Raw genomic sequence first — 70,632 nt, forward strand, 5'->3', positions numbered from 1 at the left:
ACTACTGTTCTTCTAGCTTCCTTGTGCAGGAATGAATACCATAAGGTGAGCGGCTTGGATAACGCCAAGCAAATCTGGGACACCCTCAAGATTTCTCATGAGGGGAACGACGTCACCTTACTCACCAAGATGGAGTTGGTGGAGGGCGAGCTTGGACGGTTCGCAATGATAAGGGGCGAGGAGCCAACGCAAACATACAATCGGCTCAAGACCCTTATCAACAAGATAAGAAGCTACGGGAGCACGCGATGGACGGACCACGACGTCGTCCGCCTAATGCTAAGGTCATTTACCGTTCTTGATCCTCACTTGGTGAACAATATACGTGAAAATCCCAGGTACACCAAGATGTCGCCCGAAGAAGTTCTTGGGAAATTTGTTAGCGGGCGAATGATGATCAAGGAGGCGAGATATGTGGACGACGCCTTGAATGGTCCGATCAACGAGCCGCAACCTCTCGCTCTCAAGGCAACACGAAGCAAGGAGGCGCTACCTAGCAAGGTGGCACAAATTGAGGCGGCCGGACTCAACGATGAAGAGATGGCTCTCATCATCAAGAGATTCAAGACGGCGCTAAATGGTCGCAAGGGGCAGCCAAGCAAGACCAAGACCAAGGGGAAGCGCTCATGCTTCAAATGCGGTAAGCTTGGTCATTTTATCGCTAACTGTCCCGATAATGAAAGTGACCAGGAAAAGGGGAACAAAAGAGAAAAGAAGAAGCAATACAAGAAGGCAAAGGGCGAGGCGCATCTAGGAAAGGAGTGGGACTCGGATTGCTCCTCCTCCGACTCCGACAACGAAGGACTCGCCGCCACTGCCTTCAACAAATCGGCTCTCTTCCCCAACGAGCGTCTCACATGTCTTATGGCAAGGGAGAAGAAGGTTTATGCATCCGGGGGTTCAAGCTGGATTATTGATAGCGGATGCACAAACCATATGACGGGGGAGAAGAAGATGTTCACCTCCTACGTCAAGAATAAGGATTCCCAAGATTCAATCATATTCGGTGATGGGAATCAAGGCAAGGTAAAAGGGTTAGGTAAAATTGCAATTTCTAATGAGCACTCTATCTCTAATGTGTTTTTAGTAGAGTCACTAGGATATAATTTACTATCTGTTAGTCAATTGTGCAATATGGGATATAACTGTCTGTTTACAAATATAGATGTGTCTGTCTTTAGAAGAAGTGATGGTTCACTAGCTTTTAAGGGTGTATTAGACGGCAAACTTTATTTAGTTGATTTTGCAAAAGAAGAGGCCGGTCTAGATGCATGCTTAATGGCTAAGACTTGCATGGGCTGGCTGTGGCATCGCCGCTTAGCACATGTGGGGATGAAGAACCTTCACAAGCTTCTAAAGGGAGAACACGTGATAGGTCTAACCAATGTTCAATTCGAAAAAGATAGACCTTGTGCAGCTTGTCAAGCAGGGAAACAGGTGGGAGGAGCGCATCACAGCAAGAATGTGATGACCACTTCAAGACCCCTGGAGCTGCTGCATATGGACCTCTTCGGACCCGTCGCCTATCTAAGCATAGGGGGAAGTAAGTATGGTCTAGTTATTGTTGATGACTTTTCCCGCTTCACTTGGGTGTTCTTTTTGCAGGATAAGTCTGAAACCCAAGGGACCCTCAAGCGCTTCCTCAGGAGGGCTCAAAATGAGTTTGAGCTCAAAGTGAAGAAGATAAGGAGCGACAACGGGTCCGAATTCAAGAACCTTCAAGTGGAGGAGTTCCTTGAAGAAGAAGGGATCAAGCACGAGTTCTCTGCTCCCTACACACCACAGCAAAATGGTGTGGTAGAGAGGAAGAACAGGACGCTCATTGACATGGCGAGGACGATGCTAGGAGAATTCAAGACCCCCGAGTGCTTTTGGACGGAAGCCGTGAACACTGCTTGCCATGCCATCAACAGGGTCTACCTTCATCGCCTCCTCAAGAAGACGTCGTATGAGCTTCTAACCGGTAACAAACCCAATGTATCTTACTTTCGTGTATTTGGGAGCAAGTGCTACATTCTAGTGAAGAAAGGTAGAAATTCTAAGTTTGCTCCCAAAGCTGTAGAAGGGTTTTTGTTAGGTTATGACTCAAATACAAAGGCGTATAGAGTCTTCAACAAATCATCGGGTTTGGTTGAAGTCTCTAGCGACGTTGTATTTGATGAGACTAATGGCTCTCCAAGAGAGCAAGTTGTTGATTGTGATGATGTAGATGAAGAAGATGTTCCGACGGCCGCTATACGGACCATGGCGATTGGAGAAGTAAGGCCACAGGAACAAGATGAACGAGATCAACCTTCTTCCTCAACTATGGTGCATCCCCCAACCAAAGATGACGAACAGGTACCTCAAGTGGAGGCGCTTGATCAAGGGGGAGCACAAGATAATCAAGTGATGGAGGAAGAAGTGCAACCGGCACCTCCAACCCAAGTTCGAGCGATGATACAAAGGGATCATCCCGTCGACCAAATTCTGGGTGACATTAGCAAGGGAGTAACTACTCGATCTCGATTAGTTAATTTTTGTGAGCATTACTCCTTTGTCTCTTCTATTGAGCCTTTCAGGGTAGAAGAGGCCTTGCTAGATCCGGACTGGGTGTTGGCCATGCAAGAGGAGTTAAACAATTTCAAGCGCAATGAAGTTTGGACACTGGTGCCTCGTCCGAAGCAAAATGTTGTGGGAACCAAGTGGGTGTTCCGCAACAAACAGGACGAGCACGGGGTGGTGACGAGGAACAAGGCTCGACTTGTGGCAAAAGGTTATGCCCAAGTCGCAGGTTTGGATTTCGAGGAGACCTTTGCTCCTGTAGCTAGGCTAGAGTCAATTCGAATCTTGCTAGCATATGCCGCTCACCATTCTTTCAGGTTGTTACAAATGGATGTGAAGAGCGCTTTCCTCAACGGGCCAATCAAGGAGGAGGTGTACGTGGAGCAACCCCCTGGCTTCGAGGATGAACGGTACCCCGACCATGTGTGTAAGCTCTCTAAGGCGCTCTATGGACTTAAGCAAGCCCCAAGAGCATGGTATGAATGCCTTAGAGACTTTTTAATTGCTAATGCTTTCAAGGTTGGGAAAGCCGATCCAACTCTTTTTACAAAGACATGTGATGGTGATTTGTTTGTGTGCCAAATTTATGTCGATGACATAATATTTGGTTCTACTAACCAAAAGTCTTGTGAAGAGTTTAGCAGGGTGATGACGCAGAAATTCGAGATGTCGATGATGGGCGAGTTGAACTACTTCCTTGGGTTCCAAGTGAAGCAACTCAAGGACGGCACCTTCATCTCCCAAACGAAGTACACGCAAGATCTGCTAAAGCGGTTTGGGATGAAGGACGCCAAGCCCGCAAAGACTCCGATGGGGACCGACGGACACACCGACCTCAACAAAGGAGGTAAGTCCGTTGATCAAAAAGCATACCGGTCAATGATAGGTTCTTTGCTTTACTTATGTGCTAGTAGACCGGATATTATGCTTAGCGTATGCATGTGTGCTAGATTTCAATCCGATCCTAAGGAGTGTCACTTAGTGGCGGTGAAGCGAATTCTTAGATATTTGGTTGCTACGCCTTGCTTCGGGCTCTGGTATCCAAAAGGGTCTACCTTTGACTTAGTTGGATACTCAGACTCCGACTATGCTGGATGTAAGGTCGATAGGAAGAGTACATCGGGGACGTGCCAATTCTTAGGAAGGTCCCTGGTGTCATGGAACTCTAAGAAACAAACATCCGTTGCCCTATCCACCGCTGAGGCCGAGTACGTTGCCGCAGGTCAGTGTTGCGCGCAACTACTTTGGATGAGGCAAACTCTCCGGGACTTTGGCTACAATCTGAGCAAAGTCCCACTCCTATGTGACAATGAGAGTGATATCCGCATGGCGGAGAATCCTGTTGAGCACAGCCGCACAAAGCACATAGACATCCGGCATCACTTTTTGAGAGACCACCAGCAAAAGGGAGATATCGAAGTGTTTCATGTTAGCACCGAGAACCAGCTAGCCGATATCTTTACCAAGCCTCTAGATGAGAAGACCTTTTGCAGGCTGCGTAGTGAGCTAAATGTCTTAGATTCGCGGAACTTGGATTGAATTGTAGCATACATGTGTTTATGCATTTGATCAGGTTCATTCTGCATTTTGTTGCTTATTGTGGTGCTCAAGTTGTACAAACCCTCCCTGGACCTCACAAGTCCGTTGCAAAGTGATGCACATGTTTAGGGGGAGATGTGTTACAACTTGACCCTTTGAGACTAACCATTTGCTTGAGTTTGCTTGATTTAGTCTCGAAGGTGAATTGAAAGGGAAAGGTGAACTTGGACCATGAAAGACTTCCACTGCACTCCGATGAGAGGGTAACTAATTCCAAGTTCATCTCATGACATCTTATTGCCATTTGCTCTTAATTGAAGACTTTGGTGAGGCAATGGGGTTAAAGAGGCCAAGATTGATCCCGTTTTGGTGCTTGATGCCAAAGGGGGAGAAAATAAAGGCCAAAGCGATAAATGGATCAGCTACCACTTGAGAGATTTTGAAAATAGTAGAATAGAGTTTTTGTTGTGTCAAAAGCTTTTATTGTCTCTCTTGTCAAAAGTTGGCTTCTTGTGGGGAGAAGTATTGATTATGGGAAATAGGGGGAGTTTTTGAAATCTTTGATCAATCTCTTTTGGAATGACTCTCTTTATACTTCAACATGTGTGTTTGACTTAGAGATAGAGATTTGAGTTTGATTTGCAAAAACAAACCAAGTGGTGGCAAAGGATGATCCATATATGCCAAAATTGAATAAAACCAATTTGAGTTTTTATTTGAAGTGATTTTGCACTTGTTCCACTTGCTTTATGTTGTGTTGGCATAAATCACCAAAAAGGGGGAGATTGAAAGGGAAATGTGCCCTTGGGCCATTTCTAAGTATTTTGGTGATTGAGTGCAAACACAAGGGCCTAAATGTGAAAATATGCTCATGGATGAACAAAGTGTAAATCACAAGTAAAGGTATGTTTCTAAGCCTTAGTACATTAGTTTTGTGTACTAACATCTTGTCTAAGTGTTAGAAACAGGAGAAAGAAGAAAAGAAAAGAAGTGGAGAGTGGCTGTGTACAGCCAAAGGCTGCTTCGGGCTGGGGCACCGGACTGTCCGGTGTGCACCGGACAGTGTCCGGTGCGCCAGATCAGCGCAGCGCAAACCAGCCGCTCTCGGGTTATTCTCCGGCGACTTCGGCTAAAATTCACCGGACTGTCCGGTGTGCACCGGACTGTCCGGTGAGCCAACGGTCGGCCAGGGCCAACGGTCGGCCGCGCAATCCGCGCGGGACACGTGGCCGAGCCAACGGTCGGAAGACGGCACCGGACTGTCCGGTGTGCACCGGACATGTCCGGTGCGCCAACAGCGCCAGATCTGCCAACGGTCTGCAACGGTCGTCTTCGCCGTTTAAGGAAACAAATCGGGCACCGGACAGTGTCCGGTGTGCACCGGACTGTCCGGTGCCCCCGACGACAGAAGGCAAGGATGGCCTTCCGGATTTGCTCTCAACGGCTCCTAGCTGCCTTGGGGCTATAAAAGGAGCCCCTAGGCGCATGGAGGATATACACAAGCAACCTTTGAGCATTCTTGATCATCCACACTAAGTCTCTGCGCATTCGTTTGTGTTTCTAAGTGATTCGAGCTCTGTTCTAAGTGAGAACTCTGAGATAGTCTTGTGAGCTCGATTCTTGGCCGTGTGTGTGCGCTTTTGCTGTGGATTTGTGTGTGTTGCTTCCCTCCCTTACTCTGTGTTTCATTTGTGATCATATACTTGTAAGGGCAAGAGACTCCAATTTGTGGAGATTCCTTGCAAACGGGATAGTGAAAGGAAAACAAAACACCGTGGTATTCAAGTGGGTCTTTGGACCGCTTGAGAGGGGTTGATTGCAACCCTCGTCCGTTGGGACGCCACAACGTGGAGTAGGCAAGCGTTGGTCTTGGCCGAACCACGGGATAAAACCACTGTGTCACTCTGTGCTTGATTGGATTTTTGTGGTTATTGTGTTTTGACTCCTCTCTAGCCACTTGGCATAAACTGTGCTAACACCTAATCAAGTTTTGTGGCTATAAGTTTGAAGTTTTTTCAAGATCACCTATTCACCCCCCCCCTCTAGGTGCTCTCACCTTCTCCGTCGGTGGGGGAGGTGACGGGACAAACCCGGATGTTGTTCTTCCGCCATGTGGGGAAGACGTCGTCGATTCCGCCGCCGGCGGGCGGGCTGATGGACACCATTATCGTTGTCGCGCGACGGAGGAAGGAGTATCATGTCGTAGCTGCCGTCGAGGGACATGAACTCAAGACTCCCGAAACGGAGCATCGTCCCGGGTTGGAAAGGTTGCTGGAGACTACCCATCTGGAGCTTGACGGGAAGCTGTTCGTCAACACGCAGCAGACCCCCTACCTGGCGCACCAACTGTCGGCATTTCGACCCCGGGGGGTCCCTAGACCGACGAGTAAATTGTCGCTGCGTGTCCCAGCCCAGATAGGTCGGCGCGAGATGGGACACAAAGGGGGGAGAACAGTAAGGGGAAACCGCGGCCTTCGTGTTGTCCTGCACCCAGGGCGGATGGATGCGCTTGCAGTAGGGGGTTACAAGCGTTCGCGTCGGAGAGAGCGAGAGCGAGAGCCTTATGCGTCGGCCCGTTCTCCCGCGCGGCCAACCTTCTCGTACGAGAGCGCTGGACCTTCCTTTTATAGGCGTAAGGAGAGGGTCCAGGTGTACAATGGGGGGTGTAGCAGTGTGCTAACGTGTCTAGCAGAGAGGAGCTAGAGCCCTAAGTACATGTCGTCGTGGCAGTCGGATAGGTTTTGGCACCCTGTTCATGTGATGTCGTGGCCGTCGGAGGAGTGCTTGGGCCCTGTGGAAGGACAGCTGTCGGGGCTGTCGAATCCTTGCTGACGTCTCCTTGCTTCCATAAGGGGCTGAGAGCCGCCGTCGTCATGGAGCACGCGGAGCGCCATCATTATTTGTTTACCGGGGCGAGCCAGATGGGACGCCGGTCTTGTTCCCCGTAGCCTGAGCTAACTAGGGGTAGGGTAATGATGGCCCCCCCTGTGACGTGGTCGGTCCAAGCCCTAGGTCGGGCGAGGCGGAGGCTCCTCCGAGGTCGAGGTCGAGTCCGTCTTCCGAGGTCGAGGCTGAGTCCGACCCCTGGGGTCGGGCGAGGCGGAGTCCGCCTTCCGAGGTTGAGGTTGAGTCTGAGCCCTGGGTCAGGCGAGGCGGAGACCGTCTTCCGAGGCTGAGGCTGTGTCCGAGCCCTGGGGTCGAGCGAGGCAGAGTCCGTCGTCCAGCGTCGAGGTTGAGTTCGAGCCCTGGGTCGGGCGAGGCGGAGTCCGTCGTCCAGCGTCGAGGTTGAGCCCGAGCCCTGGGGTCGAGCTAGGCGGAGCTTCCTATGGCGCCCGAGGCTGGACTTAGCTGCTGTCAGCCTCACTCTGTCGAGTGGCACAGCAGTCAGAGCGACGAGGCGGCGCTCTTTTCTTGTCAGGTCGGTCAGTGGAGCGGCGATGTGACTGCGGTCACTTCGGCTCTATCGACTGAAGAGCGCGCGTCAGGATAAGGTGTCAGGCGATCCTTGCATTAAATGCTCCTGCGATACGGTCGGTTGGCGTGGCGATCTGGCCAAGGTTGCTTCTCTTTGAAGACTGGGCCTCAGGCGAGCCGAAGGTGTGTCCGTTGCTTAAGGGGGCCCTCGGGCGAGACGTGAATCCTTCGGGGTCGGTCGGCTTTGCCCAAGGCTGGGCTCGGGCGAGGCGAGATCGTGTCCCTTGAGTGGACTGAGCCTTGACCTTAATCGCGCCCATCAGGCCTTTGCAGCTTTGTGCTGATGGGGGTTACCAGCTGAGATTAGGAGTCTTGGGGGTACCCCTAATTATGGTCCCCGACAGGCTGCTAGGTGAAAGTCACATAGGGGGGAATAGGCAAAACCTAAAAATTATAAACTTTGAACACAATCTTCGCCTGAGGTTAGCGTTAGAACGAGAAAAAGATAGAATCTAAGTGCGAAAGAGAAGTTCTTCTTGCTATGAGTTGCTCAATCAATGCAGATAACTTTGGAAGCCAACTAAAAAATGATCGCAAACAAGAGAACTATAGAATAGGGGAGAAAAAGAATCAAATCGCATAGCAAGATTAACACAAAGACATGGACGATTTATTTCCCGAGGTTCGGTTTTAAATAACCTACTCCTCGTTGAGGAATCCACGTAGGGCGGGTATCTTCCAACCTTGTCCTTCTCTCAACGGTCACTTAGACCGGTTGAGTGCTTTTTCTTAATCTCGAGGGTCACTTAGACACCTCAAGGATCACCAAACACTTAGGTGTTTCTTGCTAACTTTACAAGTAAATGAAAATTTAGAAGGAGAGAAAGAAAGCATGATCAATAAAACCAAATAACAAGAGCAACAAGAAAAACAAAATGTCAGACTCTCGAATATCTCTCACAAGGCGTTGATCATAAATAATCACAATCACGATTCTAGCACTTGGCGGAGCTTTGGAGCTTTGAGTGGAGTTCTTGCTCTTGTATTGAGTGTGAATGAATGGGATGATTGGGTACAATTGAAGGGGATGGTTGGGGTTGTATTTATAACCACCAACCACCTCCTAGTCGTTGCCCTTGTTCCGCTGAGTGCGGACGGTCCGCGCTCTTGGTCTGGACGACCCGCACCTGCTCATCAACAGCTAGATTTAGACCGGTCAATTATATTGATTGCATCTACGGCTATAATCGCATTAAATGTGTCATCAAATGTTAGATAAAGTTTGACGCGGATGGTCCGGTCGTGCCTCCGCACGGTCCAAATGTCTGGCATAATTCATTTTATCGAACCCGACACCTTCGGGTTGTTCTGTCTTTCAATGGTCGGACAGTCCGTACGTGAGGCCGGACGGTTCGCACATGGCGTCATAGGGTACTTGTCTTTCCTTGAGACGGTCTGTAATATAAATATGTATTTGACATAGTTTATTTCCGAAGTGCATCGAGGTGTCGTGGACGGTCCACCGAAATGGCCCAGACGGTTCGCGGACATGCGATATTTCCAAAACGTGCTCATGTTCGGAATAATCTACGTTATTTCGGATAGTCCGCTTTAGAGGCTCGATCCTTCTTGAAGTATTTTTATAGTTCATGAAATCATAACTTAGTAAACTGGTCATCTCAATTGGTTGTGATGGTCGCCAATTACCAAAACAAGAGTGAAAATGGTTTTTAGGCCTACTTCCATTTCACCAGGAGTAAGTACCACCGATCCGAGGAGTGGACAGGTTGTTACAAATGGTATCAGAGTCGACCCTCACAGTTTCACGGGCGTGTGTGGGCTAGGGGTTCGGGGATATGGCGCATGGCACATGTGATCCCAGAGTGGTCACATGACAAGACATATGACGACACTTGACACACAGACGTGGCCAAGAGGAGAGTTTTCTGGGTTGGAGTTAACCGACAAGGACGTCGATCTTCTAGGGGGTTTGGGATATCCTAGCCTAGGTGGATTGTGTGATATCCTGGTCCAAGACTTAATAAAATTAATAGATTACCCATACCAACAAGGTGCATCTTCATTTTCGGAAGCCTATCTCGAGATAACCTTTAGGTTAGGCGTGCTTGGCCTAGAGCAATCTCGGGATAGGTGACCGATCGAGAAGTCTTCTCGGGTGCACATGAATGAGGACAAAATGTGCACAAAAGACTCATGATGATCTGTGGGGATAGGTATCGCTGATCTAGGAGTGGGTGGGGTGTTACAACGTGGATGTGTTTGCATATGTCGTTTAAGAGGGTGACCTTTGGGTTACTCATGGGCCACCTATCCTTGAGCTAATTGATAATACGCTGGTGGGACGACTTGGTGATGGAATATACATGGCCGCTTTTTGCCCCCAAAAGGGCAATCCCTTTTGTTGTTGCCCTCAAAAGGGCCATTGGAGTGCATTAACTATGCATGCACTTATAAGTGTACAAAGTTACAAAATATTCCTTACGTACAAAACAATGTGGAATTGATAGAGATATTTGTGTGCTTATAAGTCGTTCATCCTCTGTCTTAGTCCAGTCACATCGGCGTTGCAACTACGACGAAATGAAGAACACGAATTGTTTGGAGGTCGCATCACTATGACTATTTGGTGACACTATAGTGCCTAAGGAAGCATGAGATGGAGCGGGGGTACCATATATGGGAGGAGCACCATTGATGGTAGGGAATGTAGGAGGAGCACCATAAGGGGGAATATATGGAGATTGGAGAAGAATCGTACGGGGCACATAGAGAAGTGTATGGATACCCTACGAGTACATAGGAGGGTATGCATGAAAGTTTGTGAAGGACAGACATCAGTGGAAGGGGCTTCATCAGTGCTAGGAGGAGTGTCAGTGGTTGAAGACACAATAGTAGAAAGGGCGTCAACATTTGGTCAGTAAGGATATAGAGAATGATACGAGTAAGAAGGGAGAGGTTGAGGAGTTATACCGTAATGACAAACAAGATAGTCCTCCCACCGATGGTGGACAGAAGAAAGACTGTAAAAAAAAATTGTCCACACCCACTTGGATATTAGGACGTCGCGCTTCATATTGCTATTAGAAGAATTATTTATAGGCTATTCATCATTCTCAAGCTATTATGTTTTTCGGCAGTGGTTTCCCGGAATTACAATATTTTTATCTTTCATATCTCTTTTCTCCATAATATAAAATCCTAATCATATGGAACGGGATATCAGATCGCTGATTTGTAGTAATATACTTGCCCAAGGAACCAATTCGCATGGTTTGAAGTTTGAAGAGACGAGAAGAGAGCGAGCGAGGAAGCGAGCTGAGCCTTTCTCCCAGGCGGCCGGGCCCAATCCAATTACCCAACTGCGGCTTAGGCAGGCTCCAACAAGACCCTCTAAAGGGTCCTGTACCCTAAATTTAGAGGACGGTCAGCAACGTCTTCTAAACGGTCCTCTAAATTTAGAGAATGCTGCTGGATTCTCTATATGTAGAGTTTCTCTAAACAGTTCTCTATCTATTTGAATACTTTAAACAACCGGTTTAATAAAACTAAAATATGTATAATACATTTGAGAGTATGACAAATACGTATGTATAAAAATTAAAAAATTAAAAATGTCTTTAATATTGGTATTTATATATAGAGGACGTGATTTAGAGGACGTTGTTGGAGAGAAAGTAGATATAGGAGATGAAATCTTTTAGAGAAGACTGTAAAGGACGGATATAGAGTATATAGAGAACGTTGCTGGAGACAGTCTTATCCAGCTTGGGCTCGGGTATCCCGTATTTCTGTCGCGTACTACCGTACTCGCGTCCTCATTAAAAAAATCTTCAGGAAAAAAAGAGAAAATCTTCAATATCTGCCTGCTCCTCGTCTCCACCTGGACCGCTGGACCTCACGCCACCGGCAAACATGCTGATTTCTCCAAGACTTGCAGCACCGGCCGCCTCCCGGACCTCCCCCTCTCTCCCCACCACCACGCCCACACGTCCAGGTATCCGCGGTCGGAGGCGAAGCGGTTTCGACGCACCGGTCGACGCGGCATCCCTTCACCACGGCGACCGTACCCGCCCGGCGCTCCGCTTCACATACCCCGCACCCTCCGCCTCTGTCACGACTACCAGCTCACCGGAGCCCATCGATTGCCGATTGGACAGCGATGAGCTCGGAAGGCTGTACCGAGAACACAACCCTGAGGCCGCCGTTAGCTTGCTCGACGAAATGCTCCAACGAGGCAGCGCCGAACAACTCGAGCCGGAGGAACAGGCCGCACTCCTCCAGGCCTGCGCCGACACGCGGTCGCTGCCCTCGCTCAGGCGCGCCCACCGCCTGCTCACTTCCACGTCGGGGTCCGCGATTCCCGCGCCCGTCCTGCACAGGATCGCCACGCTGTACCTCAAGCTCGGCGCCCGCGGCGACGCGCGGCGGGTCCTCGAGGAGCGTACAAGGCGGCGTCCGGCGAGGGAGGACGACGCGGCGGTCCAGGCCAAGCGGCGAGAGGCGTACACTAAGGTGCGGGAGCTCCACGCGCAGATCCGCGCGGCAGGGTACGTGCCGGACACGCGCTACGTGCTCCACGACATCGACGAGGACGCCAAGGCCCGCGCGCTCATGTACCACAGCGAGCGCCTGGCCATCGCCTTCGGGCTGGTGAGCACGCCGCCCGGGACGCCGCTCCGCGTCATGAAGAACCTCCGCATCTGCGGCGACTGCCACAACGCCGTCAAGCTCATTGCCAAGGTCACCGGCCGCGAGATCGTCGTCAGGGACAACAAGCGCTTCCACCATTTCAAGGACGGCGCCTGCTCCTGCGGAGACTACTGGTGAGGAAGCCTTCACAGCTAGCACGCACAAAGGTTACATTCTCCATAAAATGTTTGTAAATTCGTAACACTTGTTAGTGGCGAGAGAAGGATCAAAGAATTGGTTGAGCCAACTTGTAGAAGCATTGGCCAGCAACATCACCGACTTCCAAGTACGATTTGTGCGCTGCAACTGCAAACTGCAAATATGCAATTGAATGATCGAACATGGAAAAGGACACAATAACTGCGCAGGCCGCAGGGGAAACTCAGGGAATTTTTCACAAATCCAAGGAAAGAATCAAGAGAACAGAACAATGAACTCGAAGCTAGGATGTGCAATGGCTAAGAACTCAGGGGCTCTGCTCAATGCGTGGCCGGCGAGTCCGTGCCACCACCGTCCGCTGCTGCGACTGGCAGACCTGCGCCGGGAACTTGCACCCGAACCGCTTCGTCACTATCGCGCCCCACCTCCCATCCGCCGGCGGCACAGACGGCGCTCCCCTATCCACCGGTGCCCCGCCTCGCCGGTCCATCTTGTCGATGGCTTTCCTCATGCTCGTGCACTCGCGCTCGAGCTCCTGCACGCGGTTCCGCATGCTGTCCATGTCGAGCCGCAGCATCTGGTTGCCCCGTGCCGCCACGCGCCATGTACCGCCGCCGTCGCTCTCACCGCCTTCCTCCCCTGACCCGGCTGCGCCGCCTTCGTTCGCCATGATCGTCTGAGCGATGGCCCGGCGCAGCTGGAGCTGCTCGAAGAAGAGCACCTGCACGACCGTCCGCAGCGGCAGCCGTTCGTTCTGCGCCGCGTGCGTGCAGGCCTCCAGCGTGAGCTTCCGCCCGTCCACCACGCCGCTCACCTTCTCCTTCTCTTCTTCACTCAGACCCGGATGAGCCTGCAGAGAGACGAGCCAAAACAAAACAAGCATTCATCACTCGTCAGCACCGGCATTGTTTCACAAGCTAGCGAGCCAGAAGATAACAAGAACGCGCTGCTCCCTCGCCTTGAGGTAGATGTCGACAGCTCGGTAAAGGCCATCATCGTACACGCGGGCGCCGTCCGGCAACGCCCAGGCGAGGTCGCAGAATTTGTCCGGCTTCAGGTTGGCATCTGTCGCGATCTCCCCCAAGTAGGCATCCACCAATCTCCCCACGGACAGCATGGCTCGTCGGCTAGCCTCTCTGCCTGGCGTCTCCGCCTCGCTGCCCTCCTCTTCGTTGCCCTCGTCAGCGACGTCACGACCTTCGAGGAAATACCGCACGATGCGCTCGACGCCGTCCACGTCGTAGAGCGTCTCCACGAGGTACGAGTAGCTCGGGATGAGCAGGTCATCGACGGCCGCGTCGGGCAGCCGCGCGGCGATGCGCCGCTCAAGCATGTCCCGTGACGCCTCCGACGCGTGGAGGATGCTCGCCGTGCGCAGGAGACCGAAGAGGACGCGCGCCGTGGTGGCGCCCACGGCCGTGCCGGTGTGGGCGGTGCTCTTGATGGTTTCCTCTGGGAGGTTGGCAATGACGGTCTCGAGAAGCGCCTTCTGCTCCTCCACATCGGACGAAGGCGGCGCAGCGGCAGTGCCCCCGCCGCCGCCGACATGCCTGCCGGTGCGCGACAGCCCGGGGATGGACCGCTTAGCGTACGCAATGAGAGCCCCCTCAATGACCTCAGGGCCGACGCCGCGCTCCTTCATGGCGGCAATGACACGGGTGAACGTGGCCAAGGACAGGCCAGCGAGGTCGTCGGACCAGGTGGCCCCGGCGGCGGCGGCGGCGTTCTTGCGGCGCTGGCGTTCGCCGGCCCTGTCGTCGTCGGCGATGGGCCAGCCGAAGAGTGCCGTGGGCGTTGACGCGGCGGCCTTGGCGGCGACTGCGTCCACGCAGCGCGACACGAGGCCGAGGTCGTCGGCGAGGGGGAGCAGGCCCTCGCAGGACTTGAGGGCGCGGATGGCATCCCTGGGGTTCCTCAGCACGGTCTGCGATATGAACCGGTCGGCGCGGGAGACGAGGTTGTCGTCCGAGTGGTCGTCAGACATGCCGAGGCGCTCGGCGGCGCAGCGCAGCGGCGCGGCCGTGGCCGGCGTGAGGTCGAGCTTCACGCCGTAGCAGAACTTGGCGGCCAGCTCGAACGCCTCCGCGCCGCCGGGGAACTCCAGGAGGTGGATGCGGTGCACGCCCGCCTCCTCGTCCTCCTCCAGCACAAGGTCCGCTTCCTCCTCTCTGATCTCCCCCACATCCTCTTCTTGCTCTGCTCCTCTGCCTCTCCGGCTGGCCTCGCGCGACTCCTTGTTCGTAATGAGGTCGTGAAGCTTCTTGCTCCTCGACATTAACGGGAACTGCACGAAAGGCACCGGATTCAGCAAACTTTTGGGATCAAATCAAAGAGTGCCGAAATTTCCCCGCTTTTGACAGCTCGAGACTAGGAAATGGGGCCACACCAACGAACTCACGGCAGAGACATTGACAGCATATGGAGATGGGGTAGAGATTGAGTTGTTCAAAAAAAAAAGAATTGAAGAACTGGAGGCAAGATTCACCAACCTTGTGGAGATGAAAGGTCATGTCTCCCACCTCGATCACTACATCGCTGGGCAATCCTGTGGTGCAGAACCTGACGAGCACAGACTTGCAGATGAGAGATCACGCAGCAACAAATCGCCACACAGGCAAAAGGACACGGGAGCAATTGCTTTGCTTACCATGCTTGGCCTTTGGAGCTGGCCGCCGACGCCGCCGCCGCTGCCACCGGCGGCGGTTGCGGATGCTCCCGAGCCATCTCCCGTGTGTTCTTCCTCCTCCCCTGCATCATGGAACGATCCTCTCCCTCAGGAACCGCACCAGACAGGCATTTCTTGGGAGGAGCAGGCGAGCAGCAGGACCGTGGCCCGTGGGAGTCAGGGAAGGGGAAGCTCGCTGCACTCGCAATAATGGTGTCCGACCTATCCCGGTGTTTTGTTTTAGGTGGGGAGGAGTAAAGGATTCCTCCAACTTCCAAGTGGGGGAAGACGAAGACAAGATGGCGTTTTTGGTTTTTTTTGAACGCTGTTGGGCTTGCCTCAAAAGCACCTATCCTCCATCACCATCAGCCCTTTGTTTATCCACCCCTCCGTCCGTACTCGCTTTCTCCCTTGTTTAACTAACCACTGGTTTAGTACAGTTCCTCCCTGTAAGATCATCTCTAATGATCCTGGCTTGCTGCGGGACCAATTCACGCGTTTGGTGTGCCCTGACCTGGCCAAATCCGTGAAAATGTTCCAAACATCTCATGCAAACCATCGATTCAAAACAGCTGATCTCGCGGCCTCGCCAGTCGCCACCAGTCTTGCCTGTGTGCCTGCAGGTCGAAATAATAAATGAGGAGGCGTGATGCGGTCATGAATGCCGGAGGTGGCTGTCGCTGCCTTTCATGTCCATGGTGCCCACCGCCGCCGCGCATGAGATGAGAGAGGACATGTCTACAGGAGGGGATCACAAAGGCAACAGCTCTGGAAGGTGAGCCCCAGATCTCCGTCTCCCGCCTGAAAAAAACGAGGGGCTTCTGTGCCGCTACCAGCAGGCACTCGTGCCTGTGGACGCTGGTGGCATGCGTGTCAGGCTAGTGCGTGGGCGTGCCGCGTGCCCTGCGGCTCCTGGTGATGGGCCTGTGCGCCTGGCCGTGGCCCGTGGCATGGCAGGTACACAGTGTTGGAAAACTTAAAAGGTACATACTCCATCAAAGGTAGAACTATATATAAATAAATATATACTCCCACGTAACAAAAAAGATATTATTATAGATCTATTTACGCCTTCATCTTTTACGTGTTTTTATAGTATTATCTAATAAGTGAAACCGGCTCTCCATATCTCCTCACGTCACTACTTTTTTCGTGAAGGTTAGAATATCATATCAGGGATCCGACGTGTATTAGTTTTTAACATATTATTAGCATGCTCTACCACAAACTCAGATCTAACTAACATAGTGACATCAACTCTCCATCACGCCTAAAGACGACAATGGGTACAAAATACCTCTATGGCCATAAACAATAGACCCGATGGATAAGGATACATGTGTGTGGATCTGCTCGTGGGCACTGACGTGGGTACATCTAACCTCACTGCTATCAACTAGCGCGAGAGGGAAATGTTATACGTGCACCCACAAATACGACATGCCCGCTCCATCCCCCACCCATCTCCGCTTCCATACACCCTCGTCGGTATCTAGAGGCATTTTGTTCGTTGCCATATATAGTCACATTGTTAGGATCTAGGTCTTGTTGAACTATTCTACACAACATGCTTTATTGTTTTTGAATCATCAACAACAATTGACTATGATATAGATTGATTGTGACGATTTTACATAATCTAGTACAATGAATGGCTTGCACTATAATGACCTTATAGTAAGAAAATTATGTTTGTTGTTTTCTCGTGTGATTCTTATGATGTTTAGATTTATTATAGAACTTCGTATTGTTGCTCTTTACTTTTGAGATGCAAAATGTCAGCCTATTACCCAACATTGTTGCTGCAAGACGTTACCCAACATTGTTGCTGCAAGACGTTACTGTCGTTGCTTGCCAATGCACTAGTTACAATATGTCATCCCACCGCATGCCCAAGGGCACCACCGCCGCAAACTCTAAACATGTGCCCTATTGCTGGTAATCATGTCCCTATGGGCCACACCCCTCGTTACTGATCACCAAGGATTACAAGACTACCCACCTCCACGCCCTGTTGTGGTTCGTGGTAGGTTGCTTCCGCTGCATTTTGTTTTCTCATTCCTCTTTCCATGTTGAGCATTTGATCATCCTTTATGTATTTAACCCTCCTTTACATTGGCTGCCATTATTGCCCAAACTTAAATGTGGATCTTATCAAGCTCATTCACATTACAAGAGTATATGTTATTTCACTAGTTGTCTCAATTACCAAGCTCATTCACATTGTGGCGTATGACGAGTCACGTCTACAAGTCATGTGGTTTCAAAATCAACAAAAATCTCACTATTATCTACTAGGACAATGCACCATATCTTGTATAAATGCAAACATGTTATATCAAAAGCAATATGGTGAAGCATATAACTCTTAAAGTTTTCTATCCTTATGAACTCCAAAGGCATGGTGAGGTGAGTACCGTGTAGGACAAATCTTATTAGAATCTAACTTATTTGTTAACTATGTCCTTACCAACAACTACATTTAGAAAATATATATGGACTGTTGGCATGAACATGTATGAGAGATTAACGAGGTTCATGGGCGAGATATATCTGACGATAATTCTAAGTTTGGACCTATAAGATCTTGCAAACCTAAAGACTGATATGTCATAGAGACTAATGTTATACTATTTTTCTTACTGTAAGTTTTTCTAAAGTTGGTGTTGGCACCGATCTGGGCGCCAAACACTAGAACGAACCACCTGACGGTGTTCTATCCAGAGGTGCAGATGGTCCGCGACACAGGGCCGGACGGTCTGCGACCTGTGCGCAGGAGCAACTCCTCCTCTGCGTACATCCGAATGATCCGCGATGGCGTAGAGGGTCGTCTTATTCGTAGCAGAGCTAGATCTCACCTCCCGGGAGGGACCCCGTCGAGAAAGAGAGATCCTACGGTGTGTCTTGGTGTCGACAAATCAACCAAGACGCCTCTAGTCGATATAGAGCCGAAGAGAGGCGAATATTCGAGGTAGAGGAAGTCTAAACTAGGGCTAAACTAGGACTACTCCTAATTCATAAGGTAAAAACGAAAAGTAGAGTTGATTGGATCGATTGTGGGGCTTCAATCGGACGTATTCTTTCTCCCTTCATCTATATAAAAAGTGGAGGTCTGGACCCGTTAAAAGTCGGTTATCGAGTTAATTGCACAAGTTTATCTAACAAATCTTGCAAGAAACCTGTAACCCTAACTGATTCTGCGCACGTGCGGACGATCTGCGTCGCTATGGCGGATAGTTCTAACCACGGTCCGTTAGGACAATTTTGACTTTTCAACATTTGGTCAAAACATATATGTCGCCATTATACACTCTTTCCCGATATTTCAACACTCGGTTTTTAGAGTTTTATCGAGAGGCATGAGTTTATCGTGGTAGTGCCCTAGAGGGAGTCTTACAAAAGCTCAAAAACTCTTGGTCTTTAACTAACGTACACATTTGACGAGCTATATATATGGACTTGAATCCCTCTTGCAATAAGAAGAGATTATATATCCACCTACGTCTTTATCTTCTGTTTGGTTTCATCTTCCGGCTTCTGTTGGGTTTATTTATAGTTTTGTTTGAGAGGAGAAACATGATGATCTTTATATCTTTTTACGTCTTGACTTTTTATTAAAAAAAGTACCGGATTAGAAATATGTCGGTGTTTTGACTCGAGGATCCTACCAACTAGTGAATTAGTGTTGCGTGCCCTTACCCAGATGCATGAGTGATGCTATGAGACATAAGTCTTTATCTTGGTTCAGCCAATAGAAGGTCCTACTTCCAGCAGAGGGGATGAACTTATATTACTTGCACCTAAATAATTGCAGTAGAGAACACAAGCTGGTCGGGAGAGAGAATGATCCCAAGTCCCTAGCGTTGATTGAGGCAAGTGTAAATATCAGTGTAGAGGTGTAAACTGTGTAGTCTTTCCTCCACCGGCTTAAAGCCATGTGTTCCTCTATTTATAGCCTCAAGGAGGGCTACCAGGAGCGTCGGGGCTTGTCGCATATGGGAGTGGAGGTGCGTCCGAGCCCCTGTGGCCAGCATGGTCATCGGCACGGTCCTCGTATTTGCAGTTGACTTAAGCCGGGAAAGGGATGTCTAGTTCCTATATTTGCATCTTTGACCGTGCAGAGAGCCGAGACCAGTGCCTGGGGCTCGGACACGTACTCGAGCCTGTCTGATAGAGACGTTGTTCGAGTCGTAGTGGCTGGAGTAGTGGTAAGTATGGAAAAATGCTCTTGGTAATACATAGAGTATTCGACGTCAGCTCTGCAGCTTCTAGCGACATCAGGCGTCCTTTTGTCGATATTATCAAGGGCGAAGGCATTCTCGGGCAAGGCGAAAGTCTTACCGAGGCCATGGTCGAGCCTGCTCTCGGTCTTGCAGTCGTGCAGGGAACATTTGATGGAGTGGACTTCTGCAGGATTCGCGGGGGGTAGTTGGCCGAGGCGGAGCTCGGGCGAGGCGAAGTTTGCTCCGAGGCCGAGGATGACTTCGAGCGAGGTGGAGTTTCCTCCTGAGGGCGAGACCATGCTCTGACGTACGCACGACCCGTCTGGAGTTGTTTGAACTCAGCAAACGACGTGGGGGAGCAGTAGTCGTTATTCTCGGGCATGCGTCATCGTAGTCGGTGAAAGTGGACGAGATCGCGGTCATGTCGCTCCTGTTTGACTGCGGCGTCACGTGGGGTAGGTATTTGCATTGAATGCCCATGTCTCCGCGGTTCCGGTGACCTTTGGCTGATGGCGGGCTCGAGGTTGTCCTCGTGCCAGAGACGAGCTCATGCGAGGTAGAAAATAGTTGTTCCGTGGACAGGGGACTTTGGGCGGGGCGAGGATTTCCCCAGGTGTTGCCCTCGTTCGAGGGCAAGCTCAGGTGAGACCGAGTTCTAAGCGATCGTCGATTGGGGTCTCGGGTGAATCGTGACTCATACTTTCGTGAGCTCGAGGAATGTGTTTTGCGGTAGTTTAGGGGTTAAGTGTAATTAGGAGTGTGACCTACCCTAGTTACGATACCGGACAAAATCTAACGTGTAGTAGCTCCTTACTAGAGAGAGGATAGTACGACGCACAAAAGGCGCATGCAGAGAGGCTTCAAAGGCTATGGTTACACCTCGGCACTACGACAACCTTGGCTTTGGCTTGTACTGGCAGCTGGTGCCAAGTGCCAACAGCTCTTCAGGGGTGGAAACTGGAAAGTATCTATACGTCGTTCTGGGTGGACCTTGGCCTGCTTTCATTCGTCTGCTGTTTCGAACTTGTACAGGCATTGGTCGTAGCCGTAGAACTTGTGGTTCATCTCATCAGGTTGCAGAAATCAAAGGGGGAATCTATGCCTCGTTTTAATTTAGCCCGGACGCAAAAAGCACACGACAGGCCTTCAGCTTGAGAAAACCCTACGGGCATGGCTTGCTTCAGCTTTCTCAAAAGTCGATCTCAAAGCATTGGAGCTCGCGCGAGAAAGGTTAAGGTCAAGGCTCACTCAACAAGAACAAAATCTCGTCAGAATTGTTTTTTCTCTATCATCCAAATGCCTGTAGCTCTGCACTACCTTCCTCCGGGCATTATATTGATGGCTCAGAGTTTGTCCTGTCCGCGTGACGGTGATTCGTGTCATCTTCAGACCAGAATAGTCCGTGCCCATCATCAGCTTGCAAGCCACAACAAGCCGCTATAGATCTATTCCTTTCGTTCGTGTGTTTCCATCGCACACGTACGCACAACAAAGAGAACGTCGGAATAGATCCGATGTTCCTTGAAAAACGGGGAAAACAAGGAGGCATTTATGAGTGAAATACAGTTTCGACGGACATCGATGAGGATGCTGGAAATCTTGGCGAGAGGCAGGACATGGGGGGCGCCACCAGCAAGCAGTACCTAGTGGCGCACCAGCTTTGCCAAACGTTTGCGGGTCATTTCATGCGTTCCTGGTCCAATCCTGCGCTTTCCCCCGATCTTTATGCAATGAGTGTGCATGCCCAGCTGGTACAATACAACTCGAGTAATATAATCTTTGCATTGACGAGATGGAGTTCTTTAGATTTCGCCTTTATATATATGCAGTTTTTTTTTCCCTGTCTTTGTTTGCCAAGAGTTCAGCTCTTCTCGGTCCTAGTCTGAGGCTCTGAGGCCTGAGCTGGAGCCTGTTCAGAAATGGGATTGCCTCCAATGAATTTGAAGAAGTGGCCTGGATCGAAGTACCAGCTAACGTACTACGGGAGAGCAAAGTCCTGCAATTGCAGTGCCGATTTGCTGCTCATCTGAAACATTGTACTACGGGAGCCCATCAGTACCGGCGGCGGAAGAACGAACACAACGACAAGCATGCAAGCTAGGAACGAACTAGTCTTATGCCGTGGGCGGGGCCCGCCGGCAGAGAAAAATTAAGGCTAAACATTCCGCTACAGAATGTTACAGCAGTAAGTGTACATCGCAAGGGACAAAGGTGGCGCGAGACTAAACAAATTAAGGCAACCACCAGCAATTCCATCAATTAACAACTCTATAGCATGCTTTCGTACGCAGAGAGTGACGGTTAGTGATCCGCTGTAGGCTCACATGGGGATTGGCTGCATTTGTGGAATGATCAGGACCAACGGCGGCATGCATGGCGTGCAGAGACACGCATCACGGCCGCCGGCCGGCTGGCTGGCTGGCTAGTGGCTAGAGATTCAGAAGACGCTGGCAAGATCTAGTCGTGTCTGGCAGATAACTAAGCATCGATCCCACAACCACTGCCCATCATTGGCCGACCAGCTCGTTTCGATCCAGTCATTGTCTCGATTAATTGTTTTCGTGCGAGCAGGTTGGCAGGATCAGGGACGACGGGGCCGCGACAAGCAACGGGGCATGCGGAGACGACAAGGCAGCCCAGCTCGCACTGATGGCACGCAAGCGTGGCAAATTGTGGGCAACGAACGAGCGACACAATGATCGCGTGCGGCATCGCAATCGCTGGCACCTCCCGCTTGCCTATCTTATGATTGAGCGGGCAGGGCGAGCGATGCGCGCGCGCCGGGAGACCGGGACCCTAAATCCGTGCGTTCAGCTCACTGGGCCGTAAATCTTAGCCTCATTTATTGGGCTTCGCTATGCGGGGCTCGGTGGGATGAGCCGGTTGGGCTGCCTATCGTGTGTTTCTTCGTCCCCATTTATCCTTCAACTTTAGATCCTCGGCTCTCAAACCAGTCCAAATAATCTAGTAGTTTTAAATACATTTTTTTGTATTAAAAAATAATGAATACTCCCTCCGTTTCTTTTTATTTGTCGCTGGATAGTGCAAAATTACACTATCCAGCGACAAATAAAAAGAAACGGAGGGGGTACTTGATACTGTTTTTATACCACAGAAGACGTTTCTAACCGTCTAAGAGTACGGACGAAAGTTACAGGGTTAGATTACAATATAAAGAGTACTAGTAAATATTTATAATTCATGAAAATATACCCAAAAGTAATTTTAAAAAAAACATCTAGCTCTAACAAATTGAGACAAATATATTAAAAAGACAGGAAACTAACTAACAATACTTTTCTAATCAATGGATAACCAAGTTTATAACTCTGCATTGTGAAATTAATATATACAACCAGCATGAATGTCACATACATTGATATTAAATGCATTTATGATGGTTGTGTCTTTTGGTTATGTAAAGTTTTTCAAAACATGCTAGAATGTTATTAGAATGAAATTTATATGCTTTAGATTTTTTTTTTGTTTTCCTATAGATAAATCTTTTTTAAAAGTTTTTAAAAGTGTTTCCATGAGCTCTAGATATTTTATTTCATCCCAACCTATCTTAAGACTTTTATTTTACAATGTTTAAAAGTTTAGATGTTTTTTTGTTCTAATATCCTTATCGAGCTTTTATAGAAAGTACCGAAAATACCAAAGTTGTCTTCAAACCCCCTTTAAAGTAGGGCGAAGAGGTGATTTGAATAGTTTCGAGAGGCCGATGAGTAAGATATTTGTTTTTAGAGGTTGAGAGTGGTAGACTGTGACGTAATCCAGAGAGGTAAAATAGACCTTTTTTTCATACAAACGCATAAAACATAATACGATCCTTGGATAAATCTTTAAGATTCATGTGCAGATGTGTTTAGATTGCCACGTGTCGCAACATATTTGTTAAGTTCAATACTGGGACGAATTGAAATGCATGGCATGATTGTTTGATAAATTTTTAAGTCACAAATCATCTACATAACTATATAAAATATGATAAATATCGTTGGAAGGTACGAACTTGTTTATTTGTACGATAAAAAAGCTTTGATGAAAAAAGAAGGGCCGGTACGTGCTTTTATTCTTTTATTAGGCCGGACATATCATCCCTATTGGACCGATCGCGTGTTGCTTGTGCGGTATGGACCGATTGGGTTACTGCTTCTCTGCCTTACGTGTTGGGCCTTTCCAAAGCCCATAATTGCCCAGTCCTCATGCATCGCACGATTCCGGGCTGCGTGGCGCCACGCTGGCCACCCACATCATCCTTCTCCAGTTCTCCTCCGCCTCTCCGGGTTTGACTCTGCTGCGAGCCCGAACCCGAAGCAGCAGAGCTGCAAAATCTAGTCTAGAGCGAAAGAAATGGCGAGCGTGGCCTCCGCGAGGTGTTACGGCCTTCTCCTCCCGCCAAGCTTCGCCGGAGCACGGTGCTGCTCCCGTCCGTCCTCTTCGCTCCGTCTGCGGCCGCGGTGGGGCCTGCGCCGGCCGAGGACCCCCCTCGCCTGCGTCGCGCCGCCCGACTCCGCGGAGCCACAGACGGTGCGTTTTCTTAGCACACCAAAGACCCACCTACCTCAAGTTATTTCCCTGCATACAAAATGAAGCTGTGGAAATTATTATTTTCCAAAGCAATTACGAGGAAAACCTAGTCTACTAAGTCAATACTCTTCCAAGTCCCAACCTGTGTAGATGGTAGAAGGCAGAAACAAGTTACTGGGATTTTGCAGTCTTGAGCCAATACTCTTGCTTGGTTATACCTCAATCACCCATTGAGAAGTATGGACTGACGCACTGACGTGGTATTTTCCTTCCACAGGATGAGCAGGCTGTGAAAGCTGAATCTATCCAAGAAGATGCTCCGACTAGTACACCCGAGGATGCTGGGCTTCCAGCTCTCCCGAATAAGGATCTCAACAGAAGGGTAGCACTACTGTCCACTCTTGGAGCGGTGGCTCTGTTTGCATCCCAGAGGCTCAATCTTAGCGAGGCATCTCTTAAAGATCTTGCAGCCAATTCGGTTCCATATGAAGAGGTCAGCATTTTTGTCCTTGATGTGCATTATGTGCCTGGTGAAAATGCTAGAGTTCATATACTCGAACCAATACTACGCTTTGTGTTTATTTAGTTAATTGGTTGGTTTCCAAAAACAAAAGTGATTGGCTGGTATTTACAAACGGTGGTGTTACTGTATCATTCTTTGCAATTGTTGTTCATGATATGCAGAATAGTAACTGACTGGAAAAGTGGAAAGTAATAATTTCAGTAGACAAAGCAATGTATTTTTCTTCTTTTTCTCTGCCCTGTTACTGAATCCATGCATCTTCGGTTACTTCAAGTCGTATTGGTATTCTTTGTTTGATACGTGATTCATCTAGTTCCTGCCATATGTTACTAGCATTTTCTTATTAATCTATTCCATTTTGTTGACTGTCAAATTTATTTTGACCAAAAACCCTGCTAAGCTGGAATCACATTATTCTGTAGATGTTTTTCTTCACCATGAATGTATATGAAACTTAACCTGATAAATCCATCCGCAGGCTCTTTCAAATGGCAGGCCCACTGTGGTTGAGTTTTATGCAGACTGGTGCGAGGTCTGCAGAGAATTAGCTCCGGATATCTACAAAGTGGAACAGCAATACAAGTAACGTGTTTTCAGACCACTTTTCACATTTTTGCACTTTAAACCTCAAATAACAACTGTGGCTCATTTCATAGAAGCAATGCTTCTCCATGATTTTATCATGTTGCCTATCCTATTAACCGCACTTGATTGGACCTTCTGTTGACCAAGATCGTCAAAACACAATTATTTTTTACGAAGACCATCTTCGAATCCGTTGCCTTTATTTATCCGATTCTCGCCAATCCTATTTACACATCTCGAGCGTTCTTTCCAGGGACCGTGTCAATTTTGTGATGCTGAATGTTGACAACACGAAGTGGGAGCAAGAGCTTGACGAGTTCGGGGTGGAAGGCATTCCTCACTTCGCCTTTCTGGATAAGGAAGGAAACGAGGAAGGCAATGTTGTCGGGAGACTTCCAAAGCAGTATTTCCTTGACAACGTGGTTGCGCTTGCTTCTGGTGATCCCGAGATACCGCACGCACGAGTGGTCGGTCAGTTCTCGAGCGCTGAATCTAGGAAAGTTCATCAAGTCGCTGATCCCAGAAGTCATGGCTAGCAGTAGTTGTTTTCTATGTGGACAGCTGTAATCATAGTTCTAATGCCAAGACCGTTTGACAAGTAAGCCTTTCTTTCCCTTAATCTCTTTATCAGGTCATTAATAAGTATGTGTGTCATGCAACCTTTTTTGGAATAAAATAGCTCAGTTAGTTTTTTTTAAAAAAAAAATGCCCAGGCCGTGTAGTGTAGTTCTTTCAGGCCTGTTCAAGAGTTTATAACTTTAACAAGATAGTATTGTAGGTTACCACAAGTTCACAGTTTTTTTTTTCACATTTAAATGGCTTCCTGGCAACAAAAAAAACATTGGTCCTTTTGCCTTTTGTGAAGGAAAGTATTTTAACCAGGCTATGGAGCTAATTTGAAATTGCCTTAATATAAAGAAATGAACCACAGCAAGTGGAATTGACACTTCATGACTGTGATCTACACCAATTTTCATAAGTTACAGTCTTGTTTTTTTGCAGGAGGAGATCCTAGGCTATATACTATAGTTCATTCAGCCCTCCCTGTATCGAACATGCGGGCGCTGCAAAGAGCTGGTAGATTCCACAAAACCCGGAAGAAAAGGCTGGCGCGGATTCCTTCAGTGATACTGAAACGGTTGCATGTTATTATTATACGAGATACTGTTACGTTTTTTAAAAGCAGTATAGAGGGTGTGTGGCTCATGAAAGAATCTCGCCTTTGTTTATTCGCTGCTCGTGTAACACATGTTTACGCTGCCTTTTTTTCTCAAGAATTCAGGTCGAAAAGGAGAGAGCCAGCCTCGGCCCACCATATTCGCATCGCCGTCTCCTTTGTGTGATCAGGCTGTCTGCCACTCTGTTGCCCGGCAACCTTTTATGCGTCTCTTGTTTTTTTTTTAAAGGGAGAGAGAGTTACTCTTGATTTCACAATCAATGATCGCGGTGATAAGATAATCGTGAGTTCAACTCCGAACTCCATAAATCCACGAGATAAAATATATTACAGGCTTGTGTTTTGCAGCATATACGTGCAGTGACATACCTTTTGGCTTCCCGTTTTATGACGAAGAAACGGGCTACTCCTATATTGTACTATTAAATTATACAGCATTAATTTACAGGCAAAAGTCGTGCGACGGAGACTCGGGAGGGCAGGCAAAAGGAGGGCGTGATCCCGGTGGAACGCTGACCGCGCGGTCAAGTCAGCCATTGGAGCCGCGGTGCGAAAGAGCGCGTGGTCAGATGAGTCAAACCGGAGCAGGAGGGCGTGATCTCGCCGCGGACGTAGCCGAGGCGCTGCTTCTCCAGCCAAATCGATTTTTTTTTAACAAAAAAAAATTATTTTGAAAGAAAAATCTTTAAATTTATATCTATTGAGTGGTTTAGTTTTTTTTTATTTGAGCTACCGTCAGTAAAGAGAAGAAGAGAATAGAGGAGACAACAGAACATAGCGCAGGTAGCTCGACGTCAAGCTAGATGTCGTGACTACCTATGATGTCAAGCTCGATGCCGTGATCTGTGACATCTAACCATCTTGGCGTTATTGCTAGTAGTGCTGAGATAGAGATAATAAAATGAAATAATAAAACAACCAAACAAAGGTTTAAACATAGAAATTTTACAAGAACAGTAAAAATAAAAAAAATGGTGTGCCGTGTGTGTGTGTGTGTGTGTGTGTGTGTGGGTGGGGTAGCAGCGGAGGGAGCCATGTGGAATGTGGAAAAAAGAAGAAAGGCACTCCGGCAGTGCGCCGACCCGAGCGCGTGGACGGTGGCAGACAAGGAAAAAAGGGCAGAGGAACGCGTAGAGCCCACTCGACCCTGCAGCACCGCACCGCACCGCAGGCCATCCTCGGTTGGCAGTTGGCACCGCGCGCGACCGTGAAGTAGGAAAACTTGACGGTTTGCTATGTGTGGCGACCTCATACATCATCTTGTCCACGCACGGCGGCGCCGATCACGCAAGGAGCCATCGCCAACCGTCCAGTGCTTTGCTTGCCATGCATGGTGCTTGCGCACACGGGAGTTAGTAGGCATGACAAGGAGGCGTCTGGGATTAGTTTTTGCCATTCTCTTCCAAGACTCAGGGCTGTTTGGTTAGAGTAATCACAACATCGTCCAAGTTAAATAAGTCTATTTTTTAAAAAAATGGTGAGATACATTACACCAAAATAGTTAAATTTCTAGAGTCTAAACTTTAAGAAGTTAGCCCTAAACTTTAGAAAGTTAGCGAAACTCTCGAAAGTAAAGCTATCCCGTCGAAAGTTTGGCTCTCGGAAATTTTTTATCGGAAGTTAGCTAACTTCCTACAGCCAGCGCCCAACGGTGCCTCTCGGAAGTTAGTAGGTTCACGCCGCCAGCTGACTAACTTCCTACGGCTTACTGTAGCCCCTAGGTACGATCCAGTTGGCCTCTAGCAAGTTAATTTGACCAGCACTACAAATGTTGTTTATTTTTATTTTACACCACATTCCACAACATAACAAATATATCATCAGCTATAACACAACATATTTTCACATAAAACATCTCACATACAATCACATAACAATATTTAAATCCATAGTCTCATCAATTACATCATAAATGTCTCATCCATAGTCATAAGACACATTTCATCCAGTCATAATAAGAGACAATATCTCATACATAGTCATAATAAAGGTCTCAAGTATCACAACACATAACATGGAAGCTCACGATCGTCGATCACCATCGGGGTACAGTGACGAGTGATGGTCGATACCTCCACTAGCGAAGAGGGCTTCGACAAAGTCTAACCCGTCTTCTCATTCCTGCGTCGGCAAGATAGCTGGAGGGGTATAATATACATGTACAAATGATATTTATTGAGTTACACCATAATATAACTAACAACAAGTAAATGATGACGAATTTGCATACCTGATGTTTGGTAGGTGGAGATGTAGGTGTAGGTGGAGGTGAAGACCAAGGATAATGTACGGGAGGTGGTGGTGGTGGTGGGGGCATCGGGACGTGTATCCCTTGGGCCTGTGCTAGTTGCTACAAAATTGTCGAACTCATTCACATCAGCGTTTTAAATCAATACATATCTTAAAGTGAAAGCTATTATCTTTTGAACTTACTTGTATGAGTGTTTGTTGTTGTTGAATCCGTGCAGCATAGTATTCATGTTGCGCAGCTTGTTGCCTCATGTAATCCTGATGTCGCCTAAGTTCTTCTCGTAGATGCTCCACTTTTGCTGGACAAAACATTTAGTTTAGCGCGACTGATTTCAGTTAGTAGCAGCAAACTGCCAAACTCATCTAGTTGTCTAAACTTTCTGAATCTCAACAGTGAGCACTTGGCATCAAGTTTACAATGAGATCTCTTGATAACATAGTTCCAAAATATGACTACCTATGTAGCCCCTATTTTGCATGGGAAGGAGGCAGAGTCACAAATAGAACGGATAGACACCAGAGGACAACGAAATTTACTCGTGCTGCTGCGCAATTGCCAACAAGCGACATCTCAACCACCAAAAGATCAAAATATGCCCACCCATCTACTACCCAGTAGAAACAGCTAATGGACATGTGAACCAAACAAGTGACTGGCCACTCCTAAGATGAAGAGCTAGTAAACTCCCACAAAATGAAGTGCTAGTAAACTCCCACAAAATCAGCATATAGGGAAATCACCTCTAGATCACCAATCGTGGCTAGGGATGGCAATTTTACCCGCGGGTTCGGATATCCGTCGGATATCCGACCCGTCGGGTACGGGTTCGGGCACAAAATTTGACCCGTGGATCTTACCCGTACCCGACCCGATTTTATTACGGGTCGGGTACGGATTTAATTTCTTACCCGCGGGTAACCGACGGATATCCGAAAATAGTGATTTTAGATTTTCAACCTACCAGTACGCTAGCTAGCCATCCACCCTCGACAGCTCATCCTACTGCCATCCCTCCATGTCTGCTGATGCTTCTGATCTGGTTCTAGTACTAGTGTCAGTACGTTTGATAAAGTGCTTGTACGTAGTACCAGTGCTATCTAGTACAAGTACTTGAGCTAAGAGAGTGTTAATACACCAGACGACTATGCTAGCTACTCTCCGATTTTGACGAGTTGGAAGTTTATTAACAAAAAAACATTAGCAACACATGTCCAAGGCTACAACTACACGACTGCACTGTGCAACAACATTATGTGCCTCCGGTTATCATGGCGATGTGCGACGCTCAGAACTGCACTAGACTTCATTTAGGGAGAATGCACCAAGTTGCTATACCCGACGGATACCCGATATCCGCCCGATACCCGATGGGTACGGGCACGGGTACAAAATTTTACCCGTGGGTACAACCATGGGCGGATATGGATAATCCCCGCGGTATGATCGCGGGCGGGTATTTACTCTACCCGATCCGAACCCGACCCATTGCCATCCCTAATCGTGGCAACTACCAAAATAGCCCTAAAAATTTAGCTCCCTAAACAAGCAAGAGAGCTAGTAAATAAGCGACTGCGACCAAACAGTAAGGCAACCTCGCAAGATCAAGCAAAGGAGGCTCCCAAGAATAAGATAACATTTTGCTCGCACTTGGTGGTGCGCACGAGAAAGTAGGGAGCAAATCTACAGCAATGCAACACGGACGTGAAGCGAGCACGTTCGGAGCAGATCAAAGGGTACCTCTCCTGGCCGGTGGTGTCCCAAATCTAGGCCTTGATGACCTTGCCATCGACCTGGAGACTGCGGGTGGCAAACTCGATGCCGATGGTGGACTTGGACTCGAGGCTAAACTCATTCTTGGTGAAGCGGGAGAGGAGGTTGGACTGGCATTGGAGAAGAAGGGATGAATGATGGAAAGATAAGGGTAGATTCACGGATTAAGATAAAAAAATATTACTTTCTAGAGTAAAGCCGTAGGAAGTTACGTAACTTCCTAGAGACTGTACATGTACTCTAGAAAGTTACTTAACTTTCTAGAGGAAGCCGTAGGAAGTTAGTGGCTTGTTTGACTGGTCAAAAGCTAAAATTTAACTTCCTAGAGGAGGCTGTAGGAAGTTAGCAGGGGCGGCTAACTTCCTAGAGTAGGTCGTAGGAAGTTAGCAAGGGAAGCTAACTTTCTAGAGGAGGATGTAGGAAGTTAGCAACTCGTTTGACCGCACACGCGGATAAGCAGCTGAAAGCTAACTTCCTAGAGGAGGCCATAGGAAGTTAGCAGGGGCATCTAACTTTTTAGAGTAAGCTGTAGGAAGTTAGCAGGAGGGGCTAACTTTCTAGAGCAGGCCATAGAAAGTTAGGAATTCGTTTGACCATACACGTTGGTTAGCATGTGAAAGCTAACTTTCTACAACTTTTATAAAAAACCGTAGGAAGTTATGTTTATTTTCTAGAGCTACCGGTTGCCTCTCGTAAATTATTTATTTCCTACGGTTTGTTATAAAAGTTGTACGAAGTTAAAAAAACAATAAAAAGTTTATGTTTTTGGTGTAGTGATAACATTATTTCTTATGTTAGCACTAACTAAATGAAGTGGTGATGTATCAACTCTTTGTATTACACAAACCAAATAAAAAAGTAAGGATTAGGAAGATAATATACTAGCTTATTTCTCAAACCAAACACCTATAAATAACTCATTCCGATTGCCAAATATGCCCTAATTAGCCTAATACTTGCATATATTGATCGTACTCCTTCTGTCAAACATAGACCCGGTATGTTTCCTGCCTTATTTGTTAGAAACTCATTCTGGGATTTCATTATTAGCTAAACACCTCCTGAATTTTGTTAGATTTTGTACCGGAATCTTACGATCTCTCTGTAACTTGGTAATAGGATTTGTTTTGGATTTTATGTAGTATCCAGTTTCTCAAAAATGTCATAAGAACTTCTGGCGTTCAATACTTGTTCACGAATAAAAGTATTTCTAAATCCAGTCTCAACGAACTTACGTCGTCCATGCTTCCAAGACTGTCAGATATTAGAAACATTGATTCAGTCCGGATCTAAAGCACGTTGTGCCTTTGTTAGATCTGTGCCTTTGTTAGATCGTGTTGACCTAAGCCTGACTCATTTATTTGAACTACATAAAATTCAAATGCTACAACCATATAAAATCTATAATTTACTAAATTAAAGTTATTAGGCAATGCTATCATTATTTAACCACATAAAAGTTCAAATATTACAACAATATAAAGTTTATAGCTTACTAAATTAAAAAATATAGGCTTCATTGGACCCGGTGACCGTAGTTTAAAAATTTAGGTTATATCAGTCTGGTCCATATTATTTACTATCAGACCGTAGTTTAGGCTCGTAATAGACCGTGCTCATGCTAACTAAAAAGTCTGGCCTACGTTCCCATAGCTACTCACAATCATGAATAAGCCCATTTCGCCACGTGTATTATTTCCTCCCCGGTGACCGTGAAGGCGTCCGGGATCACGTGCGAATCCACGACGCGCCACCAGCCTACCACCGGTGACCGGCCGGCCGCACTTCGCTACCTGTCACCGCCGGCGGAAATGGCACACGTTTCTCAGTTCTCACGCCTTGACGCGCGCAGCCGACGGACAACTGCTTTCTTCCCCCTCCAGCCCTCCCACTATTTTAAACGGACCCGAGGCTCAGTACAGAGCACTGACACGCTCGCCTAATTATAACCACACCGCCTAGCGCCACTCCCCACGTCACTCGCTGTCTGTTGTAGCACCGCACCAGTCTTCGCCGCCGGTCCGCGGGCAGATCAAGAGATGGCCACGGCGATTTACCTCTCCTCCCCGGCGGCGCCGTCGTCGTGTGCCCGCCAGCGGCGGCAGACTACCAGGGCGACCGCGTCGGCGACGGACCGTCCGCGCGAGGTCGTGTCCCCGAAGCGTCGGCTCCCGCTGCGGAAGGTGCCGGGCGACTACGGGCCGCCGGTGCTGGGCGCGATCCGCGACCGGTTCGAGTACTTCTACGGGCCCGGCGGCCGCGACGGGTTCTTCACCTCCCGCGTGCGCGCGCACGGCTCCACCGTGGTGCGGCTCAACATGCCGCCGGGCCCCTTCGTGGCGCGCGACCCGCGCGTGGTGGCGCTCCTCGACGCCGCCTCGTTCCCGGTGCTCTTCGACACCTCGCTCGTCGACAAGACGGACCTCTTCACGGGAACCTTCATGCCGTCCACCGAGCTCACCGGCGGCTACCGCGTGCTCTCGTACCTCGACCCCGCCGAGCCCAACCACGGGCCGCTCAAGACGCTCCTCTTCTACCTCCTGTCGCACCGGCGGCAGCACGTGATCCCCAAGTTCCGCGAGGTGTACGGCGACCTCTTCGGCCTCATGGAGAACGAGCTCGCCAGGGTCGGCAAGGCCGACTTCGGCCACTACAACGACGCCGCCGCCTTCTCCTTCCTCTGCCAGGCGCTGCTGGGGCGCGACCCCGCCGAGTCCGCGCTCCAGGGCGACGGGCCCAAGCTGATCACCAAGTGGGTGCTGTTCCAGCTCAGCCCGCTGCTCAGCCTCGGCCTGCCCAAGCACGTGGAGGACTCCCTGCTCCACTCGTTCCGCCTCCCGCCGGCGCTGGTCAAGAAGGACTACGACCGGCTGGCCGACTTCTTCCGCGACGCGGCCAGGAGGGTGGTCGACGAGGGAGAGCGCCTCGGGGTCGCGCGGGAGGAGGCGGTGCACAACATCCTCTTCGCCATGTGCTTCAACTCCTTCGGCGGCATGAAGATCCTGTTCCCGTCGCTCGTCAAGTGGCTGGGCCGCGCCGGCGGGCGCGCGCACGGCCGGCTGGCGACGGAGGTACGCGACGCCGTGCGCGCGCACGGCGGCGAGGTGACTATGAAGGCGCTGGCGGAGATGCCGCTGGTGAAGTCGGCCGTGTACGAGGCGCTGCGCATCGAGCCCCCCGTGGCGATGCAGTACGGCCGCGCCAAGCAGGACATGGTGGTGGAGAGCCACGACTATGGCTTCGAGGTGCGCGAGGGGGAGATGCTCTTCGGCTACCAGCCCATGGCCACCAAGGACCCGCGCGTCTTCGCGCGCGCCGAGGAGTACGTGCCCGACAGGTTCCTCGGCGAGGACGGCGCGCAGCTGCTCCGCCACGTCGTCTGGTCCAACGGCCCCGAGACGGCGTCGCCCACGCTGCAAGACAAGCAGTGCGCTGGCAAGGACTTCGTCGTGCTCATCGCTCGCCTCCTCGTCGCCGAGCTCTTCCTCCGCTACGACTCCTTTGACGTCCAGGTCGGCGCCTCCGCGCTGGGGTCGTCGGTGACCATCACCTCGCTCAAGAAAGCCACCTTCTGAGCTCTGATGGACCGCCCGTCAAAGTCGCCGGAGGCTGGCACGTGCACTTTTTTTTCACCGTAGAATATACTGCATCGTACTTGTCTGCCCCCATCCCTCTCAATATTTTTCTAGCGCTTTGATGTGATCATCAGGTATAACAAAATGCCTATTCTTAGTAAAACGAGAGACCGTTTTTTTTTCAGGCAAATTTGATAGCGAACTGAGGGAGACATGCACATACTGTTCATGTTGCTTAGGTACTGTTCGGTTATTCCTGTAGGAGATGGGATTGAGAAAATTTGTAAAAGGTTTTCAACGGATTTAAACCTATCGATCTCCTTTAATCTATATAGAATGTATGAATTGGGATGAAAATGATCAGAACCTAAAATGACCTCATCCGCTGCTATAAATCAGGCCGTTGGGCTTGCAAATTATTGGGAGCAGATTAACGCCAAACCTACCAACACTTGATTCTCTTGTGGTCCATGGGGTGGATGTGGATTAGTTGTTGCATTATTATTGCTTTATAAACCTTCTATGATTCTTTATAGCATTTGCGTTGGCAACCAAAGTTGGTTTCATGTCGCTTGCAGATGAAGAAGAAGCTGAGAAGTGATCGAACTGATATTGGCCGATCGTCCTTGATCGAATCTTGCATTTCTTCCTTGGAATACACAAATTTTAAATGCTACCACATGTACTAAGCGCGGAAAATGTTCGATTTCCGCGAGCTTGGGGGACAGGGTTCCTACACTTAAAATACGAGGCCGGCCCGTCACCTCATGAAATAGGAGGCCATGGAGAACTCTAGCTCCTAGAATATATGTCAACAGGGCTTAAAAGCGTAATGATTCCATACCACACCTTCGGGGAGGCAACTAAAATGAACAGGCAACCAGACATCGCCGACGGAATTGCCTCACCGAACAGTTCCACAATTCACTGGCAACTTCTCATAAAGCGGTACGCACTAGCAAAGATTCTTCCACCACATCAAAAATCAACCAAACCAAAAGGGCAAAACGGCAGATGAGAAGCTTGGAATTTAATTGTTAGAACAAAAATGGCACATAGCAAGCAACATGCGTAACCACCCTAGCAGACCTGAATTGACAGATATCTGACTCTTAGCAGCCAAAGTATCAGTTGCAAATAAAAAATAAAAATCCGATTCATGCATTCAAGGGTTAGGTATCAATGCCGCCACGAGCAATTCCACCCAGTTTGGCAACCCCAAAAATGGAGTTGCCAAATTAGCCCTAAGTGTGAACTCTTTACCAGCTCTGCAACTCGCCTTCCTGGATGTACACAAACGCCTGCAACTCACATTCCTGGATACTTCTGGTACACGGTCTAATGTAAGAAAGCGTTCAACATCCTCGATTCTACTCAACATTTTCCATGTTGGCAACTTCATCTATAAAATTGAGGCAAAAATAAACAACTTTATGAACAAACAGAACAGGTCACAAGAAGGTCGCGGTTAATGTTGGAACCGACACAAGTTAGATCAAGAAACAAAAAACATGTTGGGGGTAACACCAAACTCTACTGTAAGATAAAAGAACTCCAGCTGAAATCAGGGTCAACAGTCAGACAAACATTACCTCAATAACAATAACATGTGGCAGGCAAATAACAAACTCTACTAACAGATAAACAAGTTATAGCTGAAATCATGGTCAATGGTTCTCGGACTTGTATTGGAATGTTTCAAAAACTAGGATGTCTACAATGGAATGGATCTAGTTAACCTTGTCTTCAACCAATCATCTATATTCAGTCTCTAGATAATTGAGCAAGCATACCTACTCCATTTTATAATTAAAAAAAAAAACAAGTGCTTATGCTATTTGCTAGCACCACTACCAAAGAATTTCCGCATCCCAACTCTAAGACTTTCTATTGTGGCCGTCAGTTATGCAAAAGGCATAGAAGATACGAAACCTCATCAGATTGCACCACAGACCAGCATTTTGATCATCAAGTTGTTGCTTTCTTTAATACTGAACCATGGGCCACATGTAATGATGTGCTATTGGACCACTCCAGTTGCCTTGTTCATTTTGGTAACATGGCACCATAGTATGCTAACAGACAAAGCCTTCAAACCCATCAATAAATTGACAATTGATTAATGGCTATTACTAACGTCGATGAAGTTGGCTAGGATTATCAGATTTACGCAGTCCAATAGTCACTGGTAGCTGTAAATCTTCAATAATACAATTGTTCAGAACCAGAATAATTCAGAATTTGCGAAAACAATCAAACATTTTGTGCTAACAATATTCTTTAACTGAAATTACAAGCTTTCAGGAAAGGATAGCTGCTAAACTCAGACATAGGATCTGTAAACAAAAAAACTCAGCCGGTAGGGAAGATCTGTAAACAAAAGAAGATAAAGATAACTTCCATAGTAGGAGCATTACCTTTAAAAATAAGGCTCATTTGGGTATCTAGTTATCTATAACAACGTTTCAAAGAAGTTTCGCACATACAGAATATTTCAGTAAATCCGATGCTATAGAATACATAAGCTCGATTTCTTTTGGAAATGCTATTTATAGCCAGAATCATTGAATGCAAGTGAATCGTTTGAATTTGTAGCCAATGACAACACAGAAACACATTATAAAACATAGAGCTCCCTTTCCAGTAACAAAACTGACTTACCAGATCATAATTCAACACTAAAAGATGGACATATCAGGTGGTGGTCCATAAACTGATTTCCACGACAAGGGAACAATCCACCCATTTGACCCATTTCCTGTATGCGCACAGAAAAATTCATTAAGGCTACACAAACATTTCTTATGATGACAGGATGCCTAGAAACAGCATTTCCAAAAGAATTGAAACTAGAGGGGCAATTTAAAGGGGTAAAGCACTTAAGCACAATACTTTAATAGTTTTAATAGATCGAAATACACTTCTCGGAACAAGTGTTAAGGCGATATAGAAATGTACCATGGAATTTCTCAGGGCAATGACCTAGAAGTTTGCTTACTTCCTCAGCTAACTGGAAAGCTTCTGGTATGTTGTCGCCTTCTGAGCAGTAGCACGGTACACAAGAAACTTTCAAGCCTTTAGCCTATCACAAATAAAGAGATATCAAAACACCGACTCATCTTTCGAAGCAATAAAATCTTTTGAATCTGAAACAAAATCAGACACCTTGCAGGCATAGAATAGTGCTGCAAATGTAAGCTCGCATAATAATCATTTATTGTCCTCTCATCAGTATCATCATCCATATCTTCTGAAAGATGACCGCCCTCAACTAGGCTAGCAAGACAATTCCAATGTTTCTGGGATGGATTGTAATCCTCAAGCTTCTTCCACCCCCAATTTCTCATATTCTGGATCAGAACCATCTTCGTTGCAACTTGAAAGGTAATACATCTGCATGTCACTACATTATAAAACATTGTTAATTAATGATATCAACATTGACAGAGAATCAATACTATAGTATAACTGCTGAAGTTGGACATTTCAGTTACCTGGATGCATCAATTATCCTCCTCTTTTCAGAATCTAAACTTGAAATAATAACAATATGGTTCTTTCCTGATGCTGCTTAAGAAATCAGCAGCATTTTTGCAAATGAAACCATCATTCCCTATATCGGCAACAAAAAATTAACATATTCACGAAAGTCAGGAATATGCACTGAGACCACAAGACTAAACTAAAGGTACTGAAAATTAACATTGTAACTTTGATTGAAATAGCAATAGTTATGTTGCTGACTTTGACAAAGTCGTGTTCAATCAAAGAATATAGATATCCAAAAGAAATCAGTTATGACCTATAAGTTCGCAACTCACGTGGTGTGAAGTTAACAACACAAAGCAAATTAATGTCTTCGTGTAATTTAACAATGCAAGACGGAATATATTTGTCAGATACAGTGGCGCACTGGCGCTAATGTTGCATCTATTTTCCTTGTCCCAACTAAAAGGCATTTACACAAGAAAAATCTGTATCCGTTGGATTGAAGTAAACAGGGTCCAATCACCACCACACAACTAAAGACTGAGATCAACATACTGTAATAGCTGGAGACCTTTGCTGAATGAAAGACAGCCCATGAGATGTAGATTCATAAGCTGCCAAGACGAAGAGAGAAGGCGGTCAGTATAGATTGTGTATCAACATTACACACACTGACTTGACGTATGTTCATAGAACTTAGGGGTCTAAGTAGATTATAAACTAAAAAATGCAAAGGGCCATTGTAGTCCAACTGGAACTCAGTAGGTTACTCCATCAGACAACTTGTGCGCGCATCAGAATTGTTTGCAGCGCCAGCAGAGCGCTAATATATTTCACCGAACAGTTGGTGCTCAGGGAATAAAGATACTGATAACGGAAGGAGCGCAAGCAAGCAGCTGAGCTGAAACAGTACACCAAACAGGAGGTACGAATAGCACAGGGTGATAACAAGGATCGAGCACCCAACCTTCGTGAGCGAGTGCGAGGTCCCCGACGGCGTCAGGGCCGAAGGCGTCGTTGCCCCACCACGTTGAGGTAGGCCACCCGCCTCGCCCTCGTCAAGGATACCAGAAGGTCTACGGCGAGCTGCCCCACGTTGCCAATCGATATCGCTGGCTGCAGCCGGGTGATTCGGAGACCAAATGTAATCGTAGGGCATCGGTTAAAACTACTAAAAACTCGATTCCAGGCAGCAATAATCAGTGGTAGGTCGCAGCGTTAGGGCTTGAAACCATGATGAGCGTGGGGTAGGAAGGCGAGAAGGATTCATTCTCTAAAGGCGAACTCCATTCCGGCGGGCGGGCGGGCGGGCAGCGGTGCAGGGATCTCGGGCTCGGCGGCTGCCGAACGAAAGTTTTCTCTGCCTTAATGGAGAAGCTGAATGACACTGAGCAATAGTATAGTAGATAGACTCGTTTCACTCTTTCAGGCTATGTTGGACCGTGGATTCGAGCTGCAAGGGAATTTGGGCCCAACTGAGCCTGTCAAATTTGGGCCTACTGCCCATCTCGCTTTCGACTCTTCAGAAGCGACAGCCATGTCGACGGGGTATTCAACAAAAAAACACATCACAACCTGTCAACCTGCGTCCTGCTCACAGATCGATCTCATTCCATGCCGTACGTGCCGAACATAAAACCTGGCTACTTGACCAATGGTTAGCTGAACCAACGTACAAAACCCCCAAAAAGAAAAAAAAACAAAGCACCATCTATTCTCTTTTAGGGCATTTGTCACATGTATTTCAGGCTAAATAATCCCTCCGGGCGCTCCAGGATCCAGTACCGCCTCCCGAGCGAGATCTCCAGGTTCGGCGCGTGAATGTCGTCCGTCAAGTGCTCCAGGCTAGCGAGCGACGGAGAAGAGCTCGCCGGGCTTGAGCAGCTTGTAGCGAGGGGGTCAACGACGACACTCGCGCGCAGTCCCATGGCTGCTACCTGACCGTTTGCCTCTTCATGATGATGAGTCTCCTGATCCATCGATTGTCACGATAAAATACATTACGTTACATGGGTATAAGTATATAGTATTATACTTTATCCAATGACCAATGACCAAGGGATTGGTACTTATGTGGCCAAGCAACGCTATCCCATACATGTTTAATATCTTTGTTTTTTATCTTAAGAAACATATAATTTCAGAGAACAATGGTATACGCTCTCTCAGAAATTAGCATATTAATTTGCTGCTTCTCATGGCATACACGTACTTAACCAGCGCCAACTCACATTTGTATATAGATAACTCTTGCGTATATATACGTGCATGGATGTGTTGTGTGTACGTACCTGATGAGTATCTTGAAGCACCGGCGGTGAGAAATTATGTTGCTGACACCGGTGCAACGAGTCAACAACAATTGCAACACCTTTTTCCGGCACCGCTGGCGCGTCGTCGTCAGTCCTGCAGTTCCTGCGTGCTCGACAGATTAATTAACAGCGCTCTCATCAGTTATTCCATGCAGTAGTCCCAGGTCAGTAGTGCTATAGTAGTAGCACAGATCGTTATATATAAAAACTGTGAGCTGAACTGTTAGTCATTAGTCCCTGGTCACAAAGATGCAGGGCTAACAGTAACAACAGTCTCAGCATGCTGCACACAGAACATAATAAAATATATATAGGGTATATTTTTTCTACGCACATAACGTGGCGTGGGTAGTATTCAATTAATTCGACCCATCGCGCGCTACAGCAAGTATATATACCATACTTTGGATTCTAACGCTTGTTTGCATTGCAGTGGCAGACATGCATGCACGGACAATCCTTCCGTATTTCCTTGTAGCCTTGCTCCGAGCTGTGTTAGTGTGTTAAATTAACGTACAGTGGAGGCTCTGGGGTCTGATCTGCTCGTCTCTGTAACTACTGTACGTAGCAGATGGGAACATGCGTGCATGCCTTGATTTGTCCCTACTCCCTACCAGCAGTACCAGGCCTCCGGTACACAGACATGAACAGGAAGAAGCTGCTGGGACTGGGACACCACCAGGTCAACAAAACCTGGAGCACTGTCTCGCTGTTTTCTCGACCGGCCGATCCATATTTGCATGCATGAGCACTGAACATAACCAGAACAACAGAGCCAATACAACAGCACTGTCGCTAGCTAGGCCTACATGTCTACTTGCATATATATCTGCCAGCCCCAGCAATGCAATGCATCGATCCCCTGTGTGCATCCTATCGATCTGTAGCGCATATAATAGTAGCGATGAAGCTGATCATTAGGAGTTCGATCCATCTCCATATATACGATCCAGCTGAATCATATATAAATAGTGCGCAGGTACATATAGCTGTCCTTGAGGCTTTTGAACTAACTCTGAGGTAGGTGGGTGGATTGACCATGGTCGATTGCGTCAGATGAACGGTAGTCCTGGCCAGGAGAGAGAGAGAGAGAGAGTGTGTGTGTGTGACAGGGATGGAGAGCACATCGGCGGCACGGACGATGGCTGCTGCTTGGGCTACGGAGATGCGGCCGCGGACAACCAGATGGGTGCGCGTGGATGCGTGACGACACGCGGAAGAGGTCGGCTGGGGGACATATCGGCTACAGCGAAAACACTAGTTGTCGCTCAGTCCATGCCTGGGATAAACTACTAGTACTCCTACTCCGGCTTCTATCAGGAAAAAAAAATAGAGGGTGCAGGAGAAAGGGAAGCTATGCAGACATCTTTCTTCTCTACTATATATATGACACTGTAATATTGAGTATTGGTCAGCTCAAGAAAAAAGTTAGACGATGGGTTTTGTTTTATAAGGGTAAACTGCTATACACGATCTTAATGAGTGTTTATTTAGGATTATAATATATCCAAATTATATAATTAATCCAACAAATTTTAAACTAACACAAGTTTAAAATTTGTTAGATTAACAAACACCCCCTAGTATAGGCATGCCGCATGCGCCTGTGCAGAATGCGTGGTGGATTGTTTGCCATTTACTTCCCTCCAAAACCACAAGTGATTCAAACCTAGATATGTTCCTCTAAAAAAACTAATTAATATCAATTCATAATATTGGGATAGAGTATTGGACAGCTGACCTTTTTACACCTAACGTATTCACCGGTCTATCTACATGCATGCATCCAGAGTTAACTATACAACGGGCCCATTTGCTGCATCTAAATATTCTTAAGCACTCCGTTTTTGCTGCTTTGGATCAGACTCGACGACGTGAAGGTAGCTGGGCACCAGAAGCATGGCAAACCAGATATAAGCTAGCTAGTGAGGGACTGTTCGTTTTTTTTACTCTCAGTACATATGGATTAGGTGGGATTGGTGGGTTTCAATCTCGAACAAGTCAAAATCTTTTATAATTTTGACTAATTCCATCCAATCCACGTAGGATAGAGTCATGGCTAGTATAATATTGCTTTGAATAGAATGATAGAATCCAATCTGATTCTTGAATATATATGTCATCTTTTGATGATACATATTGCTATACGCCAACGGTTTTAAGATCATCTCATGTAATGCCACGTGTAATTTATTTTATGATGCGTGGAGCTAAAAAGGGTGAAAGAAAATAAATATACAGGGCATTACCATTAGTATAAAGAAGCTTTATAGTAACGGGTCTAAAGCTATTTGTACTGGCGTCTATCAGTGCCGCCAGTGTTAGAGGCGAGTGGAATTCGACATTTTCACTGGCGGTTATTTTAGAACCGTCATTGAAAATACTATTTTCACTGGCCGATTTCTTAAAAAAAATCGGCAGTAAAAATATCATATCCACTGACGGTTGATTAAGCAAACCGCAAGTGAAAATATTATTCCACTGACGATTTGCTTAATAAAATCGCTAGTGGTTGTGTTAAGTGAACCGCCAGTGAAAATATATCATTTTCACTAGCAGTTATGTTGAGTGAACCGCCAGTTAAAATATGTTTTCACTGGCGATTCCTTAAGCCGGCCTGTCTGTTTATTTTTCACTAGCACGTGGTAACTGAAACCTGCAGTAAAAATTTATACGTACCGCCAACTTAGAACTCTTTTCTACTAGTGTACTGCTTCATGAACCAACCGCCTTGTAAGAATGTAGGACTATTGAGGCATTCTTTCACTACATGGGTTGTTGTTGCCATATGACTTACAATGTTCATCGCATAAATAAATTAGGATCGATGATTGCATTACGGTTGGACAACATAAAAGACAACCTATGCATCGTGGTTATGTGACTATATGAATCGTGTCGTCTATATATATGAGACAGCACAAATATACTTTTGCATACACTTAGGCTTTCTGTTATTTAATTTACAAATGTTAAAAAATCTCCCACTTGACGTGATTTATTTGCGGAGGAAATAATGTCAAACATTTAAAAAACAAAGAAAAGAATGCCGAACACAATCACGTTTCATACACTGTGTCTCACAAGCCGTATATTAGTATTAGATAAATTCAGTAAAAAGATGTAATTTGACCAAGGCTATCAAAGTCCGTAAGGGCTATATTATAGCTTATCTTATCAAATATTTTAAACTCCACTCTGTAAATAGTGTCATTTATAGTTCCGCGTCCCTTATTATTTTACCTTGTTTACTTGAGGCAGTCTAAGCAATTTCACTCATTTTCATTGATAAGTACTTTTACTCATCTTAATACTAGAGAGTTTGTAATGCTTATGCATTACCTTTTCAAAACAGTTGCATTTGAAGTAGGGAGCATAGTGAGACAGTCAGACCAACGTTATCTTTTGGTCAGCCAGCAGCAGAAGCGACTGTATAAGTGTCTAATAATGGGACAGCAGTAACAATAGCAAACAGATAATAAATTAAGCGATGAAGGTGACATGCAGACAGACCTCGGAGGCATGGGTGGAAGAGGTGACGGTGCTACGGCCAGTGGAGCAGTTGCTGCTGGCGCACAGAGGAAGTGAGCGGCGGAAGTAGTCGCCGTAGCAGGCGGCGCAGACCCCGCCGAAGGAGAGCCGCAGATCCCAACCATGTCGTCACATGCGGGCACTGGTACCACTACCACCCCACCTCTTCCTGGTGCTGCTGCTGCCGCCGCCGCCTTCTCTGTCGCCGTATTAGTCCTCTGCACCGGCGGCAACGCCTCGCCTGTGAACACAACGTTCGAACGATCGGCCATTACACTCCCGTCCGCCATGAAATAGCTAGGACTACGAAGTCCATGATCTACGCTAGCTAGCTTTGCGTAGATACATATAGTATATACCTGCAGCTATGTGCAATAGCGATGATCTGTCTGTGCTCTTCACTGTCCTGTACATCTGCAAATTAACCAATGGGACGCACGAGAGCGGTTAGTTCTGCGATGTTCTTGTGACATGATGATCTGGTTAGTTTTTTCTTCTGTCGTGTATGTGTAAATGTGTCTTGTTTGTGACTTGTCGTTCCATTGCGGCCAAGCTACCTAGATGCCATTCGTTTGTCACCTAGCACACTCGACCAAGATTCACCAGTGACAAACTGCTAGTTTAATCTACCAATAGTAAGAGCACCCACAGAAGTGGTGGAAAACACCGAAAAGGGCCATCATGCACCAAGATTCACCGAGCTTTTCTTTCTTAAATTGTTTGTGTGTGTATATATGGCGGTAGCTTTGCCCTTGTATGAAATGAAATTATACATAGTATATGAAAGATATATCCCGTTCTTCTGCACGCTACCTGAAGGTGGCTCTTGACATGCGCGAGCGTTAGATCCTTGACGTTCATCAGCTCCAGCACCGACTTCGGCGTCGCTCCTGCAGTCGGCAGTCAGCGACGTACGTACGGGCGGCCGCCACAAGAACGGATCGCGCGCGGAAGACAGCAGAAAAGACCGGCAGAGAATTTAGCACAGATAATAAGCTTACGCAGTTACGCAGAAGGGGAAGGGGAATGCAAGCATGCATATCGGATCATGCCGAGTGTTTAGCACAGCTAGCGCACGTGAATGGCATATCTGCTTACTCTCATGGCCGCCGAGGAGCTCGACGGCGTGCACGAAGCGCGCGTGGAGCGCGGTGGTCCAGCGCATCCGCGGCGCCCGGGAGCTTCGCTTCGATGGACCGTCAGGCGGGGAAGCCATGGCCGCGCGCTTGAACGCGCATCCCTGCGGCTGGAGGTGGCCACGCCGTCCGGCCGCGTCGTCGTCGTCGCTACGCGTCGGCGTGGCGAGCCCCAGGCTGAGGCCCGGAGGTTCCGCGCCGGGGCCGGGGCTAGGGTTTGCAAAGAACCCTACCTCGCCGCTTCCTTCAGCATACGACGTCGCCGTGCTTGGTTCTGTCGGCGGAGGAGGATTCGCCACGACCGCCGGTGCGTCAGATGCGGCGGCTGGCGGGCTTATCTGGAGGGAGAGATTCGGTAGGTTCCTGCTTTGCAGCATTGGAAGAGATCACGCAGATGGAAATAAGTCGACCACAGCGAGCGCGTTGCCGCTATTCTTCCACGATCAAATGGAGAACGGCCGGACACACCAAGTTCCTAGCAACCCGCTACTTCTTGCGATCTAGTGGTCGTATACTTTTGTCGAATCAAGCGGAGTCCATAGAGAGTGGAGAGTCGGAAGAGGAGTTATATCAGCAGCTGTCTGGTCCTGCTGGTGATCAAAGAAGAGGAAAGAAGGTAGTAGAGAGAGGGAAAGGAAAGGAGATGAGGAGAGAGATGGCAAAGTCAGGGCATAGTGGTACAGTCACTGAGAAAGAGAAAGAGGGAGAGGAGTGCGGATGGTGGATTTGAGCAGCAAAGTGGCAAGTGAAAAGGAGAGGGGGAAAGCAGAGGCTTGGAGCCTGCAGGCTAGGGGCGTAGTGATGAGGGGCAAAAGAAGATGTGGTGATTAGGTCATGAGTGGTTTATGATTTGGTCCCTTGGGAATGCTGCTTAAACAAGGGCAGTGTAGTATGTAAAGGTTTTGGAGGGCAGGGGTGTATTGTACTGGCACTTGAAGACTACACAGGTGCTCGTCCAGACCTTCATGTGCACTCTGACAAAGGGAGGTCACGTACTGAAGCCGTATGTGCGTGGTCTGAATGTTCAAAACGTAGTTCGTCTCTCGTACCATGATGTTTCAGGTGGATAAATTGTTTTGTACTCTATCTGTTGACTAGAAGTTTTTGGAAAAATGAGGTTTTCCCCAAAAACTAATTACTTCAATCGTTTTATAAGATATTTTTTGTTGGACTTTTAGATTTAAACAAGATATATCCAATTAAAAAGAAAGTAGAAAAATATTCTATAACGAGAAAATTAAAATATTCTATAATTTAGAATGAAGAAAGTAGAAAATAAACATATATTCACACTAGTACAGATGTTTATATTAGAGGCGACTGATATGTCTCTTCATCTTAGGCCTTATTTAGAAGCAACCTAATTTTTAAGAATCCAAGTTTTATCTTAGCTTTTATAAACTGGTTTATGAAAAAAAACTAGTATATGATGTTTGGAATCAATTTTCATAAACTGGTTTTAGCTAAGTGAGGCTAGTTTCTTGGTTTTTAATAAACTGGGAATCCAATTTCTATAAACTGGAATATAAATTTATATGTTTAGAACCACACTAGTTTTATAAATTAGTTTCTTAAAAATTGTGTACATCCAAATAGGCCATCATTCGCTTATAGTTTTCCACCAATGCAAAAAATGGGATATATAGAAGGAGTGCATGGCTATTCGCTTCGAATTGAAGCCGGTTATTTTTTTACTACTACGTACAGTTGTAATCTACATAGACAAAAAATAATGTAGAAGTAGTAGAAGCCGGTACAAATTAAAGTTAAACGAACATGCAATGTTGTTGACATATTCAGTGGTGCAAGGGGTGTCTTTATTGATAGTATCATGGGAAATTCTTGAATTAATGGAGCGCGTCCTTGTCGTTGAGGTGTAGTTTTTTAACAACCTTTCGGGTTTCTATGACAGTTCGACATATCGTGACCTAAGAGATGGCATCTTTGGTCATTGAAGGAGGACATCTTTGGTCATAGACAGTGGCGAAGCTAGACTGAACTAGAGAAGGGTGTATATACCTTGATGGCGCATAATAATAATTTATAGGTATTACATATATGTTGAAATTTTGGTCCAAACTACTAGATTTTTAAATTTTTATGGGTGCATATATGCACCTCTTAATTACTACATAGCTCCACCACTGGTCATAGACGAACGCAACTTGAGAACCTTGTGACCCATTGTAGATCATATCATACCTGGAAGGCTAAGTTAAGGACGTTTATCCCTTTGCCGCCACCGCCTCCTTTTCCCTTGATGATAGGCGTCAAGACTGCTATGATGATGCCAGTGAGGTAGCTTTAATTTCTAGCCCAACTATTTGGATGGTTGCAAGCACTTGCATTTTTCAGAGAGCATAACCGTACCAACCGTTCGTGTTGAGTTTCTCAAAATTGAAAAACAACTTGGCCAGGGAGAGAATTAATGATGACCGTAGATGGACTCGCCATAGCCCATAGAAGAGGTGGATGACTTATGTGTTGGCTCTAAATAGCACGAAAGAAATTAGATGGCGGATGGACTGAAATGCAGTGAACCTCTTAAGAGCTTGTTCAGTTAGAATGTGGATTGAGGGGATTGGAGAGAATTATATCTCCTCTAATCGCTCTCAATCCACTCCAAACCGAACAAACCTGAAGTTGTCGTCTACATGTTTATTCAGGGAAACAAACACCGCTGTCTTGGTTTACAAATTTAAATATAAGGAACGCTTGATTTGGTTGTTATATCTTTCTACCTTTATCCAAACCAAATAAAATATATCACTTATTTTTTAAGTATGACTAATAACCATATTTATACAGATAATATTACATATGATTAGAATCTAAACTATACTATTCTACACGATAAAACTAATTAAATGTCTCTTTTGTACACACTAGTAGTGGTCAAAGTTCAGGACCGGGTGACATATATAGGCATGCATGCTAGGTGCTAGCTAGGACAATAGTAAAATGCACACGATGTAGAGGTGCATATATAGGCACCAATATATACATACTCGTTGTTTTCACAGCCCTGCCAGGTATATATATATATATATATATATATATATATATATATATATATATATATATATATATATATATATATATATATATATATATATATATATATATATATATATATATATATCCATGTGGTTTTGGTGATCCTAGCTAGTCTATGGGGTTCACGTATGCTTTATTTAGCTGAAGCCCAACACAACACGGTGGTCAGTAACTAGTGGTTGATATGAATACGACTGATTTTATTAATTAAGGCTAGTTTGGAACCCTATTTTCCCACGGGATTTTTATTTTCCCAGAGGAAATTAGTTTATTTTCCCTTGGGAAAATAGGAATCCCTTGGGAAAACATAGTTCCCAAACTAACCCTTAGATACCAAATTAACCCTTAGAGCAACTTCAATAGTTCTCTAAACAACTCTCTAAATCTTAAATTTAAGAAGTAAACAAAAAAATGCTTCTCCAATGGTTCTCTAAATAGACTTGCTAAATTTACTTAGTTGCTATTCAACTCTATTTACTCTCCACATTTAGCAACTCGGTAGGAACTCCCTAAATGTAGTTGACGTCAATTTCTTCACACTAGCGTGATTATTTTTCCGTTTCGCACACAGTGAGGTAGACAGGTATAGCGCGCTCTTTTTTCACTTTCTAGCATAATGAGATAGCTAGGTCAAACACGTATGACACAAGTTTCTCCTTCATCGTCGAACCCAACTTTCTCATAGGTTGCGCCACCGGACCACCACTCCTCCATAGTTCATATCGACCGGCCTTTTCTCTTTCGCCCTCACATAGGGGCAGGGCCGCTAAATCTAGATTCAAAATCGAACTACTTCCTAAATATGAGCAACTATTGGAGACTAAGTTATTTTTTACTTCCAATAGCTATTTAGCAACTTGCTAAACATGATTTTAGCAAGCTATTTTTTAGAGAACTATTGGAGTTGCTCTTAGATAGAATGTTTTGGGCTGCCCATTGGCTGCCGGCCGCTGGGAAGTGGGAACCGGATCGGAGGAGTGAGTGAGGCAGTGCAGGGGCATGCACGCAGTGAATAAACATGGTAGGGTCTTGACAACAAGCCAATGCAAGCCATCGGAAGCGAACAGCCCCGGGGCAGGGCTACCCCCGCAGCGCTACAAAGATAGGTCGCCTTTTGATCTGACCATCGTCCTGAAGGATCTGCAGCCGCGCGCAGCGCCAGTACTAGTAGTGCAGGACCAGGACCAATGCAGTGCAACTAATAAAGGTGTAAAATCGGGCTGACGCCGCACGTTTTTAGCAAAGCAGAGAGAGAGAGAGAGAGAGAGAGAGAGAGAGAGAGAGAGAGAGAGAGAGAGAGAGAGAGAGAGAGAGAGAGAGAGAGAGAGAGAGAGAGAGGTATAACGCCTCCGGGGGCTAGCTGGGGAACTTTCCATATTCGTGAAAGGGAAGGAAATTACGAGCCCATCCGTCATCCTAGCTACGTCGTGGTGGTGGGAAGGCCGGGGCCGGCCGCTGCGAGCGAGATGGAGCTAGCTGCACGGCGGCAGGGCGTGGCAATGAATGTGGCGGAATGCGACAACACGATGTGCATGGGGTGGGGGCACACTGTGCTGCGGCTGTTTCGGCCTAGGTAGCTAGCTATATACTCCCTCCGTTTCTATTTATTTGTCGCTGGATAGTGCAATTTTGCACTATCCAGCGACAAATAAAAAGAAACGGAGGGAGTACTACATAGTAGCAGGATGATGAGGAGTAGCGCTTTCCGGGTTTGACATTGTAGGTTCGATCGAGAGGATTTGACGGGGGAATGCACCGTGATTGATCATCATCAACTGGTGGAACGAATTTGCTGGGAATTAAACGCATCTGAACATGTGTGTTCAGAGAGACCGGCAGTCGCGTGCATCTATCTGTCAACGTATCACTACCGGAATCCGAGGCTTTGCCGAGTGTTGCATTCTTTGCCGAGTGCCTTTTGTCGGGCACTCGGCAAAGAAGGCTTTGCCGAGTGCCGCACTCGGTAAAGTTAGGCTCTCGGCAAAGAGCCCCTTTACCGAGTGCTAAACACTCGGCACAGGTAGGCACTCGGCAAAGACAAGTTTGCCGAGTGTAACGCACTCGGCAAACGGGGCTCTCGGCAAAGGGCCGTCAGCGGCCGTCCCAGAGCTGACGGCCGTCAGTCTTTACCGAGAGCCAACGGCTGGCACTCGGCAAAGAGGCTTCTTTGCCGAGTGCTACGTAATAGACACTCGGCAAAGCCCTCTTTGCCGAGTGTCATACCTAGACACTCGGCAAAGTGTATTTTCATTTTTTTTATTTTGTCTCCCAAACTTTTTGTGGTATGTTCCTACACTATGTAGACCTACATGTATCATTTGTGGACAATTATAACATAGTTTACATAGTTAGTAGATTTAGTTCGTTTATTTGAATTTCTTCGGAAAATTCAAATTTGAACTGTATGTCACTCGAAACTTGGAAAACCGTGCATGAAAAAATGATATTCATGTTACTTAGCATAAGTTACGACCGATTGCAGAAGCGTACCGGAAACTTCGAGCAACATGCTCACTAAACATGGCCGTGAACTTGGCATCCACATGTTTAAAAATTGTATAAAACACAAACAAAGTCAGAAAATCATGAAACTTGTCCACGTGTCATGATATCATATGTACAGGCTGTGATAAAAATTTTAGAATGTTTGGAGAAAGTTGTGAGACACTATGTGTAGAAACCTAAGAGATCCAATTTTAGAATGGATCTCTTAGGTTTCTACACATAGTGTCTCACAACTTTCTCCAAACATTCTAAAATTTTTATCACAGCCTGTACATATGATATCATGACACGTGGACAAGTTTCATGATTTTCTGACTTTGTTTGTGTTTTATACAATTTTTAAACATGTGGATGCCAAGTTCACGGCCATGTTTAGTGAGCATGTTGCTCGAAGTTTCCGGTACGCTTCTGCAATCGGTCGTAACTTATGCTAAGTAACATGAATATCATTTTTTCATGCACGGTTTTCCAAGTTTCGAGTGACCTGCAGTTCAAATTTGAATTTTCCGAAGAAATTCAAATAAACGAACTAAATCTACTAACTATGTAAACTATGTTATAATTGTCCACAAATGATACATGTAGGTCTACATAGTGTAGGAACATACCACAAAAAGTTTGGGAGGCAAAATAAAAAAAATGAAAATACACTTTGCCGAGTGTCTGGAGATAACACTCGGCAAAGAGGGCTTTGCCGAGTGCTAGATGTGTGGCACTCGGCAAAGATGTAGTAAAGACTCTTTGCCGAGTGCCGCTACTGGGGGCACTCGGCACAGAAGTAGTAAAGACTCTTTGCCGAGTGCCGCAACGGGGGACACTCGGCAAAGAACTCTTTGTCGAGTACCGCCGATCTGGCACTCGGCAAAGAATATTTTACAATTTTTAAAAAATATTTGCCGAGTGCCAGATCGCTGGCACTCGGCAAAGAAGGAAAATAACTATATGCCGGTTCTTCTTTCTCCTTTCTCTTCTCTCACGCTCTCTCTTTCTTTGCCCGCGCCGCCGCGCCGCCGTAGTGTCCGCCGCCGCGCCGCCCGCCGTCTGCCCGCCTTGGAGGCCGCGCCGCCCGCCGTCTGCCCGCCGCGGAGGCCGCGCCGCCCGCCGTCTGCCTTGGAGGCCGTGCGCCGTGCCCGACGCGCCGCTCGCCGCGCCGCCCGCCGCGCCACCCGCCGCGCCACCCGCCGCGCCGCCCGCCGCGCCCTCCTCGGCCGTGCGTCGTGCTCTCCGCGGCCGTGTGCCGTGCGCCGTCTGTCCGCCCCCTCCCCGCGGCCGTCCCCGCCGCACCCGCTCGCTCGTCGCCCCGCCGCCTCGCCGCCCGCCACCGAAGGTATAAATTATGCGTTTTTATATTATTTATATGCGTGTTTATATGTGTGTTCATGAATTTATGCATGTTTATATGTTGCGTGTTTGTTAGTTAATAAACAAAAATATTTATATGCATGTTTAACTGTTTTGGTCATTTGTTGATAACGAACCGGTATTAGTTAATAAACAATATTATTTACGCCACCTTTTAATTTGAACAAACACATGTTTATATTAATGTAATCAAAGTAGACACAGTCACATTTTTAATGAGAAGGAGAATGAGGGTATTTGTGCGTAGGTTGAATGTCCTTATCATTTTATGCATGGATTTCCGGCCATCGTGCCGTTGAATTATGCGTGGAAGACAACCATCGTGCTGATACTTTTATTTGCAGGATTTCGAAACCTCCCCGTGCAGGGGAGGTGCTGCCGAAATTTTCTGTTGCTAGGCTTCTGTTAGGGGATGGAGGACCGTGAGTGGATGTACACGGGCCGTAGAGGAAGGAACGATGTCACCACTGAATGGATTAGAAAGACTGATGATTTCGTGGAACGGGCATATGGCGAAGCTGCTAAAGGAGCGAGTCTAGTCCCGTGCCCGTGCAGCAAATGTGACAACCGGAAAAGAAAACCAAAGAAGACCATGGTAGAACATATTTGGAAGAATGGATTTACGTCGGGCTATACTCGGTGGATATTTCATGGTGAAGCGCATCGTACGAGAGAGGAGGTGCTGAGACAACGTGTCGAGGATTATGACGCGGATGCGGGGGTAGCAGATATGTTGAACGACTATCAGGAGGCACAGTACACGGGAGGATGTATGGATGACGAGCCAGAGCCGACTGCAAAGGCGTTCTACGACATGTTCGACGCGGCACAGAAGCCCCTTCACGGCCAGACAAAGGTTTCTCAACTGGATGCCATTGGGCGTGTAATGGCGTTCAAGTCGCAGTACAGCATGAGTAGAGACGCATTCGATGGCTTGTTGACGGTTATTGGGAGTCTGCTTCCGGATGATCACGTTCTGCCAAAGAGCATGTACGAGGCACAGAAACTACTTCGTGCACTCAAGATGACGTATGAGCAGATTCATGCTTGTCCGAAGGGCTGCGTGCTATTTAGGAAAGAATACACGGAGGCAAAATACTGTCCCAAGTGTAATTCGTCTAGGTTTATGGAGGTAGACTCTGGTGATGGACAAAAGAGGCAGCTCGACATCCCCTTGACAATCCTACGACACCTTCCGTTCGTACCGAGGATCCAGCGTCTGTACATGACAGAGGAATCCGCGAAACAGATGACTTGGCACAAAAATGGAAAACGATACAATCCTGACAAGATGGTGCACGCATCAGATGGTGAAGCATGGAAACACTTTGATGACATTCACCGTGAGAAAGCCGAAGAGGCTCGTAATGTACGTGTTGCGTTGGCCACAGATGGGTTCAATCCCTATGGAATGAGCGCTGCCCCGTACACATGTTGGCCCGTGTTTGTTATCCCAATCAATCTCCCCCCTGGTGTGTGCTTTCAAAGGCAGAATATATTCGTGTCGTTGATAATTCCCGGACACCCGGGGAACAAAATGGGCGTGTACATGGAGCCTTTGATCGATGAATTGGTACGTGCCTGGGAGGAAGGGGTATGGACGTTTGACCGAGCTACGAAGACAAACTTCAGAATGCATGTTTGGTACCAGTACTCCATGCATGACTTACCGGCCTATGGGCTATTCTGTGCCTGGTGTGTTCACGGTAAGTTCCCATGCCCAGTTTGCAAGGAAGTGAAAGGGAAATGTGCCCTTGGGCCATTTCTAAGTATTTTGGTGATTGAGTGCAAACACAAGGGCCTAAATGTGAATTTATGTACATGGATGAACAAGGTGAAAATCATGAAGTAAAGGTATGTTTCTAAGCCTTAGTACATTGGTTTTGAGTACTAATATATTTGTCTAAGTGTTAGAAACAGAAAGAAGAAGAATAGAGAAAAGGAGAAGGGACTTGGCTGTGTGCTGCCAAGACCCAGCTCGGTCTGGAGCACCGGACTGTCCGGTGTGCACCGGACAGTGTCCGGTGCGCCAGGCTGGCGCGACTCGAACTGGCCGCTCTCGGGAAATTGGCCGGCGGCGTACGGCTAAAATTCACCGGACTGTCCGGTGTGCACCGGACTGTCCGGTGAGCCAACGGTCGGCCAGGGCCAACGGTCGGCCGCGCAATCCGCGCGGGACACGTGGCCGAGCCAACGGTCGGAAGACGGCACCGGACTGTCCGGTGTACACCGGACATGTCCGGTGCGCCAACAGCGCCAGATCTGCCAACGGTCTGCAACGGTCGTCTTCGCCGTTTAAGGAAACAAATCGGGCACCGGACAGTGTCCGGTGTGCACCGGACTGTCCGGTGCCCCCGACGACAGAAGGCAAGGATGGCCTTCCGGATTTGCTCTCAACGGCTCCTAGCTGCCTTGGGGCTATAAAAGGAGCCCCTAGGCGCATGGAGGAGACATCCAAGCAACCTTTGAGCATTCTTGATCATCCACACTAAGTCTCTGCACATTCGTTTGTGTTTCTAAGTGATTCGAGCTCTGTTCTAAGTGAGAACTCTGAGATAGTCTTGTGAGCTCGATTCTTGGCCGTGTGTGTGCGCTTTTGTTGTGGATTTGTGTGTGTTGCTTCCCTCCCTTACTCTGTGTTTCATTTGTGATCATATACTTGTAAGGGCAAGAGACTCCAATTTGTGGAGATTCCTTGCAAACGGGATAGTGAAAGGAAAACAAAACACCGTGGTATTCAAGTGGGTCTTTGGACCGCTTGAGAGGGGTTGATTGCAACCCTCGTCCGTTGGGACGCCACAACGTGGAGTAGGCAAGCGTTGGTCTTGGCCGAACCACGGGATAAAACCACTGTGTCACTCTGTGCTTGATTCTCTTGTGGTACTGTGTTTTGTTGAGACTTCACTCTAGCCACTTGGCCATACTTGTACTAACCCTTAACAAGTTTTTGTGGCTTAAGTTTAAGTTTTTACAGGATCACCTATTCACCCCCCCCTCTAGGTGCTCTCAATTGGTATCAGAGCCGTTCTCTTCAAGAAAGGGACTAACCGCCTGAAGAGATGGATCCTAAGGGGAAGGGAATTGTGATCAACGACAAGGAGAAGGAGTCCTTCGTCAACGAGCCAAGGGATGACAAGTCCAATGACTCGGGCTCGGGCCACAAGCGAAGAGATGGGAAGAAGAAGAAGACAAGACGCATCAAGGAGATCGTCTACTACGACAGCGATGAGTCCTCTTCTTCCCAAAAGGACGACGACTACGACAAACAAAGGAAACCGGTTAATTCTAACTTTTCTTTTGACTACTCTCGTATTCCGCATAGTTCAAATTCACATTTGCTTTCCATTCCACTCGGCAAGCCCCCACACTTTGATGGAGAGGACTACGGATTTTGGAGCCACAAAATGCGTAGTCACCTATTCTCTCTCCATCCTAGTATATGGGAGATTGTAGAGAGTGGAATGCATTTTGATAGTTCGGATAGTCCCATGTTCATTAATGAACAAATTCATAAGAATGCACAAGCTACTACTGTTCTTCTAGCTTCCTTGTGCAGGAATGAATACCATAAGGTGAGCGGCTTGGATAACGCCAAGCAAATCTGGGACACCCTCAAGATTTCTCATGAGGGGAACGACGTCACCTTACTCACCAAGATGGAGTTGGTGGAGGGCGAGCTTGGACGGTTCGCAATGATAAGGGGCGAGGAGCCAACGCAAACATACAATCGGCTCAAGACCCTCATCAACAAGATAAGAAGCTACGGGAGCACGCGATGGACGGACCACGACGTCGTCCGCCTAATGCTAAGGTCATTTACCGTTCTTGATCCTCACTTGGTGAACAATATACGTGAAAATCCCAGGTACACCAAGATGTCGCCCGAAGAAGTTCTTGGGAAATTTGTTAGCGGGCGAATGATGATCAAGGAGGCGAGATATGTGGACGACGCCTTGAATGGTCCGATCAACGAGCCGCAACCTCTCGCTCTCAAGGCAACACGAAGCAAGGAGGCGCTACCTAGCAAGGTGGCACAAATTGAGGCGGCCGGACTCAACGATGAAGAGATGGCTCTCATCATCAAGAGATTCAAGACGACGCTAAATGGTCGCAAGAGGCAGCCAAGCAAGACCAAGACCAAGGGGAAGCGCTCATGCTTCAAATGCGGTAAGCTTGGTCATTTTATCGCTAACTGTCCCGATAATGAAAGTGACCAGGAAAAGGGGAACAAAAGAGAAAAGAAGAAGCAATACAAGAAGGCAAAGGGCGAGGCGCATCTAGGAAAGGAGTGGGACTCGGATTGCTCCTCCTCCGACTCCGACAACGAAGGACTCGCCGCCACTGCCTTCAACAAATCGGCTCTCTTCCCCAACGAGCGTCTCACATGTCTTATGGCAAGGGAGAAGAAGGTGAGTACTCAAGACTCCACTTATGCTTCTTCTAGTGATAGTGAGTCTAGTGATGATGACATAGATTATTCATGCTTGTTCAAGGGCTTAGATAGATCTAAGATAGATAAAATCAATGAATTGATTGATGCATTGAATGAAAAGGATAGGCTTTTAGAAAAGCAGGAGGATTTATTGTATGATGAACATGATAAATTTGTAGAGGCACAAAAATCATATGCTTTAGAAGTAAAAAGAAATGAAATGCTTTCTTATGAACTATCTACTTGTCATGAAACCATTTCTACTTTACAAGGTGTTAACAATGATTTAAATGCTAAGTTAGAAGTAGCAAATAAATCTAATTCTTGTGTAGAACATGTTAAGATTTGCACTAGGTGTAAGGATTTCGATGTTGATGCCTGTAGTGAACATCTAGTTTTAATTTCCAAATTAAATAAGGAAGTGGCTAGTCTTAATGCCCAACTTAAGACTAGCAAGAATGAAGTTGATAAAATAAAATTTGCAAGGGATGCCTATACGGTTGGTAGACACCCCTCAATTAAGGATGGTCTTGGCTTCAAGAGAGAGGCCAAGAACTTAACAAGCCATAAGGCTCCCATCTTCGTCAAGGAGAAAGGGAAGGCCCCTATGGCTAGTAATGCTAAAAAGAACCATGCTTTTATGTATTATGATAGGAGAAATGCTAGAAATGCTTATAATGATTTTGATTCACATGTCTATGATTCTCATGCCATGTTTGCCTCTAGTTCTTCTTATAAGCATGATAGGGATATGCCTAGGAGAAATATTGCTCATGTGCCTAGAAAGAATGTTATTCATGCTCCTAGGAAAGTAGTGAATGAACCTTCTATAATTTATTGTGCTTTAAACACTTCCTTTGCTATTTGTAGAAAGGATAGGAAAATAGTTGCTAGGAAGTTAGGGGCAAAATGCAAGAGAGACAGGACTTGCATTTGGGTCCCTAAGGACATTTGTGCTAACCTTGCAGGACCCAACATGAGTTGGGTACCTAAGACCCAAGCCTAAATTTGCCTTGCAGGTTTATGCATCCGGGGGTTCAAGCTGGATTATTGACAACGGATGCACAAACCATATGACGGGGGAGAAGAAGATGTTCACCTCCTACGTCAAAAATAAGGATTCCCAAGATTCAATTATATTCGGTGATGGGAATCAAGGCAAGGTAAAAGGGCTAGGTAAAATTGCAATTTCAAATGAGCATTCTATATCAAATGTATTCTTAGTGGAGAGTCTTGGATATAATTTGCTATCTGTCAGTCAATTATGTCAAATGGGATATAATTGTTTATTTACAAATGTAGATGTGTCTGTCTTTAGAAGATGTGATGGTTCACTAGCTTTTAAGGGTGTACTAGACGGCAAACTTTATTTAGTTGATTTTGCAAAAGAAGAGGCCGGTCTAGATGCATGCTTAATGGCTAAGACTTGCATGGGCTGGCTATGGCATCGCCGCTTAGCACATGTGGGGATGAAGAACCTCCACAAGCTTCTAAAGGGAGAACATGTGATAGGTCTAACAAATGTACATTTCGAAAAAGATAGACCTTGTGCAGCTTGTCAGGCAGGTAAACAGGTGGGAGGAGCGCATCACAGCAAGAATGTGATGACCACGTCAAGACCCCTGGAGCTACTGCATATGGACCTCTTCGGACCCGTCGCCTATCTAAGCATAGGGGGAAGTAAGTATGGTTTAGTTATTGTTGATGATTTTTCCCGCTTCACTTGGGTGTTCTTTTTGCAGGATAAGTCTGAAACCCAAGGGACCCTCAAACGCTTCCTCAGGAGAGCTCAAAATGAGTTTGAGCTCAAAGTGAAAAAGATAAGAAGCGACAACGGGTCCGAGTTCAAGAACCTTCAAGTGGAGGAGTTCCTTGAAGAGGAAGGGATCAAGCACGAGTTCTCCGCTCCCTACACACCACAGCAAAATGGTGTGGTAGAGAGGAAGAACAGGACGCTCATCGACATGGCGAGGACGATGCTAGGAGAGTTCAAGACCCCCGAGTGCTTTTGGACGGAAGCCGTGAACACAGCGTGCCACGCCATCAACAGGGTCTACCTTCATCGCCTCCTCAAGAAGACGTCGTATGAGCTACTAACCGGTAACAAACCCAATGTATCGTACTTTCGTGTATTTGGGAGTAAATGCTACATTCTAGTGAAGAAGGGTAGAAATTCTAAGTTTGCTCCCAAAGCTGTAGAAGGGTTTTTATTAGGTTATGACTCAAATACAAAGGCGTATAGAGTCTTCAACAAATCATCGGGTTTGGTTGAAGTCTCTAGCGACGTTGTATTTGATGAGACTAATGGCTCTCCAAGAGAGCAAGTTGTTGATTGTGATGATGTAGATGAAGAAGATGTTCCGACGGCCGCTATACGGACCATGGCGATTGGAGAAGTACGGCCACAGGAACAAGATGAACGAGATCAACCTTCTTCCTCAACTATGGTGCAACCCCCAACCAAAGATGACGAACAGGTACCTCAAGTGGAGGCGCTTGATCAAGGGGGAGCACAAGATGATCAAGTGATAGAGGAAGAAGCGCAACCGGCACCTCCAACTCAAGTTCGAGCGATGATTCAAAGGGATCATCCCGTCGACCAAATTCTGGGTGACATTAGCAAGGGAGTAACTACTCGATCTCGATTAGTTAATTTTTGTGAGCATTACTCCTTTGTCTCTTCTATTGAGCCTTTCAGGGTAGAAGAGGCCTTGCTAGATCCAGACTGGGTGTTGGCCATGCAAGAGGAGTTAAACAATTTCAAGCGCAATGAAGTTTGGACACTGGTGCCTCGTCCGAAGCAAAATGTTGTGGGAACCAAGTGGGTGTTCCGCAACAAATAGGACGAGCACGGGGTGGTGACGAGAAACAAGGCTCGACTTGTGGCAAAAGGTTATGCCCAAGTCGCAGGTTTGGATTTTGAGGAGACTTTTGCTCCTGTGGCTAGGCTAGAGTCAATTCGAATCTTGCTAGCATATGCCGCTCACCATTCTTTCAGGTTGTTCCAAATGGATGTGAAGAGCGCTTTCCTCAACGGGCCAATCAAGGAGGAGGTGTACGTGGAGCAACCCCCTGGCTTCAAGGATGAACGGTACTCCGACCATGTGTGTAAGCTCTCTAAGGCGCTCTATGGACTTAAGCAAGCCCCAAGAGCATGAGTTTAGCAGGGTGATGACGCAGAAATTCGAGATGTCGATGATGGGCGAGTTGAACTACTTCCTTGGGTTCCAAGTGAAGCAACTCAAGGACGGCACCTTCATCTCCCAAACGAAGTACACGCAAGATCTGCTAAAGCGGTTTGGGATGAAGGACGCCAAGCCCGCAAAGACGCCAATGGGGACCGACGGACACACCGACCTCAACAAAGGAGGTAAGTCCGTTGATCAAAAAGCATACCGGTCAATGATAGGTTCTTTGCTTTACTTATGTGCTAGTAGACCGGATATTATGCTTAGCGTATGCATGTGTGCTAGATTTCAATCCGATCCTAAGGAGTGTCACTTAGTGGCGGTGAAGCGAATTCTTAGATATTTGGTTGCTACGCCTTGCTTCGGGCTCTGGTATCCAAAGGGGTCTACCTTTGACTTAGTTGGATACTCAGACTCCGACTATGCTGGATGTAAGGTCGATAGGAAGAGTACATCGGGGACGTGCCAATTCTTAGGAAGGTCCCTGGTGTCATGGAACTCTAAGAAACAAACTTCCGTTGCCCTATCCACCGCTGAGGCCGAGTATGTTGCCGCAGGACAGTGTTGCACGCAACTACTTTGGATGAGGCAAACCCTCAGGGACTTTGGCTACAATCTGAGCAAAGTCCCACTCCTATGTGATAATGAGAGTGCTATCCGCATGGCGGAAAATCCTGTTGAACACAGCCGCACAAAGCACATAGACATCCGGCATCACTTTTTGAGAGACCACCAGCAAAAGGGAGATATCGAAGTGTTTCATGTTAGCACCGAGAACCAGCTAGCCGATATCTTCACTAAGCCTCTAGATGAGAAGACCTTTTGCAGGTTGCGTAGTGAGCTAAATGTCTTAGATTCGCGGAACCTGGATTGAATTGTAGCATACATGTAGTTATGCTTTTGATCATGTTCCTTTTTGCATTTTGTTGCTTATTGTGGTGCTCAAGTTGTACAAACACTCCCTGGACCTCACAAGTCCGTTGCAAAGTGATGCACATGTTTAGGGGGAGATGTGTTACAACTTGGCCCTTTGAGACTAACCATGTGCTTGAGTTTGATGATTTAGTCTCGAAGGAGGATTGAAAGGGAAAGGTGGACTTGGACCATGAAAGACTTCCACTGCACTCCGATGAGAGGGTAACTTATTCCAAGTCCATCTCATTAACTCTTATTGTCATTTGCTCTTAAGTGAAGATTTTGGTAAGGCAATGGGGTTAAAGGGCCACAAATTGATCCCATTTTGGTGCTTGATGCCAAAGGGGGAGAAAATAAAGGCCAAAGCAATAAATGGATCAGCTACCACTTGAGAGATTTTGAAAATAGTAGAATAGAGTTTTTGTTTTGTCAAAAGCTTTTATTGTCTCTTATTGTCTCTATTTTCAAAAGTTGGCTTCTTGTGGGGAGAAGTGTTGATTATGGGAAAAAGGGGGAGTTTTTGAAATCCGTGGTCAAATTCTTTTGAAATGACTCTCTTTATGCTTCAATATGTGTGTTTGACTTATAGATAGAGATTTGAGTTTGATTTGCAAAAACAAACCAAGTGGTGGCAAAGGATGATCCATATATGCCAAAATTGAATCAAAACCAATTTGAGTTTTTATTTGAAGTGATTTTGCACTTGTTCCACTTGCTTTATGTTGTGTTGGCATAAATCACCAAAAAGGGGGAGATTGAAAGGGAAATGTGCCCTTGGGCCATTTCTAAGTATTTTGGTGATTGAGTGCAAACACAAGGGCCTAAATGTGAATTTATGTACATGGATGAACAAGGTGAAAATCATGAAGTAAAGGTATGTTTCTAAGCCTTAGTACATTGGTTTTGAGTACTAATATATTTGTCTAAGTGTTAGAAACAGAAAGAAGAAGAATAGAGAAAAGGAGAAGGGACTTGGCTGTGTGCTGCCAAGACCCAGCTCGGTCTGGAGCACCGGACTGTCCGGTGTGCACCGGACAGTGTCCGGTGCGCCAGGCTGGCGCGACTCGAACTGGCCGCTCTCGGGAAATTGGCCGGCGGCGTACGGCTAAAATTCACCGGACTGTCCGGTGTGCACCGGACTGTCCGGTGAGCCAACGGTCGGCCAGGGCCAACGGTCGGCCGCGCAATCCGCGCGGGACACGTGGCCGAGCCAACGGTCGGAAGACGGCACCGGACTGTCCGGTGTACACCGGACATGTCCGGTGCGCCAACAGCGCCAGATCTGCCAACGGTCTGCAACGGTCGTCTTCGCCGTTTAAGGAAACAAATCGGGCACCGGACAGTGTCCGGTGTGCACCGGACTGTCCGGTGCCCCCGACGACAGAAGGCAAGGATGGCCTTCCGGATTTGCTCTCAACGGCTCCTAGCTGCCTTGGGGCTATAAAAGGAGCCCCTAGGCGCATGGAGGAGACATCCAAGCAACCTTTGAGCATTCTTGATCATCCACACTAAGTCTCTGCACATTCGTTTGTGTTTCTAAGTGATTCGAGCTCTGTTCTAAGTGAGAACTCTGAGATAGTCTTGTGAGCTCGATTCTTGGCCGTGTGTGTGCGCTTTTGCTGTGGATTTGTGTGTGTTGCTTCCCTCCCTTACTCTGTGTTTCATTTGTGATCATATACTTGTAAGGGCAAGAGACTCCAATTTGTGGAGATTCCTTGCAAACGGGATAGTGAAAGGAAAACAAAACACCATGGTATTCAAGTGGGTCTTTGGACCGCTTGAGAGGGGTTGATTGCAACCCTCGTCCGTTGGGACGCCACAACGTGGAGTAGGCAAGCGTTGGTCTTGGCCGAACCACGGGATAAAACCACTGTGTCACTCTGTGCTTGATTCTCTTGTGGTACTGTGTTTTGTTGAGACTTCACTCTAGCCACTTGGCCATACTTGTACTAACCCTTAACAAGTTTTTGTGGCTTAAGTTTAAGTTTTTACAGGATCACCTATTCACCCCCCCCTCTAGGTGCTCTCAGGAAGCTCTCAGGTTCATTTGGTTGAAAAAGGGTGGCAAATATTCGTCCTTCGATAAACATCGACAATTTCTTCCTGCTGACCATCCATTCCGCCTAGACATCAAGAACTTTACGAAAGGTGTCGTAGTGACAGACCGCCCACCTGCAGCGATGACTGGTGCCGAAATTCGTCAACAGATAGATGGGCTCGTGGCCAATACAGAAGGTGGTTTTGTGGGATATGGTGAGCAGCATATGTGGACACATAAGTCTGGCTTGACTCGGCTCCCCTATTATGACGACCTGCTCCTTCCACACAACATTGACGTGATGCACACTGAAAAAAATGTTGCCGAGGCACTGTGGGCAACAATTATGGACATTCCTGATAAGTCAAAGGATAATGTGAAGGCAAGAGTGGATCTGGCAGCGTTATGTGATAGACCAAAACTAGAGATGAAGCCGCCAAGTGGCGGAAAGACATGGAGAAGGCCTAAGGCCGATTTCGTCCTAAGCAGGGCCCAGAGGAAGGAAGTACTTCAGTGGATCAAGATGTTGATGTTCCCTGATGGGTATGCAGCTAACCTGAGTAGGGGGGTGAACTTATCTACTATGCGAGTCTTAGGGATGAAGAGTCATGACTTCCACATATGGATTGAACGGATTCTTCCTGCGATGGTTCGAGGCTATGTCCCTGAGCATGTCTGGCTAACGCTTTCAGAGTTGAGCTATTTCTTCCGTCAGCTTTGTGCAAAAGAGTTATCTCGGACCGTGGTTGCAGACTTGGAAAGATTGGCCCCCGTGTTACTGTGTAAGCTTGAGAAGATATTTCCACCCGGCTTCTTCAATCCAATGCAGCATTTGATTCTTCATCTCCCCTATGAGGCACGAATGGGGGGGCCCCGTGCAGGGACGTTGGTGCTATCCAATCGAGAGATGTCTAAAGACTATTCGAAAGAAATGTAGAAATAAATGCAAAATCGAGGCTTCCATTGCAGAGGCATACATTCTAGAGGAGGTCTCAAACTTCACAACAACTTATTATGGTGACAAACTGCCGAGCGTGCATAATCCACCCCCTCGTTACAATGATGGCGACAATGAATCGAACCTTAGCATATTTCGAGGCCAACTCGGAAGCGCAAGTGGCTCGACCACCAAGACCCTGAATCATGACGAGTGGCGACATATCATGCTATACGTATTGACCAACCTTGAAGAGGTGACGCCATACATGGAACAATTTCTTCATGAATTCTGGCGTCGATCAAGGGACCCCACTCCACAGGAATATGTGAAAGGGAAATAGGCTCAAACCTTTTCCTAAATGATTTTGGTGGTTGAATTGCCCAACACAAATAATTGGACTAACTAGTTTGCTCTAGATTATATGCTCTACAGGTGCCAAAGGTTCATCTACAACTATACTAAATCGACTGTCCGGAATACCGTAGATTATTCCGGACAGGAGAAGCTTTTTGGAAAATCAGGCCAAGCGCGGACCGTCCGGGACCCTGCGGCGGACAATCCGCGACACCAGAATAAACCTCGGACAGAACCAATACAAAAACATGTGTTTCTACTGCGGACCGTCCGATGGAAGAACAAGCACTGTCCGAGACCATGCGCGGACCGTCCGGGCCCTTGCGGCGGACCGTCCGCGACACCGAGTTGACTTCGACCAGGAACTACAAATCAGGGACAGTCCGACTAAACCGCGGACCGTCCAGCTACAACGTGCGGACCGTCCGGCTATAATTCGCGGACAGTCCGCATGTGAAGACCTGTTTCAGCCCGAAGGTGACAAGTTGAGCAAAAGGAATTATAGAGCTGGCGCGGACCGTCCGGGACCAAGGGCGGACCGTCCGCGTGGTGTCACCGAGGCAGATAGCCGTTGATCTAGCCGTTGATCTGTCAGAAGTATCCGTTGAAGATGTCAGAATCGACCGTTGGAGGGTCGCGGACCGTCCGGGCCCTAGCCGCGGACCGTCCGCCAGTGCAATTCCTGGCAGATGCGCCCCAACGGCTATATGGATGGTTGAGGGCTATAAATTCCACCCCAACCGGCCACTTCAATGTGGGGGAGCCCAAGCAACATTCCAAGTCATCTAGTTGACATACTCAAGCCCTCCCAACCACATATATTCATTGATCCATCCTATACACAAGATTTAGTCCACTACAACCAACACAAGTGCCACAAAAGAGAGAGCAAGCAATTGAGAGCTACTCAATTGAGTTTAGCCCTAGCGCCTTGTGAGATTCATTGAGAGATAGTGTGTGCTACATCTTTGTGTTCATTTGCGCGTGGAGTTTTTGACTCCCATTCGAACTTCCTCCAAGGTGTTGGAGGCTTGTAAAAGCTAGCAAGAGACACCAAAGATTGTGGTGGTCCTTGTGGGATCGAGAGTGATCCTTGAGAAGAAGAAGAGCTCACCGATCCTTGTGTGATCGGGGGAGAGAGGGAAAGGGTTGAAAAAGACCCGTCCTTAAGTGGACTCCTCAACGGGGACTAGGCCTTCGAGGGCCGAACCTCGGTAAAACAAATCACCCGTGTTCATTGTGCTTTTGTTTGTGATTTGTTTGCTTTCCCTTACTCTAAGTTCTCTTGCACTATTCTTTACTCATATCATTTGGTGTTGCTTCAAGTTAAACTCTCATTTAAGTGAAGCAACACTCCGCAAGAAAGAACTTGAGTTAGTGCTCTTTTCATCTAAGCTTTCTTGCTTTGTTATTCTATAACTTATTAGTTGTATTGATTTATCTCTCCCGCATTATTTAGCAATACTCCTTTCAAGCAAGAACTTAGTTTCTATTCTCCGATATTTGTATATCTTGTTCTAACCACTAATCAAGGGATCTAGTTGGGGGATAAAGTTTTAATTTTCAGGTTCCGCCTATTCACCCCCCCCCCTAGGCGACTTTCAATTGGTATCAGAGGTAGGCACTTCATCTTGAGTCTAACAACTCGAAGTGATGGCTCGTAAAAGATCCCAAAAGAACAAGAAGACATCTTCCAACGAAAACACGGAGGTAACTCTTGAAATATTACTTTCCGATTGTTCTAATTATGATTCATGGTCTACTAGAGTTATAAATGCCTTTAGAACCGTAGATCCACAATTAGAACAAATTTTAGACAAGAGTATTATCCCTCCTAACTATGATAGGGAAAATGTTTCCGATGAAGACCAAAGATGTATTCGCTTAAACTATCTAGCTTTTGACATCTTGGTTAATTCTCTTAGCAAGGAAGATTATCATGCCCTCATAATGAATCATTATGAACATATTCCCGATGCGCATGATATTTGGACTAGAATTAAAAGCAAGTCTAATAAGTCCAAAAATGATAGTTCATTTTGTGCTTCTACTTCCTTTGGTATTTGTGATACTAACCCTTGCAAGGGAGAAGAAGAAAATGAACGATGGAGACCAAACGATGAATCCATCTCTCCAAAAGGTTTGTCTTCCCATTTCGATTCCCACATGTGTTGTGTAGCTAATGAAAATGATAGCGGAAGCACAAACGAGGATGAGGAGGAAGAAAGAAGCTTTGTGCATCTCTACGCTCGCCTAAGCCAAGAAGATAAGGCGGTCATGCTCAAACTTCTAGAAAGAGCGAGAGAACAAAGCGAAGCTCGTCAAAGGCTAGAAGATATTCTCTCCATAAAGATGCAACACTTTGACGAGTTGACTAAAGAACATGAGGAGCTAAAGTGCTCTCATGTTGATTTGGTCCAAAGGTATGAAACTATTTCAATTGAGCAAGATAACGCTTTACATTGTATCGCTCAATTAGTAAATAGGAATACCTTGCTTAAGGACCAAATAGAAAAGCTAAAAGTTGAAAATCTAGCTTTTCAAAATAAATATGATATGCTTCTATGTTCTCATGAAAATCTTATAGATGATCATATCATATTAAACATTGCTCATGAGGTTGTGATAGAAAATTTAAAATCCCAACAACCTCACTCATGCACATGTATTCAAATTGATACTATATTACCATGTGCTAATGCTTGTTGTTCGTCGACAAGCAAATCTTCTTTTGAGCTAGAATCTACAGGAACAAATGATGATTCATATCAAAAGCTCAAAGAAGAAAAAGAGAGGCTAAAGAAGAGCTTGACACAACTTAAAGGGAAATGCATTGCTCAACCTTCTCAAGATAACCGTGATCACATGGTGAAGAAGCTTGAGACGGGAACAACCGTGGCATGCACTACATCCCTTGAAGAAAATGTCAAGGATTTGAGGATTGCCATGAGGAGGAAACAAAAGATGGAATTCAACACCTCCTCCAAAAGCCTCAACCACGCCTCCACAAAAGGTAACATCCAAGGTAATGATCAAGCCACACGTCACATTAAAAGGTGTAGTGAATGCTTTAAAGAGGGGCACTTGATTAGGTCATGTCCCTACATCAAAAATGGCTTGATTATTAACAAGGATGATAGACTTTGTTTTAAATGCTCTAAGAAGGGACACTTGCTTAGATCTTGTCCCCATTTAAAACAAAAAGGCATAGGGTTAGAAAAGAAAGTTTTTACTAACCATGTAGCAGGGAACAAGCAAGGAAAGAAGAAAACTTCAAAACTTGAAAAACGCCTATGCTACACATGCCGAAGAAAGGGACATCAATGCAAAGATTGTCCCATTGGTAAAAATCTCACTCCTAACTTGTCATTTGATTCATATATAACTAGGCAACCCAAGATTGAAACTTGTGCTAGAAAGGTAACAAGTTTACCAAGCGCTAGCACAAAGGACACTTGGGTTCCTAGATCTTTGTTTACTAACCTTAACGGACCCATCAAGCGATGGGTACCAAAGTGTGCTTGACAAGATTTGTAGGAGAAGGAGATGGTATGAGCCTTGGGGTGCTTGAGGGAGTTAATTCAATTCTTAACAACTCAAGCTATCAATCTTCAAACGATCTACATAGTCAAGATTGACCCAAGGTTACTTCAATTCATATTCAAAACCCATATCATCTCGGGAAGATATTAATGTTGTAGGAAATAAAGAATCATCATGTGCGGAAACTCAAGGCCTACAACATGGAGGAAAGTCAAAGGATGGTAACACTTATGCTTTAAGTGAAAGTATCTTAAATTATCTTTTCTTATGTGTCTTGTGTAGTCACATAGGAAAAAGAAGCACTGAAGATGTTTTTAAAATTATGTCACCATTCTTTGAAGAAATTCCCCTCATATGGTAGATTGCATATTCTTCATTCCTATACTATGGCAATATACATGCTTTAAAATTGTTGCAAGTTCCCATGGCATGTTTTACTTTAATTATCCTATTATTGCCATGATCTAGATATAGAAGAAGATTCCATATTCTTAAAAGAATAAGGTGTCATGCAAAGAATTCAAATCCTAAAGACACTCATAAAAGGGAATCTTTCTTTATGTCTAGAATAGTGAGTCTAATGCTTTTATCTAAGTAACTCATGTAGTCTCACTAGTAGAGAATATGTTTCTAGTTGGAGATGCGTAATTTATCTTGACAAGGAAAATCAATCCAATAATGTATGTTGTATGTTTTATTGCTTAAATTGGATATGATTCTTCTACATTTATCGCTCTCCATATTATGAATTAGATTTATTCCCTTAAGTCTCAAGAATTTAACCATGCTTGTTTTATGAGTTAAAACTAGGCATACTTCATGGAATAATCCAGTTCATATTATAAAGTTTCCATGCCAATAGTAATTCACTTTTCATTCTTTGTCAAAATGATTACTAAATGGAAACTAGTGCTTGTGTTACTAACGTATCTCTTGAGCTTATAAATATGCATAGAAGGGAAAGTACACAAGCCCCATGGGTTGATCTTCACCCAAAAGAAGAAAGGTAAAAGCAAAGGTATGGGAACTCATCTCTTTAATATAGTTCCCTTCAATGGTTATTCACTCTAAATTATCATTCTTGAAGAATAGATTCTTTGGAGGACTAAATTTGTCTTGATGAGCACTCAATCACATTCTCATAAATGCACTTATCCATTAGAATCTAATTCATACCTTTGCTATATTTGTTTTCATATTGATATGCTTCCAAGTCATGATGTTAAAATTCAATATGAAGAAGTAAAATTTCCTAAGATTGTTCAAAATGTTTAGAAGGTGCATATCCCTCTTTTTTATGGTGTGCACTAATATTAAGGATTTTTCTTCATATCTATGTGACTTGTGGATAATGAATTATGCATGTTAGTTATCTAAAGAAATCATCCCTCGCCATATACTCCCTTGCGTCATTAACATCTCTCTTGAGTATTTTCAATGAGTTTGGAAGGAAAAAGAGACGACTACAAAGGGAGGACACTCAAATGAAAAAGGAAGATCATCAAGGACAACAACACCTACTTGGACAATAAGGTCTTCGCAATAATCAATGGTGTGGTTGTAAGCATTCTAAATTCTTTTTCATTATGAGATTACAAGGCTTAAGTTATCTATTGCTAAATTTGTAAGCCTTGATCAAAATGTATAATGCTTCTCCCTTTATGTTCTTTAAAGTAAATGCATCGAAATCATTTCTTTAAAATTACTTGATGCATATCTTTAGGGGGAGTCCATTATTATATTTTGATTATGTTGAGACTATTGCTTTGTCTTAAAAATTTCATATAGTCTCTTGCATGAGAATAATGTTTCTCATATAGTATGCTACTCACATCAATCCAACTTGTTAAAATAATGTCGCTTTTATCAAGGATTGTTGCTTTCATTTCTTAAGTAGCATGCTTATTGGATTCTCCTATTTTTAAGCTTGATTGTAAATCTAATGCCTATGTTGCTCTCTTGATCGCATCGTTGGTTGATCATTGAACAACTTCCATTATCACTTATGTTTCTTAGTGCCTCACGTAATTTCAATTTGATCTCAATTGGTAATTTTAATTGACATCTATCTTGATATGCACTAAGGTAAAAGGAGAATTCATGATTCATTTATGAAACTTGTGATCCATATGATATATGCTAACAATAACTTGAAAAAGATCACTAGTTGTATAACTCTCTCTTGTGCAAAGTATTTCCATGTATTGTCATTGAGTATAGGTCTTAAGCAACTAAGACTAAGGACAAAGCACAATGAAGAGAGCGTCTCTATGAGAAGGTACAAAAGGGTAAAACCACTTCCTTTCATTTAAACTTGTACCTAAATCTTCCTCTTATATACACTCTTTGCATATCTTGTATAAAAGGAAGAGAAAGCATGACCTTTGCATTTATCCCTGCTTCATACCTAGTTTAACTTCTCAAACATTCATTTTTACATCTTTTGCTTAAACTGGGTGAAGTAATTTTATTGTCAAGGAGCTTAAAGCTTAACCTTGTAACGAGGATAAGCTGCCTTTTGTTCCAAAAGGTGGATGGTCCTTAGGTCTCTTTGAAATCCTTAAGGGTAAATGCTTGAGATATTTATAACATGCTTTCATAAGTGCATAAAATGTCATTAGCATCACACTTATACTATGACACAATGCACTTCACATTCCGTATAATATAGACATGTTCTCATTAACCTAGTTATGTGCAATTGGCATTTAAGGCCAAAATATATGTTTCTCTCCATGCACATATTTAGGGGGAGCAATCTATATTGTATAGAATTGTTTAATCTTAATTGACATATCCTTTTTTAATCATGTCTCTTTCCTTTGGTACATTTGCATATGTCTTATCTTTATTGTGTGCCAAGGCTAAGACTAATATGCTTTCATGAGCATCTCATGTATTAAGTCTTAGATTGAAAGGGAAATGGAGTATTCGGCAAAGACATCGCTTCCACTCAACTCAATTGGTATTATCCACTCTTTGCCGGTATCCCGCCATCTCTCCGTCTTTGGTATAATCTTCACTCATGTTTTATTTGCCAAAGGGGAGAAAGTTGTTGGTAGAGGGCCTACATTTCACTCTGAGTATCCGTTTTTGGCGATTCATGCCAAAGGGGGAGAAAGTATTAGGCCAAAGCAAAATGACCGCACCACCACCTCCTAATTTCAAATTGGTAAAACTAATGATTTTCAATTGGTGATTTTCAATTGGTAAATTTCAAATTGGTATCTTATTATGTTCAAAAGGGGGAGAAAGTAGTATTTTCAAAATTGATATCTTAAAACCCTCTTGAACACTAAGAGGAGGATTTCATTGAGGGGGAGTTTTGTTTAGTCAAAGGAAAAGCATTTGAAACAGGGGGAGAAAATTTCAAAATCTTGAAAATGCTTCTCAAAATCTTATTTATTTATCCTTTGACTATTTTGCAAAACATTTTGAAAAGAATTTCCAAAAGAGTTTGCAAAAACAAAACAATTGGTGCAAGCATGGTCTAAAACATTAAATGTAAATTGGTCTAATTTCAAAGTAACCTTTGCACTTACCTTATGCAAACTAGTTCAATTCTACACTTATTTATTTGCTTTGGTTTGTGTTGGCATCAATCACCAAAAAGGGGGAGATTGAAAGGGAAATAGGCTCAAACCTTTTCCTAAATGATTTTGGTGGTTGAATTGCCCAACACAAATAATTGGACTAACTAGTTTGCTCTAGATTATATGCTCTACAGGTGCCAAAGGTTCATCTACAACTATACTAAATCGACTGTCCGGAATACCGTAGATTATTCCGGACAGGAGAAGCTTTTTGGAAAATCAGGCCAAGCGCGGACCGTCCGGGACCCTGCGGCGGACAATCCGCGACACCAGAATAAACCTCGGACAGAACCAATACAAAAACATGTGTTTCTACTGCGGACCGTCCGATGGAAGAACAAGCACTGTCCGAGACCATGCGCGGACCGTCCGGGCCCTTGCGGCGGACCGTCCGCGACACCGAGTTGACTTCGACCAGGAACTACAAATCAGGGACAGTCCGACTAAACCGCGGACCGTCCAGCTACAACGTGCGGACCGTCCGGCTATAATTCGCGGACAGTCCGCATGTGAAGACCTGTTTCAGCCCGAAGGTGACAAGTTGAGCAAAAGGAATTATAGAGCTGGCG

At 46.2% G+C, this 70,632-nt stretch overlaps 5 protein-coding genes and 1 non-coding gene across 7 annotated transcripts; 3 read left to right on the forward strand and 3 right to left on the reverse strand.

Annotated features, from left to right (window-relative positions):
* Nucleotides 1-11,344: 11,344 nt before the first annotated feature.
* On the forward strand, nucleotides 11,345-12,477 carry LOC100278213 (uncharacterized). The gene has a single exon (NM_001371747.1). The coding sequence runs from the start codon at nucleotides 11,431-11,433 to the stop codon at nucleotides 12,343-12,345; it is 915 nt and encodes a 304-aa protein (NP_001358676.1). The 5' UTR covers nucleotides 11,345-11,430; the 3' UTR covers nucleotides 12,346-12,477.
* Nucleotides 12,385-15,291, reverse strand: LOC100191409 (uncharacterized). Its single transcript, NM_001136843.1, has 4 exons — nucleotides 15,014-15,291; nucleotides 14,856-14,925; nucleotides 13,325-14,650; nucleotides 12,385-13,216 (listed from the first exon to the last, which is right to left on the reverse strand). Exons 1-4 carry the CDS (start codon nucleotides 15,121-15,123, stop codon nucleotides 12,674-12,676), a joined length of 2,049 nt encoding a protein of 682 aa, NP_001130315.1. The 5' UTR covers nucleotides 15,124-15,291; the 3' UTR covers nucleotides 12,385-12,673.
* An 8,164-nt stretch (nucleotides 15,292-23,455) lies between these two features.
* Nucleotides 23,456-26,220, forward strand: LOC100285864 (thiol disulfide interchange protein txlA). Of its 2 annotated transcripts, none has more exons than XM_035968108.1 (5): nucleotides 23,456-23,787; nucleotides 24,065-24,280; nucleotides 24,789-24,892; nucleotides 25,149-25,493; nucleotides 25,898-26,219. In XM_035968108.1, exons 1-4 carry the CDS (start codon nucleotides 23,611-23,613, stop codon nucleotides 25,429-25,431), a joined length of 780 nt encoding a protein of 259 aa, XP_035824001.1. In that variant the 5' UTR covers nucleotides 23,456-23,610; the 3' UTR covers nucleotides 25,432-25,493; nucleotides 25,898-26,219. The 2 variants fall into 2 exon arrangements, with proteins under 2 accessions (XP_035824001.1, NP_001152226.2); NM_001158754.2 differs by having other exon boundaries at nucleotides 23,558-23,787; nucleotides 25,882-26,220.
* Nucleotides 26,221-31,256: 5,036 nt separating this feature from the next.
* LOC103625850 (allene oxide synthase 1, chloroplastic) lies at nucleotides 31,257-34,025 on the forward strand. Its single transcript, XM_008646248.4, has one exon. The coding sequence runs from the start codon at nucleotides 32,133-32,135 to the stop codon at nucleotides 33,666-33,668; it is 1,536 nt and encodes a 511-aa protein (XP_008644470.1). The 5' UTR covers nucleotides 31,257-32,132; the 3' UTR covers nucleotides 33,669-34,025.
* Nucleotides 34,026-35,898: 1,873 nt separating this feature from the next.
* On the reverse strand, nucleotides 35,899-38,372 carry LOC100217035 (proteasome assembly chaperone 2; the record flags this gene model as incomplete). The annotated part of the gene is made up of 6 exons (XR_002262139.1): nucleotides 35,899-36,426; nucleotides 36,627-36,750; nucleotides 36,834-37,071; nucleotides 37,163-37,281; nucleotides 37,713-37,771; nucleotides 38,125-38,372. It is a non-coding gene; the product is annotated as a proteasome assembly chaperone 2 (transcript).
* Nucleotides 38,373-38,730: 358 nt separating this feature from the next.
* On the reverse strand, nucleotides 38,731-44,938 carry LOC109939610 (probable transcription factor GLK2). Its single transcript, XM_020537852.2, has 6 exons — nucleotides 44,099-44,938; nucleotides 43,814-43,890; nucleotides 43,360-43,414; nucleotides 42,983-43,241; nucleotides 39,449-39,572; nucleotides 38,731-39,127 (listed from the first exon to the last, which is right to left on the reverse strand). The coding sequence occupies exons 1-6, from the start codon at nucleotides 44,511-44,513 to the stop codon at nucleotides 38,891-38,893; spliced, it is 1,167 nt and encodes a 388-aa protein (XP_020393441.1). The 5' UTR covers nucleotides 44,514-44,938; the 3' UTR covers nucleotides 38,731-38,890.
* Between the last annotated feature and the right edge of the window lie 25,694 nt (nucleotides 44,939-70,632).

The sequence above is a fragment of the Zea mays genome, chromosome 5, assembly GCF_902167145.1.
Source record: "Zea mays cultivar B73 chromosome 5, Zm-B73-REFERENCE-NAM-5.0, whole genome shotgun sequence".
Classification (NCBI taxonomy): domain Eukaryota; kingdom Viridiplantae; phylum Streptophyta; class Magnoliopsida; order Poales; family Poaceae; genus Zea; species Zea mays.

Coding starts and splice junctions, on each gene's coding strand:
- LOC100278213 (NM_001371747.1), top strand. CDS start 11,431: ATGCTGATTTCTCCAAGACTTGCAGCACCGGCCGCCTCCCGGACCTCC.
- LOC100191409 (NM_001136843.1), bottom strand. CDS start 15,123: ATGATGCAGGGGAGGAGGAAGAACACACGGGAGATGGCTCGGGAGCAT. Junction 14,926..15,013: donor AGCTCCAAAGGCCAAGCATG/GTAAGCAAAGCA, acceptor TGTGCTCGTCAG/GTTCTGCACCACAGGATTGC. Junction 14,651..14,855: donor TGACCTTTCATCTCCACAAG/GTTGGTGAATCT, acceptor CCTTTCGTGCAG/TTCCCGTTAATGTCGAGGAG.
- LOC100285864 (XM_035968108.1), top strand. CDS start 23,611: ATGGCGAGCGTGGCCTCCGCGAGGTGTTACGGCCTTCTCCTCCCGCCA. Junction 23,788..24,064: donor ACTCCGCGGAGCCACAGACG/GTGCGTTTTCTT, acceptor TTCCTTCCACAG/GATGAGCAGGCTGTGAAAGC. Junction 24,893..25,148: donor AAAGTGGAACAGCAATACAA/GTAACGTGTTTT, acceptor CGTTCTTTCCAG/GGACCGTGTCAATTTTGTGA.
- LOC103625850 (XM_008646248.4), top strand. CDS start 32,133: ATGGCCACGGCGATTTACCTCTCCTCCCCGGCGGCGCCGTCGTCGTGT.
- LOC109939610 (XM_020537852.2), bottom strand. CDS start 44,513: ATGCTGCAAAGCAGGAACCTACCGAATCTCTCCCTCCAGATAAGCCCG. Junction 43,415..43,813: donor ATGTCAAGAGCCACCTTCAG/GTAGCGTGCAGA, acceptor GTTAATTTGCAG/ATGTACAGGACAGTGAAGAG. Junction 39,573..42,982: donor CTTCCACCCATGCCTCCGAG/GTCTGTCTGCAT, acceptor TCGAGCACGCAG/GAACTGCAGGACTGACGACG.